The sequence below is a fragment of the Diadema antillarum genome, unplaced genomic scaffold (assembly GCF_040938485.1).
Source record: "Diadema antillarum isolate AM-2024a unplaced genomic scaffold, OU_Dant_1.0 scf00000048, whole genome shotgun sequence".
NCBI classification, from domain to species: Eukaryota; Metazoa; Echinodermata; class Echinoidea; order Diadematoida; family Diadematidae; genus Diadema; species Diadema antillarum.
In genome coordinates, this window is record NW_027270937.1 from 1,451,875 (window position 1) to 1,523,963 (window position 72,089).

General features: G+C 38.0%; 3 protein-coding genes and 1 long non-coding RNA gene across 4 annotated transcripts; all 4 read left to right on the top strand.

Moving 5' to 3' along the window:
- The first annotated feature begins 440 nt into the window (after positions 1–440).
- LOC139715413 (melatonin receptor type 1C-like) lies at positions 441–1,541 on the top strand. The gene has a single exon (XM_071626985.1). It carries the CDS (start codon positions 441–443, stop codon positions 1,539–1,541), a length of 1,101 nt encoding a protein of 366 aa, XP_071483086.1.
- A 24,710-nt stretch (positions 1,542–26,251) lies between these two features.
- LOC139715414 (melatonin-related receptor-like) lies at positions 26,252–27,427 on the top strand. Its single transcript, XM_071626987.1, has one exon. It carries the CDS (start codon positions 26,252–26,254, stop codon positions 27,425–27,427), a length of 1,176 nt encoding a protein of 391 aa, XP_071483088.1.
- A 15,764-nt stretch (positions 27,428–43,191) lies between these two features.
- On the top strand, positions 43,192–45,627 carry LOC139715425 (uncharacterized). The gene is made up of 3 exons (XR_011709822.1): positions 43,192–43,379; positions 44,566–44,713; positions 45,507–45,627. It is a non-coding gene; the product is annotated as an uncharacterized lncRNA (long non-coding RNA).
- A 4,688-nt stretch (positions 45,628–50,315) lies between these two features.
- On the top strand, positions 50,316–51,371 carry LOC139715415 (melatonin receptor type 1B-B-like). Its single transcript, XM_071626988.1, has one exon. The coding sequence runs from the start codon at positions 50,316–50,318 to the stop codon at positions 51,369–51,371; it is 1,056 nt and encodes a 351-aa protein (XP_071483089.1).
- The last annotated feature ends 20,718 nt before the right edge of the window (positions 51,372–72,089 follow it).

Sequence of the window (72,089 nt, forward strand, 5' to 3'; positions counted from 1 at the left end):
ATTTTATTAGACCCTCTTTGTTTTTAGATAACTCAGCCATTCTAAAACAATTTATCATCAAATAAACTTTAAATTCCTCTTAGAGTATATTTTATATGCTCTTTCGTATTTCATAGCAGGTTTCTCATTATCTCACAAAAATATTGGCTACCTTAAGCCCCACCTCAACCAAAACCACATAATCCCTTTAATGTCAAGTAGGCCTACGTGCACAGAAAGAAGAAGAAGAAAGAAGAACAAAGAAAGCATTGTTAAAGCCTGCGCCAACAACTGCAGTGATCATCAATGAGAGCTAGAACAAAACCTTCAGCAACAAAGGGAATACTCGCAGAGGTCTGCACATTGCACTGCATATTTTGTCCATATGATGTTGAACATAGCGCATTGGAAATTGCTCCTGCGTGGTTGTCATTTTAGGGCTGTGCTTCCCGCGAGACAAGATGGCGGATGTAGATGGGTATCAGAACAGCAATCGGTCTTTGGTTAAACCCACTTCCAGTCTCACCCCTGAATACCTTTGTTTAGCTGGAGCATATGGCACTGTGTTCATTGTTGGGGTGACAGGGAATGTCGTGCTGTTGCTCGCGAGTGCCCTGTCGAGGAAACTCCAAACGAGAACCTCCTACCTCGTCGTCAGTCTGAGCGTCAGTGATCTATTGGTTTGCGTAGTTCAGCCGCTTCAGGTCGTCTCGATGTTGGTCAGGAACAACACAGCACTACCCAAGGTGCTCTGTCAACTGACAGCTGCCCTTGATATCATATCTATTGGGAGTAGCGTCATTACCATGATGTTGATTGCTGTAAATCGCTGTGTGCTCATCATCAAACCTAGGCACACATACAACCGCATCTTCTCGTCGAGAAAACTGGTCGTCATGGTGACAATATCTTGGTTGTATCCCGCTGCAGTTTTAGTCCTTCCTCAGCTTATTGGTCATGGTCGCCTCGGTTACAACGCCCTCACACGAGTCTGCATCTGTGATTTCACTCACAAGAATTCGAATACTTTCGTCTACCTCGTGATTTGCTCGTCGTCAATTGCCTTTGGTGTGACGTTCTTCAGCTACTGGCTAATATTCAGACGCGTGAAAAGGCGCGCTCTCAAGTCCAAGTCACGCTCAATGCCTACCGAGAAAAGCTGTCGTAGGCATACCGAGTTGGCAATCACCAAGAATCTCCTGTGCGTGGTATGCTGCTTCGTCCTGTGCGTATCTCCCTTCATGGGTGTATTTCTGGCTATCCCATTCCTGAAAGGACCCGCTCTGCACCGCGTTCTCAGAGTGATGCCTCACGTGTCTCTCCCACTCGTTCTCGACAGTTGCCTTAATCCGTTCATCTACGGCTGGAAGCATCCTCACTTCAGGGTTGTCATGGCCTGTGTGCTGCGACGGCGCTGGCGTGATATCCCGAGGCCCTCCCGACTGCTGGCACGCATTCTCGACTACAACACTGGTGACAGGCAGACGCCGCAAGGTATCAGTGTTACAAAGAGCTACGAGGCACAGAGCGAAAAGCTGACCACTGACATCAACGATATGTGAATTGTGTCAGTTACATCCTGTCATTATTTTGTCCCGTTGTACCATACCAAGCTTACGAACTAATTATATCACCTGACAAAATACTGGGCCGTTAATATTAACCATTGTTCTGACAGAAATTAAGATCAAAATAAACTTAAAGAACTGTTTGATGTAAATATTTTAGAGTATAATGAATCGGAAAGCTCTTTGTTTGATTATAACAAAGAGTTATATTTTTGTTGCGCTAATGAGATTTAATGTTGCCCGGGTTCATGGTTATTGAATGTTCTTACAGAGTGTCAATTATTACAGTAATTAAGTTTTGTCTCTGCGAGGTTAGTATTTGACGTCATTTTTCATGAAAATAAAGTGTTGAAGAATTGTAACTACAGTAAATTGCAATGTACCATTACTGTCAAACTTAGCAATTTGTAATGTTTATGTGTCAAAGCAAAGATATCTTTAGCTGTCAATAATACCGTCAAATGGAATTTATATCCAACGCCTTTTCCAAACTTAGTGTAACAGCATGAACAAAATTCTCTTCACTTTTTTAACCCGATTTACAATCACAGCTAGTTCATCATAGATTGCCCAGGGCATAAACCATACTGATGTCGACTAAGTATGTCATATGACCGATAATTACACGCTAGTCTTGATCAAAAACAATTTTCTCTGACGCTTTGGACAATACTAACTCGTAATGTTGTTATACAGTAGATCTATGGTTTGATGGGTTGAAGTTATCACTCCCTTTGTGTATATAATGGACGTTACATATGCCCTATTCAATGTGTTAAAATTTTACCAGTGTTCAGTGAAAGGTCAAAGGTTCAATATAGGTCGACGGTTCAACTGTGAAATCAATGGTATCTTAAACGCTACCATCCGGTATTTCATCTGGACCAGTAGCTTTATTCCTCGAAATAACCTTAACAACATTTATTACGTCATCAGTAGGCCTAGATGTTTGTTCAAAAGTGAACTTACATTTAATGATAGTAACGAATTATTTTTCATTTTCACTAAATTCTCCTGTTCATTTTCTTCTAACAGCCAAACTTAAAAAAAAATATCATTTAGCATGCTCAGTCTTTGACTTCATATCCGTCTGTGATTAACTTTTTATATGAAGTTCTGCTCATTTCATAGGCATTTTGCGCCTTATTCAAATCCATGTTGCGTTTCTATTACCACTATAACTTACCATACTTTCAGCCCCGTAAACACGTTTAGATTTCCTTATCATATCAGTTACAAAATTTCTTAATTTCTTGTATGATTCCCAATCCTCACTGGTTTTAGAGCCATGAGCTTGCTGTTTAACATCAGCTCTCTCACGGATCTTACAAAGTTGTAGTATCCATTCATGGTGCCTCTCAATACCGTTTTCTTTCTAAGAGGGACATAGATGTAATACAGTCTACAGGTACGAACTTACGAGAACGTTTTTCATATGCACTGTTGCGATCTGATTCATCTAGTACATCATCCCAAATTGTCTTTTCTAAAGCACCTATAGACCCTTCTAGATTAAGCATTTTCATATTTCGGCAATAGGCCTATGAGAAAATCGAACTTTTCGAAGACTTAGCTTCAGCTTAGAGAGCATAATAATCCCTGACAAACTGGGGCATAACATCACGGAAACTTCGATTATTGTGACATCATGTAATCTGATATATCGATAGCCTCGAATATCGATTTCAATATAAGAGACGGTGTGGTTCAATTTGGTTTCTCTTAGAGAAAAAGGAGTCATCCCACGAGACTGATACCCACGAGTCATACAGCCCACGAGTTCGACACTATAGGTAAAAGCAGCCCACGAGTTCGACAAATACAAAACGGGGCTTAATATATCGGTCTTATGGGTCTTGTTTGCTTCGTATCGAACTCATGGGCGGTATTACTCGTAGGTTGTACACCTCGTGGACTGTATGACTCCTACATGGGCTGTATGATTCGTGATTGTCGGTCTCGCGACGTGCACCCTAGAAATAACGTGGATTTTTCTCGTTGCCAACGATGTGACGAATCTCGTCAACATTCTTCGTTAGTGAGCAAATATTATGATGAGCAATGTTTGGTCACCGCAATGAGGGAATTTACTTGTATGATATATGTTATTTACTATGTAATGACTTGTGCTGTGTGGTTTAGTTTCAACCTGTGATAATGGTGAATTCTATAGTGTAGTTCGTGAAATTAGATATACTACCCACAAATCCAATTGTCTCTCGTGAATGTGTCTTGAGGTTGCTGCGACCACATTCAAGCTGAAAATGAACGCACAAATAAACATTGAATTAATGTTCATACGGTTTATTGGTAATACTATTTTTTTTTGTACAAGAGCAATAATCATTATCAGTACAACTACGTAATAGAATCACGTGCATGTGCCGTCCCTTACTAAAGTTCAATGAGGTTTTTCTTTTTTTTACGACCACTGACTCCCAACAATCCTCAGTGAGAGCTCGCTCGTGGCGGTGGGAAACCAGTGACAGTTAGAATGCTAAAGGGATAGTAGGTCATATAGTTTTGGCTGAGATGGGGAGGGGAGTCAGATTCTAACTTTTTGCGAGGTGATTAGAAGCCACTTATGACATATTAATGAGTATACAATTCTAGAAGATAATCAAAGTTTATTTGATTTGATGAACAGCTGATGAAAATAGATTTTAAAACGGCTGAAATGTTCCAAAAAAAAAGAAAAAAAAAGAGTGGTCCTAATAAAAGGTGAGTCCCACCTTTAATTAAGACCTCTTTGTTTATAGATATCACAGGCACTTCAAACCCAATTGTCGTGAAATAAAATTTTAATTCCTCTTAGAATTGTATGCATTTTAATATTTTATAAGAGGTTTCTCATCATCTCACAAAAAGTTTGTGGGACTGATATAATTCTCTCATTACTCAGTAATGAAAAATGAGAAAAAATTTTGCCTACACTCTGCCATTTCGGGTTATGGCAAGGTCAGCATACTCATATGTAACCAAAATCCAACATTTTTACAATACAATTTTATTCACTTATAAAACATTCAGATACAAATAAATGTCACATATGCATAAAAACAAATAATATAAAAATTTACAGGCAGCTAAAAACAATCCCAATAGCATGAATACGATTCCACTTAAAGGGATAGTATAGCATTGGTGGTGATGAGGATTTGGCTTTTAACTCTTTGCTACATACCCAAAAACAACACTTTATGAAATAATACACAGCATACCATTCTAAGATGAATTCAAAGTTTATTAGATAAAAATCGGTTTCGGAATGGCTGAGACATCCAAAACAAAGTTAAACAAAGCAATTCTAATAAATGATGGGTCCCACTTTTTATTAGGATTGCTCTGTTTTGGATATCTCAGCCATTATAAAACCAATTTCCATCAATTAAACGTTTAACCCCTTTTGGAATTGCAAGCTCTTTTATATTTTATAAAAGGTTTATCATTATATCAATAAAAATGTTAGAAGCCGGAAGTAAGGTCTCAAGCAGAACTATACGATCCCTTTAATATTGGATACAAAACCTTTGGGTTTTTTTTTCAGACATATTATAGTCATCTTCTTTCTTGTCTTGCTTTAAAAACTATCAAAATTGGCAAAATCTAATGATTTCAGTATAAATGTACTTGTAATTTGAATTTGATTCTGTAACATAAATTCTAGTTTTTTGAAAAATAAATCTATGTGTAATATTGCATTCCCAAAACAAAATAAATGTGTAATTGTTTCTGTGGAGCCTGAACAAAACGTACAGAGGTCTGTGCTAGAGAGTCCCATTGCAAAAAAATTAACACCAATTTTTCTGTGCAGAATTTTATATTGAAAATAACGAAGTCTTTGATTCATAGTAGATATACTTAGTAATGAATAAGGAACATTGTATATATTGATCCGGTCTAAATTTTGTTTAAATATTTTTCCCCATTTCCTTTCCAGTTTTGGTGGGTGAAATATTTTGTTGCATAATTTTCGGTGTATATATCGACATATTTTGGGGTTGTTGTTGGTTTTTGTTTTTGTTTTTGTTTTGTTTTGTTTTGTTTTATTTTGTTTTTGTTTTTTTTGGGGACAAATTAGATATTGTATCTTCTTGTTGCATCTTTATTTCGTTATCATTCACTGATTTCTTTTCGATGTGTTTTTCTACTCTAAGGGGATTGCGTGAATGATCAAAAAGTACCCTAAAATTACAAGAAACACCATATTTAGCCAGAAACTGTTCAAAACTTAAAAAGATGGCCTATCATCACTCAGTACTTGGATTAACTTTGATATACCCCTTTGAACATGTGTTGAAACTTTGCACTCTTAAAAAAATCTCATTTTTCACACAGATTAATGAATTAAACCAAATTACCTGATTTTTCTCTCATTCTACGGATAAATAAATTGGAGGGGGGGGGGGGAGTATATGTACAAAAAGCCTTACGGATTTCACGAATAAAACCTCATTAAAGTTGTGTGATGTGATTAGTGTTGAATGTCTGCATTTGTCAATATCAAGAATAATCTTATAACGCACTGTAATAGTGCTTTCTGAACAATGCATGTTTCGTTATTGCAAAGACAATGATCACGTGATTCTTCGCTACGCGTCCTGTTTGTGTGTAGCTGTCAAGTCGAGGGTTTCGAGTGTGTAGTCTAGTTGCGATTATGTTCCAGAACTGAAAGCATCGCTTTCTATTCTTAGTTCAGTAGTGCCATGGCTGAAGAGAGAGAGAGAGAGAGAGAGAGAGAGAGAGAGAGAGAGAAAGAGAAAGAGAAAGAGCAGTCGCTCATATCGGACGTAATGCAAGTATAACAAACAATGTCTTTCGTTATGTACAACGATGTAAGTGTAGATAGTGAATTTTCCATTTATCCAAGTTACCTACGATTCAAGGTGATAAATCATAATACAAATTCTACATAATGCATAATTATTTCGATTACACATAAATAAGTCAAGGGCCGGACACTCACTTTGTTCTTTATCTGGTGGCCCGTTTAGGGCCTCAAATCTTAGAATTTGAGATTTCTGTGGCCCTAAAAAGAAAAGTGGGTACTGGCCCGAAGTTAAAGTAAATGCAACGTATAACCACTTATTTTCCCGATCGGGCCACCAAAAGAAAGCCTTTTGGATATTTTGTGGCCCGACATGAATTTTTAATTGGCCATCGGGCCCCGCTAATGTCGAGCCCTGGTGTATCCATGCAGATATCGTTCTGAACCTGAGGAAAAATAACAGTGCTATGTAAAGCACAACCGATACCTGGCTTTTCCCACAGACGTTGATTGGTTGGGATGGCATTTCTAGGTAACCGTTTCCCTCTACTGGTATGAATGGAAATGAATACCACTTAGACTTATATATGCACAGTCATAACATCCAGGGGTCCGATTCATAAAAGTTTTATGAGAGACTTCATGAAATGGAGTTTACTTCTCTACATAGCTACATATTAGCGACTTTAGCCATTCTGAATATGAAGACATTTATGTGATGACTTCATGAAACAGACCAAGGCCCTGCTGGTCGCTTTATGTTAGGAAGCACGCGACACCAATATAGGCCCTACTTCGCTCGTGCGGTGCCCCCGCGGAGGGTAGGGTCGCTCTCAGACAAATTAATTGCTACATGCCCGGGGCCAAACACCTTAGAAAGACCCTAAATAACGTGTTTCGATACATCAAATTTACCCCTCTAAAATGGTGTCACACAATATGTAAAACATACCCTAATTGGCGTCACGAGGGGCTTCCGAAAACCCAAATGGCGTAAGAGTATTTCCTTGTGGTACCAAGTATGATGCCCTGAATGGCTTTAATTACCCTGGTAGACTAGCAACAAACTTTCATAAAACATGCCCGCAATGAAGAATAAGAGTGAAAAAAAGAATGTCAGATCTAATTTAAGGCCTATTCGATCAACAAATCGAATACGTAGTGGTAAATGTCGAAATCCTATTTTGCGAAATGAGACGACTGAATGGTGAAAGAAAAAAAAAGACAAACCCTCTTTCAGGACACTCGTCGACCACTCCACGTGTCTTAAAACAGACCCTTTTCAAGGCCTTTTTGATTTCTTCTTTTTATTCGGATGCGTAGCAAGTCATATCCAGTCTCTCTTCAAAATGTTTTGTTGGCATTTGTTCTGCTTCGTATTTCTCTGTTGTTGTTTGTCCTTTGTTACTCATGTATCTGTACACAAAGGGCTAAGATCTCGGGAGTATTGATCGCCAGACACGCTTGCAATCCTTGAAAAAAAAAAAGAGAGAGAGAGAAATATTTTCATACAACAAACAAAGTTTATATCGTTTGGAAAGATCATATCTAAAACAAAACAAAAAAGGCGAATTTCATATTTGAACAAAGACAATGTGAATACCAGGAACTCGGCGCTATATCCTCGATGGAAACATTGACCTCCCTCATATTTCCGCAACGCAAACCCACGGGAGCCTATTGTGAGAACGCGGCCTTCGGTCCACTTTCTTTTTCCTTGTCAGAGTTCTCCCTGCCTGGACGTTGTTGGCGCTTTTTTACGTTGCCCTAGTCACATTCGGGAGTCACTGGCTAGCGGTCTTGGCAATTTTCATTACGACCTACGGGGGGAAAATGAGGATGTGGATCATTGCAGCTCATGTCTTGATATACGACGGGCCTCATTAGAGCTTTCTTGACTTTCTGCAGACATCTCAAAAGAGATTTACCATATACATGAAAAAGAATGGAAGAGACGTGACATTCAATTACGATGCCATAATTCATCCTCCATTTTTTTTTTCTCCTGATCAATTATTCGTTTGCATATTTTGTATTATGACTTGTAATTCTTTCAAACGTTGTTCAACAATATGAATCAAAATGTCAACAAACTGATCATACTTAGTATCAAATTCATGTATTACCTTTTTGCTAGATGGAAATAATTGAATAGAACTGAATCGGTTTCAATTGAATTGAATTGAATTGAATTAAATTAAATTGAATCATCATTATGTGGCGATTTTCAAGAAAAGTGGTGAAATCTTTCGCAATCTGAAATTACATCTCATCCAGACCTCTCCGGATGACATCCATTTTTTAAAGATGAATGAGAAATAATGGAGAGGGAGACATTTTGAAAGTGCGGACGGACGGCATGCAGTTGCCATCGATGACATACGCCCACGAGGTTTCCGGCCGGATAAGACGAAAGTGAAACTTCAGAGTTGTATATTTCTACAGCTCCGTCAGCACCACCCATGAATTATAACACAGCTCTGTTATATACATAGAAAAAAAACCTTGAATCTTTCATGTTCATAAAAGTGGACTTGCTTTAGTATGTGAAATCCGCGGTACTGGAATTGGGTTTCGTATATTCCGGTAAAAACTTTGCATAAACTTTCGATGGGAAGTAAACGATTATCATGTCTCCACAAAATAGTGAAATCGAGATGAATAATATGGAAGATTAGACAAAGATTCTATAGTTCGCCCATTAGCGCAAACAATCGAGCGAAACCAAGAAATGCTCGAGATGAAGTATTGTGGAATTATATGACAAGCGATGCAATGCATGTTATGCATGCGCCTCATTATTTCCTTGAACCCCATTAGTTAGAGCGGATGTCATAGTGTGTTTTTGTTTCGTGGTTAACGGCAGACACTATCGATAGAGATCTGGTAGTAAGTATAGCATAAATGTTTATTCTATTTTTTGCTAAGTATATGCCACAACCAGGACTGTTTTTCAGTCTTCTCCTGGTGCTCATACTTGGAGAAATAACAGTCTCCTGTTGCATCGAATTCACTCACGCTTTGTGAGCATTAAGGTAAGGCTAAAAGAACATCTCGTACTATTGATGCTGCTGCTTAACGTTGTAATCCTACGAATCGTTATTTCGTTCGCATTTTGATGAACTATAGTATTCGTGCCTTTTCGAATTCACTCTCGTCAGTAAACGTGAATGGTCAAATCATTTTGGTGGAAGCCAGTCTAGGTTCACTTTGATACGCTCGGCTTATATCAATTTTATTTCATGTAACTAACTCACTTCAATTTATTCGCAAAGGAAACTCCTCTAGAGATAAGTATGTGGTTTCTGATGCAACGAAATACCTAGCTTCACGAGAAATTCCGCGGTAGTCGAAACCTGTTTATTAGTACTTATTTTGTTTCGTATATCTGTTAGTGTAGGAGGTGAAATATGACAGCAAGCCCGTGCACGAAAGGTCGATTGCTCCTAAAAGTGGGCTTCCATTTATCTTGACCATTACCACGGCGGATGTGGGCACGAATGATTCTGACCTTTCAGCGAAATGCCCATCGGAGGCGGGCAGTTAGTGCTCTTTCCTACACACAAAAAGGAGGACATTATCTTTTGCATGTCTTCGCCCACTTTCCACCCGAATGTATGCGTGGTATAGTATACGTAATATATCAATGTATATACAAATTATCACTTATCATTTATCATTTATTTGCATGTTTGTTTCAACAAGGAGGTCAAACTAAAAAAAAAATCGGAGGAAATGTGTCAATGGTCAAAAGGTGAAAGATAAAACTTTAGAGAGAAAAAAAAGTTAATGTAAAATTCGCCGTCAGCATATTAAAAAGTCATACTTAAACTACCACCTGATGTTTAGCATAATAGGAATTGATTTTTTTTTTTTACCCATGAGGTAAGAGCTACTAAAATTTACATATTTTCTTTGGATAGTTTTGATGAGGTGCATACACTGCATCCGACTAGAAACGCGTCCATATCGAATATACCCACCTGAACCGTATAAGTAAGGAAAGAAAAAATGTGGAAGTTTATGGATTTCGTGACTGTATCTTCATGAACATATTTGATATAATATATGTAAAGACATTACTAGACAGAAAAATTCTTCTTTTTCCTCTTAATATGCTATACATTTTTTGTCACATCTACATGTTCACGAATTCGGTAGTTCATGAAATACGCAGCGCAACGTGCCGTATAAACCAAATATGCGCATTATACCTCCATATTTGGGTCGATTGTCCACACTTTGCCGAGTTAGTGTAGTCACGAGTATTGCCGAGCTTGTTACGAGTGTCACCGCTTGAGTAACTTTTGAAAACTTGGGAATTTTACTTGTGACAGCATATTTCGTTGAGAACAGAGAGTATACAAGTGTGACTATAGTCGGCTCAAGCCTCGCGTGCTCGTCGGTTTTTCTCCGGTTACACCAGACCAAAATCGCCTCCAGTCTAGGAGTAGATTGTACAAATAAATATTTCATGCACGCTATAATGTGTTCTTCGTCGACGTTTTATTGGTTTAAAGGCCACCGCACACTGTACGACTTTCGCTCGCACGACTGACCCACTTGTGCTCTGAAATAAATGAGTGTTTATTTTTAGGCTATTCTGATATATTTCGGATCCAAAATCGGTCAGTCGTGCGACCAAAAGTCGTATAGTGTGCGGTGGCCGTAAAATACTTGTACATGAAAAGAGGAAACCAAAATCTATACGACAAAATGTCGACGTAATCACCAAAGTTGGTATATCTAACGACCATTTAATTCGGTAGTACAGCTAGGTGACTCTTGAGGGTCATGAGGGGTGCACTAAGAGAGTGACTACTTACAGGCAGAGATGTTTAACGTAGCCCCCCCCCCCCCACAATGTGTGTGTGCGTGTGTGTGTGTGTGTGTGTGTGTGTGTGTGTGTAACGTCTTGCACTTACAGCTTTAACAATTTTGCCTTGTGGTTTTCTAAATCCTGGTACTTTTCTCTCTCTTTTTTTTTTTTTGGGGGGGGGGGGGGGGTATACAATCATGGTAAGACAGCGTATTGCGGTCAGCTAGTTGAGCAAGTAACCCTTTCATATCTGCCACTCAAACACGCCACTATCGACAAACACGCGCATAATACACACACTTTTTTATGATATTTTTTATTTGAGTTCCATTCAATATCAACTTCATATTAACAATGAAATCAATATTACCAACAACAAAAACTTATGCTGCTGAATCATTTTTCAAGCAAACGGTACATTATATTTGTTTTTTTTCCAAATCATACCATGTTTTTATAAGAAAAATGACATGAAATTCTGCATAACTCAGAAAAAGCTATTTTGATCAGCCTAATCAAGCCTTTCCAAATGTGCCTTATTACACACATACACAAAAATAAATTGTGCTACTAAAACACACACACACACGCACACAAACATACACACACAGCACACGCAATGTCTCTTTGTGAACACATCATACGCAATACGATACGACCCAGAGCTGCCTGCGTAATGAATATTCGTGAGGTAATCTCTCTCTTATTAACGGAAAAAAGAGGCGCGTCCCGGAATGTCTAGTAGCAGTCTTTTGCTTCTCGAATGGCACGCTGTGCATGGTTGATATCGTTTGCTGACTATTGCTAGTCACCTGGGCCGAACCACGAGGGGTCGGCATCATGCTCCCGTTTTTCTTGTGTGTTGGTAGGTATACGAGGTGGACCACTTCACTGGGTATAGCACCCTGCTCTTTGCGATGAATTAATGAAGTGGGTTCTTTTTCATATGTGAGTTGTGAATAACCCAAATACGGAACCTCCATTTCATGTCCTATCCCAGGGACAGAGCATTTTGCCTCTTACTAGAAGGCGACGTGGTATAATCACTCACAACATTGCTCAGTTCGACTCGGGGAATCGAACCACGGTCCTTTCTGGAGGCAGACGCGCTAGCGACTGAGCCAAATCATCGTAGTAATGCGAGACACTGACGCTATGCTAAGTTTTCATATTGACACCTGGAGCCTGTGCTTGAACCTTTTCTCTTTTTTTTTTTTGTAATTCCCGCGCTGCTACTACATGTATGATTCCCTGTGGTTTTGGAAATCTTGAGCAAGAAAGTGAGTGCATAGGCTCCCGCGAAGGACGCGCACAAGGCGCAGCTCAGTGATGACGTCACACTAACTTCACTGAGCCGGAACTATTCCATCCCCCCCCCCTTTCGTACCGTCAATAAAGGGAGGGGGACGGCGGTAAAAAAAAAAAAAAAATCTAGCCACTTCCGGGTTTAATCAGCACAAGCAAAACCAAACCAAACAAAACAAAACAAAGCAAAACCTTGTGTCACTACAACTGAAAATTAAAGGGCATGGGGCCCCCTTATTTTTTTCCATTTTACATAAGTATGTATTTCTTTTGTTTTTGAAAAAAAAATCAAGGGGCACACGCGCCCGGTGCGCCCCTCCCCCCCCCCCCCCCCGATCCGTCATTTATTAATTTCTTTGAGAGAAGAAATTATTCATTTTTCGGTGATTTATCATGTGATGCAAGTGAACTGGTGGTTATGAGTGCGTATGTGCGTGGTCTAGGTACTAGCAGTCACAAGTTAGATTCTATTGGTCTCTACAGTATCTAAATATAAATTCTTTTCCGAATAATGTGTACACTGTTCTTACAAGCTGTAATTTCAACCCGCGGAAATGAAATGATTTGATTGCGTGTAATATTTCAAGGTGTTTCATTACAGCGCACCGTGGTAATTACTAGAGAAGAATCAAGTTACGTGCTTAACGACAATCAGGAAGTCCGCCATAGGTTTCTTATTATTCTATTTTGTTTTCCTACTACAGTACAGAAACATGTAAAGCCCGCCGCACACTATACGATCCGACCGGTCGTACGACCTTAAGAAGTGTGACGTCACAGCCAGTTTCCAGTTGTACGACTTAAGCCCGCCGCACACTACACGATTTTGCCCCGATTCACCGGTCTTAAGACCTTAAGACTGGAAGTGTGACGTCACAGTCTTGCCAGTTTCCAGTCGTACGACTGGGTCTTAGCGCCAGTCGTAGAGATTTGACATGTTGACATTCACAATGCATTAAAATGCAAGTGCACGCTTTACAGTCGTAAGCCTACTCGTAAGGTTCGGTCGTATAGTGTGCGGTGTCCGGTCGTACGACTGGTCTTTAAAAGACCCAGCTTGGCTTAATAATATGACTTTAAGTCCAGTCTGTTCGTGTAGTGTGCGGTGGCCTTTAGCGCCAGTCGCAGAGATTTGACATGTTGAATCTCTACGACCGGTCGTGGGCTTTCAGCCGATCAAGATACAGTAAAATGCAAGCGCTCACAGTGCGCACTGCGTGCGCTTTAATACTCATTAGTACTGAAGACAGAACAGTCGTACTAGTCGTAAGACTACTCGTAAGGTCTGATAGTGTAGTGTGCGTTGGCAGGTCGTACGACTGGGTCTTATGGTCCTTGGTCGTATAGTCGCGAGTCGTGTAGTGTGCGGCGGGCTTTAGAAACGGTTTGCGGAAGTGATTAATTTCTGAGAAAAAACAAATAAACAATACAAACGTAGACTTTTGATATCTTCCACAGTATCACCTTATTATACCTTGCTAATATTTTGGACTTCATGATGTATTAAATGAGATTACTGGTCACATACACAATACGGGAGTAGAAAGAAAAGAAAGAAAAGAAAAGTGTGTGGTTAATGTCAATTGGCATGTTAACTTTAGTTCAGTTCAGTTCAAATTTATTTTCATATTTCCACTTTCTCAATAAAATTTCAAAATAATTGACAGTAAAACAACAAGTAAGTATACAGAATATTTACAATCATGTATTTTGATTGAAGTTTAAAAAAATACTAAACACAAATGTATATGGTCACATCATGATATGAAGGTGCCACAAGGAAATATCAGAAATATGATGGGGCCTACATAAAAGCTATAACGCTTGTAAAAATGTAGGTTCCCGAATTCATATTATAGGCGTGGAATTATACGGAGAACGGATATATTTATCTTGACCATCTAAAGTTATACCAGTACCAAAATCAATATAAAGAATGAACTAATAGAATATATGTTGATAAGAAGGAGAAGAATAGGTAGCCAAGATGAGACTCCTCGGAAAACTAAAAGCAAGATGATACAAATTGGTAAGACACAGGATATGAGGCAGAGAGAGGGAGGAAACGGGTTGAAATTTAAACGGCAGTAAGCATTCAAACTTCCGTGTTTTCTAAGCAAACCTAAAGTGGCTGAGAGACTCGTATCAAATGCACAATACTTAGTTTCATTCACTCGAACCACTTTTACAATTTGAATGAACGTCGGGGAAAAAAAGAAGTCCAGATGTCGAGTATACTTGAGACAGGAGGGCAAGATTACTGGAAATAACTCGGTTAAATGGTTAATTAATTTTCTAGTGAATAGACCAGTGTAGGAAAGATGTAATCATACGATGTGTACTAGTCTCCAGCTGCTTGCCCTTCTGTACATCCGGGGATTCGAGATCACATGATACTAATCACGTGACATAAACATACGATGCAGAAAGACCTTGCACTTCGACTTGTATCGGGAATTCCCGCGATAGTCCCTGACACAGTTTCCGCACAATGATGTGCGGAACAAATACATTTCGTTATTCAGGAGGGCGTATAAAATCCCATTGAAAGCGAAACTTTGTTCTGCACTCAGAGACTTAAAGGAATGGCATAGTATTGGTGGAGATGAGGATAGGGCTTTTAACTTTTTTCGAGATACCAAGAAACAACTAATGAAATAGTACAGAGCATACCATTTGAAGAGAAATTCACAGTTGATGAAAATCGGTTTTGGAATGGCTGAGACATACAATAAAAAAGTAAAACAAAGCGCACGGGTCCCACATTTTATTAGGTTCGCTCTGTGTTTTTTTTTTTAATATCTCAGCCATTTCAAAACCAGTTTTCCTCAAATAGATGATGAATTCCTCTTGAAATAACATGCTCTTTCATATCATAAAAGGTTTCTCATTATCTTACCAAAAATGTTAGAAACCTGAAGTTAGGTATCAACCAAAACTACACGATCCCTTTAAGGCAACAAAATTACAAATCAAGTCGAACACACAGAACAGTGAGATTTCTCTGAAATTGAACAAAAGTGGTTTGCACTTTTTTCCCCTAGTTTCACCTCTTTTTAACCCGCGAGTTAGAGTATATGATCCCGACAGCATCGGTGACAATGACATATAATAGGCAAACGTACAACATACAACGTACAACACTTCAACGATGCTGCGCAGAATGACTATTTTACTTCATCCACTAGCCTAATAGGTTTCTCTTGTTTAGCAGACGAACAGAGACTAACAAAGTTTTGTTGTTCTAAAAACTTTTTCTGTTTGCCTTTCACATTGGAAAATATATTTTGCTTTTATTTCGTTAGATCGTGATCTGCGGGAGTCCTTCAAATGGCTACTATTATCAGATCTACCGAAAACCAATCCCATGCTATCTTCCACTGATAACGCACAAAATTAGATCTTCACATCACAAATTCAAAAGTTGTGATAGTATCAAGGCAATAACGTCCCGAGAGGAATTACCCTCGGCTAATACTGGTTAGTGATAAGGTAAGAGTAACGATTAGGGTAAGGGTTAGGACTAGGTTCTGGATTATGATTAGGGTTAGGATCAGGGGAAGGATCGGGGGTAATTTCTCAGGGTATAATTGCCCTAGACCGGCTGTGATATCAAAGTATCTACCATAGATTTTATCTTTATCACATTCTCTCTCTCTCTCTCTCTCTCTCTCTCTCTCTCTCATTTTAATTCAAAGTTTTTTTATTTGTTTGTTTGTTTGTTTGTTTGACAGTTAACTTAATAATCCAAATGGTATACATTCATTTAATTCATTCTTTTTATGTTTTAGTATGCAACTAAAAATGCCGCTGCTTTTTAGAGTTGCACCAGCTCACAACAGCAAGACAGGCGTTACCTGATACTGTTCCTCACGTTTCAACCGCATACGTACACTGTAAGGGCAGGGGCGGATCCAGGAATTCTGTAAATGGGGGGGGGGGGGGGGGGCAAAAAAAATCTAGTGCCACTTCCGAGTTTAATCAGTTGGCCAGCAAAAAAGAAAAGAAAAGGCTCCCGTCCAATTGTTTTTTGTTCAATTTTCTAGTTCCAGTACAATTGAAAATTAAAGGGGCGCACGCCATTTTTTCGTTTTATTTCTTTTATTTTCCGAAAAATTAAAGGGAGGCGGGCTTGGTGCACCCCTCCCCCCGATCCACCACTTAAGGGGTCAGATCCCATAGGTAAAAATGCAAGAGGTAACGTTTAAGACGCATGAAGAATAATGTAAGAGGAGAAGAAATAGAAGCCATTTCAGTGGTAAAAAGTCAGAAAAATAAAAACGAAAATGTCTGAGGTAAGAATGTAACAGGTGGAAGTGAGGAGACCAAAACGGCCACTATCATGTGTACCATTTACTTCTCGATATACCTTTTGCATTTCTACCTTCCGATTAAACTGAACTGACATTTTAACCGCTCAAGATTTCAAAAATTTAGGTGGCTATTTGGGGTCATCCCACAAGACCGACACCCACGAGTCAGACAGCCCACGAGTTCGACATTGAAAACAGGTCCATGAGTCATACAGCTTACGAATCATACAGCCCATGAGTTCGACACTAGGCTATTGGCCCGAATTCACGAAGGTGGTACGATGAAACCATGGTTTAAAACATGGACAAAAAACATGGAGCGCCAAGTGTTGCATGGAATATTCCGTTACGAAATCAGTCATTTCGTCGATGAAATGATTATTTTGTAACGAAATGACAACATTTTGTAACTAAATGAACATTTCGTCCATGAAATGATAATTTCGTTAACGAAACTGTCATTTTGTCGACGAAATGACCAATTTCGTAACGAAATATTCCGTGCGACACTTGGCGCTCCATGGTATTTGTCCATGGTTTAAACAATGGTTTCATTTGTACCACCTTCGTGAATTCGGGCCAGAGTGTCGGTCTCGTGGGCCTTGTTAGCTTAGTGTCGAACGCATTGACTATATGGCTCGCGTGAGTTGTATAATTCATGGGCTGTATGACTCGTGAGCTGTATGACTCGTGGGCTGTATGACTCGTGGGTGTCGGTCTCGTGATGTGCACCCAGTCATTTGGGTGGCCATCTTGATCATCTCAAAATGATCAAGGATGCAAGGATTGCATCAACCAGATTCGGATTGAGCATCCTCGAAATGGGGTAAAACCATCAAATTGTTTTCAATCTATTTATCATTTTTTTTCAAGGATATACCAACATCCTTTTTTTTTGGGGGGGGGGTGGTCATCTGGCATATCTCAAATACCTCATTCAGATTCAGATTCAGATTCAGAACCCTAGAAATAGATGAAAACCATCAAATTTGTTCAATTTGTTATTTATCATTCATTTATTCATTATTCATATACTAGGAAATTATAAGAAACTTCATATCTAACCCTTAAGTATCCCTATTATGTTAATGATTATGTTATATGGGGAGGGCTGTGGGTGGGGGAGGGTTTATTGGCGATCGGGATGGGAGGGGGTTACATTTTTCACAAGTTTTTTGTAATGTTGTTTTAGTTGATTTACTGATGTATCAATACTTTGTTGTATGATATGATTATGTGATAGGTAAGTGTGTGTATAAGTAGTTTCACTGTATACGGAGCTTTAATTAATGTGATTATTCATGTGAAGTTGGACCCCTCGGAAGACCAGCACGACCATGAAGGCAGAGCTGAGAAGGGCAATCCATCTGTTTATCTTCAGTTACATATTCCAGTCTTATTGTATTATTGTTACTTTGTGATTTTTTTTTTGAATAAATAAACAAACAAACAAACAAGACTTCAATAAAGTATATCATTCAGATTCGGACTGTGCACCCTCAAAACAGGGAAAACCATCAAGAACAAAACAAAACTGGACCGTCTGTAAAAGGTAAAGTCTCTGGTACACAAACTAAAACGGTTTGAAATCTTCCTGCTTGCACTCTAAAGTACAATACAACAGGCTTAACATCATTGCACAGAGAGTAAGAAAAGTAAGAAAAAGTGTCGGCTACATGCATGCACCTTCCCCCTTAAAACACTGCAAAAAGTCCGGTGTTAAATATGAAACACCGAGCTGGTGTTAAATTTCCTGTGCTCATTTATGGTGTTAGATTTAAACCTCTGGGTGTCATTTCAAATTTTTTTTTTTTGAAGAGTTTCTTAGTTACTACCCTTCTTGTTGATTTTGAACTTCAACAAGACGATCAAGAATTTCCCGATAAAGTACTTGATTTTTGAAAAAAAAAATGTGTAAACACATTTACACCACAGTAACACCAGTTGGTGTGATCTCCTATTGAAGCTGGACGGGTGTTATACCATTGACATTAACACCAGCAATATCAAATCAACACCATGCGGTGTCATTATTGAATCAACACCAGTGCAGTGTCTAAAATATCACCAGCTACAGTGTCAAATTAACACCATGAAGTGCCAGGTGAACATTTTTCAACACCACCACAACATGCTTTCTACATCTGTGGGTGTGGTCCTCTATTGACACTTGATCGGTGTCAGATTTAACACCCGTGGTGTTAAATCTAACACCGATGTTTTTGCAGTGAATGGATACCTTAAAATGGTTGGCGCACTATAAATCAAAACCTGTTATTTCTAGAGAGATCTGCAAGCATGATGTAAATGATGATGTGTGATGCATCGGAACAATCGATTGATGAATTCTTCCTTACAGCTTTATAAGTAGTGCTGACAAGTTTTAAACTACAATCCGTCTTCTTGCATATCATTTTCTTGAGCTTTCTGTTCTCAAACCGGTCATGCCGGCGACGGAACCTGAGGGCTTAGGTCAGTAAAATGCCGTTTCTGCAATTTATTACAGTTCATGGATATTTCTTTTCTTGCAGCCTAGAAACGAAGCATTTCATTCACCTGCTCCCTCCAGGAACTTCACTTAGTTGTTGCCAAACAGGGCAAGCCTCCGGCAAGCTTTGTGGTAGTAAGGGGCAACTTTTTTTTTCTTTTTGAGCGAAGCATGTAGATAATCTGAATACATTACTGAACCGGTCTACTAGGGGGATACGGCTAACGGGATTTGGCCAACACGAAAAGGTTAACAATTTTGTTTGTTTGTTTGTTTTTTTTTTTGTTCGAGCCCACCGGAGGTGAGGGGAGACTAAGGGACCTTCTGCGGCGTCTGTCCGTCCGTCGTCCGTCTTCCGTCCGTAACGCTACAAAACTTGAATAACTCTCTACTGAGGACCTTTATTTCAATCAAATTTGGAAGGAAGAGCGGTTATGCAAAGTCACTCATTTTACACATTTTGGCACTTGCCTTATTTTTAGTAAAAATACATCTCAGAAAAGAACACAATCCTGTAATTGTATCGCTCTTTTTAGGAAAGGCGGCTTTATCGGAACGGCGAAACTTCTACAGCTATTTCGACTTCAACTTAATCGCGTGATGCTATCATGTATTGTGACAACAATATGTGATGAAGAATGACCTTGTACTCCCCTATACACAAACAATTTATGAGATAGCCATTAACTCATCAATAACTGGGATGGTTCGAAACAACATTCGGGTTGTTTGAGTGTGTTTTGAGAGTAATCGAAATCAACTTAAAGGGAAACCTTACTCCCTGCTCAAGTGACTGAAATAACAGAAATGAAGTAAAGTTAATCATATAGAATAGTCCAGGTTTCACTTATTAAAACTAAAACGTGCCTATACTCTTTCTTTGTAGCGTCCACTTACTTTTCCTAAACAATATCAGTTATAATGACACTTGCGAATTTGACTGTGATTCGCATACTTCTCTACTCTATAAAAAGGTAAAAATATCTGATATTTTCTTTAAAAGATTTAATACTAATTCTTATTATCCTTCAATACAACATAAGCCGCAAATGTTAGGAATCATCATCGTTCGTGATATTCACATTAAAAAAACTGTTTAAATATTCTACGAAGCACGTCTTAAACCACCAAGTCTAGATATAAATGACCACATTAATCATTCGTGTCATCGTAAGGATGGATGTTTCGAAACATAGAGTACATTATAGTTATTTCCCGTTATTCACAAAACGGTGTTTCTCGAGTGTACATCGTACCGTCCAGTACCACGTACAACACTGAACTTGGATATTAGAAGCCGTGCACACACACAATTCCAACGGGGCTGTGTTAATAAAGGATTTTCTTCCTCCGCAAAAGCACCTGTTTCTCAACTCGAGAGAAAAGTTGAAACTCTTTACTTGTCGTAGACAGAAAAGGTAATTTTTGACGTTTCGTTCTAAGCTTTGGTGTGACAGATTCTTTGATAGCTGAATCGATGTTGACTTCTGCTGATTTTAATCAGACCTTCACCTCGCAAATCCATGTATTTAGAATCATTTTTATAATAGTATATTCACCATAGATTGGAAGTAATTTTCTGTTTCATGTAATTGCACTTCATCGTCAGAAAAACAAGATTCACCCCTCACACTAACAAGACGTTTATGATTATGATGATGATGATGATGATGATGATGATGATGATTATTATTAAGCGTCATTCCACGTACATCACGTTTACTGGCCGTAAACTCATTCCTGGAACATTTCAATGTTATCTATATTCGCCATTTGTTTGATATACCCTGAGGTGTGTTTTTGTCCTGTTGAATTCATAGTGAGGTGTTAAGAGGCATTTCGTCTGTTGGTTGATTTCTCATAGCCTTATGAAATGGCTCTAATGGCGGCGGTACCATAGCCAGCGGTAAAGAGCTTTGCTGACTGCCGACGGTTCCTACGATCAGGATGGTGCTTCGTGTCGAATTCTTTCTACCTTAATCCGCATTTACTTTACTTGCAGACAGTACATACGAAACGGGGCAAAAGCGAAATGTATTTCCAATATGATACAATACGAGTAAGATATAATGTGACAATGCATCTTATATCATCGATGTTTCTTGGCTGTTGTCCGTTTATTGTTTGAAGGCGTTTGTATTTGTACATGTATTTGCATGTGTATTTGTATTTGTATTTGTATTTGTATTTGTATTCGTATTTACTAAAATTCTGTGCAAATGATAAAATCTTCACATGTTTGTTTTTCCGCTAGTCAAAATGTAATATCCTTTGGCTGTATGGCATAGTCAGAAATTAAACTTTACTCATTTGACTACAGGGAAATTAAAATTGATTACGATGTTGTTAGGATTACTACTAGTCCAGTCAAAATATGAAATGACCCACAACTAATTGCAACAGAAACGATTCCACTTGCATTTGACCCGGAAGAGCTATCAAAATAACATATTAAAAGTTCCCTAAAATTCGAGTGGTGGATCAGTGTCTAATTTGCATAAATTCAAAATGGCCGCCATACAACCTATTTATGCCTATATCTGGGGATATATAACCCACAGAAAGTAAATTCCGGTGTCTAATCCTATGTTTTTTAGGTCAAGGAATACAATTATGTTATGTATAGCAACTTTCAAACATCCTTTTATATAGTTTTTGCATATATTTGCATATAATTACATGCAAAATGGCCGCCATATCGCCTGTGCAAGCCCGTATCTTCGTATATCATTAATGTAGTACACTCATCAGGAATAAGTCGCTATATATCTGGACATAAAACCCGCAGAAAATAGATTCTGGTGTCTAAACCTATAGATGTTTTTAGGTCAGGGAATACAATTATGATATAAGCAGTAACTTTCAAACTTCCCTTTATACAGTTTTTGCATATATTTGCATTCAATTAAATGCAAAATGACCGCCGTAGTGCCACTACAGGCTTATATTTCTATCTGTAAAAGGTACCTAGTGATGGTGTCTGTGGTCTTAATTTTACTGCTGAGAATCACTGATGTAGAATACGTTCCACTCAGGAATAGTTACCTATATTTCACTAAAAATTTGCATATATTTATACATAAATCTATTCAAATTACTACCGTGAATATGATTTCAGATATACGAATACAAGCTGCAGAACGTTATTTGTACTGTAATGTCTCATCCAAGATATCAAGGGAAATTTGTTATAATACCATTTAAAACCTTGATGATTATCCTACTCCTAGTGTGTATATTCTTGCATTTATCAAAAGTATTTTATTACATTGTACTCACATTTTCTTGAGATACAGCCTCAAAACAGAAAACAACTGTAAGTAGCATCGAATAGAACATACCTTTATTTAACTGTAAATTTAACTTATCTTCCAAAGTGTGCTCAATAGGTACACAAATATTAAATTCTGAAATTATGTAGTAGGAATCGTTAAAATATTTCATGATTGCATGATATTTAATGTATTATGTTTTGTAATTTGCCCTCATGTTTACTGCTTATTACTTGTGTCTATGTTGCAATTCTTTATTTCTTCTCTCTTTTTTTTTTTTTGCCAAAGGGGGGAGGGGGGCATATCATCAAGTTCATGATTATCCATAAGCTACTCTACAAAAGTTTCATGAGTTTGGACATATCTCATATAGCTTTCAAAGTGTGCTTACGGTACACAAAAATTGGTCTTAAATCATTCAGCAGGGTTTTTTTTTTCAAACATCTTTTTTCTTACCTGCGATGATTTACATCCATGTTTAGTTGATACTTGTGTCCTTTGTTGCAAAACTTTTGGTAAAGGCATGTTTATCAATGAGCAACATATGACCGTGATAATTTGTATGGAAGTGGATTTTGTCATATTTTTGCACGGTTTCACCCAGTGACTCACTGAAAATGTAAAACGTTGTGATTTACAGCCAGATACAAAGAAAAAGAAAAAAAAAGGAAATGCCTTAACATTTCTATTACTAGTACTCTGGATTCATCAGTCGATCAATACAAACAGCATCCTTCTCATTGGCTTCAAGCTCATACAACACATATAAATTCTTATAAGTCTTACTTTTACAATTTTTCGTGTTGTATCTGCAGCTTTATTAAAAGAAATGTTTCCTATTGCATCGAGGCTTCGCACTAATAACATTTTCACCAACACACAGTTGTTGTTTTTTAGAAATGCGAGCAGCATGAAGGCTGAATTCAATTTTGCTGGCGAAAAAGCAGTCTTAAGTCAGATAAAAAAGAAAATACATAACATCATTTTCTGTTCCTAACCCTTCCAAAAGGTCCCTTCCCTCCACCTCGGTAGCAGCTTTTCTTCAAGTTAAACAGTGGAAGGGAAATGACATACAATCATTGGAATTGGGACGATTTGAGGAAGATGTTTTAATCAAAAAATCAAATATGTTCTGATCACTACAGACAAAGCTGCAGCTATTAAGGAACTCCTGAAGAAAGTCTGATGCAACTGCAAGACAGGATGTTAGCAACTGGCAATGTATAGTTGCAGGGCAAGCAGATTTGACTGCACACAACCCATACCAGTGTCAGATGCGGGCCATTATATATCAGACACTTGCAATGTTGTATTTCTAAAATATGTGAGGAGTGAGATTATGCTGTTCTAATTGGTGACTAGGAATAAGAAACGTGAGACTTACCACGCTTCAGTATGAAATGGAGCCGAGATCCTGTTTGCTTTAAATTAATCAACTGCAATTTCACACCATCCTAGTCCAGAATTTGTGGTAAACACATAAAACACTGTGAGTGTAAGCTATAGTTTTGTATACTCGTTTTTCACTTTTATCATTGATCTCTATTTTGAGAGATCACATTACATACCTTAGTATCTGTATTATCACAAGCTAGAAAATGAAAATAATGTACAGGAAACGAAAGAAAGTTTTCTTGAAATCAAGTGACTTTGATCCATTAGATTTTAAACTCATCTTAGCCAAAGGTTCAAGACAGCAAAAAAGGTTCAAGCTAATATTGCAAATAGCCCTCATTTATATTCTACTGTCCGGTCGTCGGTCATGCATACATTTTCAAAAACCATTTCCAGGTTCTCTTTAAAAAACCCATGTAATGACAGATTTTCAACAAACTAGGCAAGTAGCATCCCAAGGATGATAGACTTTCAAGGTGCTCAAATAGACACCATGTCCAAAAGGTCCCAGAACCCCGAAATTAAGGAATCTATTACAAAAAAACTCCCCTCACACACACACACACCCTCACACACACACACGCACACACACACACAAAAGTAGAACCAAGTGTAACAGAGCTAGGTATAATGTACAAAGTTGAATATCTTGGAGATTGCATATAGATTTAAGTTTACTTTCGCAGTTTAACTTGTTTTCGAAATATTACACATTGTACATATATATATATATATATATATATATATATATATATATGATACTTGTAATCCATGTGTTGGCACCAGTACAGAAAAGATGACGAATTAGGGTGGTAATGCATTTCAGTCCAACAGTGCTATTTAGTCAGACCAAATTTTCGACGGAAACATTCGTCTTTCTTCACGATTGTCATTGTCGATCCTGAGGAAGACGAATGTATCCGTCGAAAATTTGGTCTGAATAAATAGCACTGTTGAACTGAAATGCATTACCACCATACTTCGTCATCTATTATATATATATATATATATACCCCAACCCTCCACCCCAGGCCACAGGATGCCCAAAGGCACCTTAAATATTACCTATAGGTGCGGACGCCTTGGGGCTGGGACCAAATTATTGGGGGCCACTTTTGATTTTTGATCCTCTTTTTGAAAACATATGGTCAAATTTTCAACAAACTTAGTACTGTAGGTGCATTTATTGCTAGTGTCATGAATATATGAACATCATGCCTCCCTGGACCATGGAGGTCCCTAAAGGCTTGTAGATATGGCCCTAGAGGTTCCCAAAGTCTTCCAATTTCCTCTCTCCCAAGTAATAGTCTGTAAGAACGGATGGAAGGTGAACTTGAGATACTCAGTGAGGGCTGGACCCCTGGGTCTTTTATTCAGAAAGTGAGTGAGTGACATGGTACCCTGATATGACAAGAACATTCTCTAAACAAATGTCCAAACTCATGAAACTTTTGTAGAGTAGCTTATGGATATAAGCTACTCTTAATTTGAATAGATTTATTTATAGATATATGCAAATTTTTAGTGAAATATAGGTGATTATTCCTGATTGGAACGTTTTCTACAACAGTGACTTTCAGCAGTAAAATTAAGACCATAGACACCACCACTGGGTACCTTTTACAGATAGAGATATAAGCCTGTAGAGGAATTATGGCGGCAATTTTGCATCTATTAAATGCAAATATATGCAAAAAATGTATAAAGGGAAGCTTGAAAGTTACTGCTAATATCATAATTGTATTCCCTGACCTAAAAAAAACATAGGTTTAGACACCAGAATATATTTTTTTGTGGGTTTTATGTCCAGATATATAGCGACTTATTCCTGAGTGTACTTCATTAATGGTATACGAAGATACGGGCTTGCACAGGCAATATGGCGGCCATTTTGCATATAATTATATGCAAATATATGCAAAAACTATATAAAGGGATGCTTGAAAGTTGCTACAGATAACATAATTGTATTCCTTGACCTAAAAAACATAGGTTTAGAAACCGGAATTTACTTTCTATTGGTTACGTATCCCGAGATATAGGCATAAACAGGTTGTATGGCGGCCATTTTGAATTTATGCAAATTAGACACTGATCCACTACTCGAATTTTAGGGAACTTTTAATACGTTATTTTAATAGCTCTTCCGGGTCAAATGCAAGTGGAATCGTTTCTGTTGCAATTAGTTGTGGGTTAACCCACTTTTTGTCGTATTTTGACTGGACTATACTTGTCAGGTTAACAATGGACGGATAACAGGGCAGACATTGATTCTGTATTTTATGGATATTTTCGTAAATGAGAATTAACCACTTTACTTTGTCTTCTTTAGGGATCACGAACAATGGGCGGAGGTGAACTGACAACCCTGAATTTCGTGCTACCAAGCGACGAAAATACGATGCTCACCTTGTCAGCAGAAAGCATGGCTAATGAAACTCATAGCTACCATTCGGCTGTGGACATTGCCATGGCTAGCGCCCTCTGTGTGATGGCCCTTATAGGCGTGACTGGTAATGTCTTCATACTGCTCGCAATCGCTCTCTCCAGGAAACTGCAGACCAAGGACAACATCTTCATCGTGAGCCTGAGTATCAGCGATATGCTGGTGTGCCTGGTGCAGCCGCCACAAATCCCGGGGATGATCGGCAAGAACGAGTGGCCGCTTCCCATGTGGTTTTGCGACATGATAGCCGCCCTCAACATCGTGTCAGTTTCCACCAGCGTCATCACCATCATGGCGATCGGCCTCAATCGCTGCGTCCTCATCACGAGATCGAGGGAGACTTATAACCGACTCTTTTCTACGAAGATTATGATCGGTACTGCTATCTTATCCTGGGTAATGCCACCCATCGCGTTGGCAGCTTTGGAAGCAACGGGAAATGGCTGCATAGGATACGACACCGTCAGTCGATTCTGCATCTGCGAATTCCAAAAGCCGAGCGCAAAACCTCTCATTTATGTCATTGCAGTGTCGGTTTTTGTCATCTTTGTTATAAACATGGTTAGCTATTGGCTGATTTTAAGGCGTGTAAGGAAGAGTGTCTTTTCAGCTGCAAAGAGACGAGCATCGGAGAATTCTTTAAATACTAAACGGGACATGTCAAGGGTGGATCGCCAGTCACTTATTGAGTTCAAAATTACGATGAATATGCTGTGCGTGATCAGCTGCTTCACCCTGTCCATCTGTCCGTATGCATGTGTGCTGTTGGCCATCACCTTCCTACAGGGACATCGGCTCCACGTGGCGTTACGGTCCCTGTCTTTCGTGGGCCCGCTATTGGTTGTGGACAGCTGCCTCAATCCGGTGATCTACGGATCGAAGCACCCTAAGATCAGGGTCGTCATCGGCCACATGCTCCGGGGACGTTGGGGAAAGATCCCGCAACCGTCCCGCCTGCTGCAACGGTTCAACGTCCGTCGGAGCAGCGACCGTGATTCCTCGGCGAGTTCGCGATCTTTCACGAAACCTCTGCGGCGTGAAAGTCAGAGCGCCCTCAGTGAGGCCAGACTGTGACGCAATGCTGGCGTCAATTTAGCAGTGCTCCCTCTTCAAGTACGGTGTATGTCGTGATAGTGAAATTAACGCACGTGAAGGCCCGGTCACACTGCCCAAAAGTCGCGTAAACGCATGAATCACGCAAGAAATTTTGTTGTGCGTGCTTGTCCGTCGAGAATTTTTGCTGATTTACGCGATGGAAATCATCGATGAATTGCGCGAGAACTACGAAAAGATCACCCCAAAATCACTAACAAACCACGCACTTACAGCGCATAGGCACGCAAAGGCCCCCAAAAGGGCGAATTCCTGGTTGTGCGCGACGAAAAACCACGCATAATCTGCGCATTATCCCTTATGAACTGCGTGTGAATCGCGCATGATTCGCGCATGAACGCGATGGCTGCGACATTTTCGCGAACGATCACTGATATTCCACGCATATTTCGCTCATTTCCCGCGCAGGAACAAGGCAAACTACGCAAAAATCACTCTAAACAGCGCAATACTGCGTAAAGTCTTACGCGAAGCCGAGTTTTGAGCTGCTCCAAACCTGGAATCGGGTAAAGCGCCGATCTGGCGCACATCGATGGATAACTACGAAGGTTCCACGTCAGACAAACTCATGAAATGCGCATATCGCGCCTGTATCGCGTAAGGATCGAATTTCTTGGGTGATTCATGAGTTTACGCTACTTTTAGGCGGTGTTGTATGAGCAGAAGATCGGTGGATAGTGCTGTGGACCGATTCGTTGATTTTCGATAATCTCTTTAATAAAAAGAGGACGCAGCAAATACCATCGGGTACGCTATGAAACTGTATGGTACTTCCAGCGAACATTTTTGGCTAATATTTTACATTTTCGTCATTATCTAACTGAAATCGTGTTTTCTATGATATAATCGTGTTTTTAATTTTTCTTTTATGTATATCATGTTGTTCAAAATCAACAGTTCTGCAGGCATGTTTTCATTTTTATAGGGAGTAGTCAGGAAGCTAATGTTGCATGTATCTGTATATATATTTCATATTTGCAGCTGCATAGTTCTGTAACGAGATATTCGTGATCCGTGATATAACTTTGGAAATCGACAGGAGGCGCAACGGAGAGCGAAATGGATATTGTAAAATAATAATGATAATAATAATGATTATAATAATTTGTGTATTTTGTAGCTGCATAATATCAAGACAGAAGTAGGCGTTTTATTTTGTTTGGTGTCTGATGAAAGAGCACAACACGAATTGCAAGATATCTGAATGCGAGTATGATTTTTTGTGGGTGTTTTTTTAACCCCTGCCAAAGGAAATTTGAAAGGGCTTAGGGGGAATCAGAGTGTGTTCGGACTGTTGCGCGGTCGATTTGTTGCAAATGATGCGCATTGAACTACTTCTCCAGTTTTCAAGTGATTCAAACTAATGTGTGGCACACATGTTAAAGGGACATTCCGGACGATTTTCATAATTTCACATAATGTAGTACATAAATCAACAGCTCCATGTATAGATTCGTGGAATTTGTTGTGGTCCTTGAGCAGAGAAACCAATAAATTGAAAATCTTAAACAAATTACACTGAACAGTGTTGATGACATCAGAGCCTCATATATTTCAGAAATGTAGCAGTGCAATTCCATTACAATACCACTTGCTCAACAAGTTCACCTGTGAAGAATCTATGCATGCCTTCTTCTTTTGTCCTGCTTCCGTGAGCCCCAACTCATGCATTCTTATGGTGAGGCTGCCATGTCATCATCCTTGCTTATTGCAATTTGTTATAAATTTTGAAAACATTCTCATTCCTCATCCCAATCACTATAAATTCTGAAACTCTGTACTCAGTTCAGCTGATTTATAGTTGTTCAAATTTAAAAGTCTGAAAATCATCCGGAGGTCCCCTTTTTAATCAACGTAAAGTAAAATTTATTGTGCAAGACACAGTTTCAACAGTAGCGGCAAAGTTACAGCAATGGTAACAGCACATTACAGCCCCCAATCATGTAAAAGGTATGCAGACCGAACACACTCAGCACACATGAAAAGACACAGGTAAACCCGTACAAGCACACATTTTTTGAAGAGAAATCTGCTGGAAATTGTCTTGCCATGTTACTGGTCCCTAAATCAGTACAGTGTGCCCCCCCCCCCCAAAAAAAAAAAGATCTTCACATTAATAACTTCCAATATGATCAAACTGTCTAGAAGTTTCTTCATGATCTAATATAACATCTTAGCTATATTTTGCAGAAAACTCCATTCATTTAGATTTGATGGTCACAGAGAAATGTGGATCTTTGTAAAATATGTCATGGTAGCACTTACGCTCTTGGAACTGCGTATTAATTAATTTACATAACTTGGAGAAGGGATTCCTGACATGCTCTATAAAACTCGTCATTTCTCTTTGACCAAGGAAGTAAATTGGATGGGATTTTCTGTAAGATGTGGGTAACAAATCATTGCTTCATACGACGCAGTCTGAAGAAGAGACCAGTAGGAAGCGAAATCACTCACTAAGGTACGAAATAATTTTACGTAATAGTGAAAGAAAACATATTTCTATGAAATCATCAATCAAATGAACCTCATTCAAAGTTTCATACCCTGAAATTGTATTTGGATTGATACACTGTTTTTAAATTTATCGTTGCGGCGGGTCCCGTTGCACTTTTAAAAATCTATTTATTGATTGATTGATTGGCTTGTTTATTTATTTATTTATTTATTTATTTATTTATTTATTTATTTATTTATTTATCTATCTATTTATTTGGGGGTATACGGCACAGGAGCTGCAGTTTGAATTCTTCTCCAGTTCTTTATGCGATTATGAAGAAAGTTGGTACACATGGTGATTGTGACATAAAATAGGCTGTCGTGTGGGACAATACTTAAGAGTAGCTGAAGTGCGTTGTCATGGTAACATGGCAACATGGCTCCCAAAATCTGGAAAAAAAAGTCTTGCCGATGGAACTAGTCTTCTTCAGTTTCTCAGCGATTCCAACCAACTTTGGTACTCTTGTTGAACTTAGGAAAGATAAATCTGTAAGAGTAGGGGAAATTGCATTGTCGTGGAATATTAAGAGTGCAATATGCCCCCAAATCAAGAAAAAACAAAACCAAAACCAAAAACTTCTTTATATTAGGAATTTCTCCAATCTGTGAGGAAGTCGGAAGAAATTTGCCACCTCAGGCGATTTTAATGTAACTTCGTGCAAGACATCTTTCCGGAGTGAGTAGAGAAAAGTAAGTTGTCGTGGTAACAGCATATTTGTTACTGTTTATTATTCGCGGCAGTGTATCACCAGTCACCACAGAAATAATATGCTGGGGTATTCATCACCATCGGTGATGTTTCTAGTTTTGTGTTTTAAGGGTCTCCTCTATCATTGCCATGTATGTTAGATGTGCTAACCTTTTTAAGCACTTTTTACACTTAATAGTTGGTGGCAGAAAATAACTAATTGAGACTCATTTGAATGATGAAGATTCGCGTGATATTTCATTGTATATTGTTACTTAGCCCAAACTTCAAGTTCATCATCCACGTGATCAGAACACATTGTATTTACATTTGCATGTTGCATGTACTTCTTGACCTTTGTGGCTGATTGGCTGTAATGAATTTCAATGAAATTTGAACTGAGTTGAATGACGTTTTAAACACTGAGTTTCAAAGAAAAATAGAACTTGGACGCTTTGGTCAAGTAAGGCAAGGAATTAAACGTAGACTTTGTGTTCACGAAGTCCAAAGTGGGTGGATGTTTATAACAAATTTTGTATTCGAACATGATATGTTGAGATAATGATGGTTGACTTAATCTCCACAAAACAAGTAGTACGTGAAATAAAGTATGAATGCTAACTTATAACACACCAATACTAGTAACTTATCACACCACAGAAGATCCAGTAAGTGATCAAAATGATATTTCTGCAAGGCACTGAATAAATCAAATTTCACCGAATCTCTTGAATTGATTGGCTTTGCGTCCTTCTGTTTTTATGGCAAGAGAGCATGCGGAAATTTCAACGCTTCAACACTTCAACCTACTCACTACCAAACTGAAATTGGTTCTGTGCCTGAAGATAGCCAGTGGGTTAAGGATTCTTACTGTAGTGTCCTAATATCCGGGGGTCTATAAAAAAACAAACAAACACTCCATGCCATAACTGGCAATACATGTACATCCCGGAGCTTAATGCACGCAGTGTCTGTCTCGCGGGCCCTTTTATTGTGGGCGTATAATCCAAGTACATAATAATCTGAAGAAAAACGCTAGGAAAAAAAAAATCACTTTTACATTATATATATATATATATAAAATATATATTTGTATCTATATACATGTATATATATATAATATATATCTATATCTATATACATGTATAAATATATATATATATATATATATATATATTTATATATATTGATGTAAAAGCCTCAAAGAAAATCACAATATACAAACAACCTTAAAGGGATGGTATAGTACACTGTATTGGTTGAGGTTAGAATTTAGGCTTTAACGTTTTGCAAGATATTTAGAAACCACTTTTATATATGAAATATTATGAAGCCTACAATTCCGAGTGGAATTCAAAGTATATTTGATAAAAATCCATTTTGAATGGGCTGAAATATCCAAAAACGAAGCAAAACAAAGCAATCCGAACAAAAGGACACGTAGTTACCATATTTTATTACGATTGCTTTGTTTTTTATATCTCTGCCATTTCAAAACCAATTTTCATCAAATAAACATTGAATTCCTCTTGGAATTATATGTCCTTCCATATTTCATAAGAGGTTTCTCGTTGTCCATAAAAAAAAATCATCATCAAAAACGTTGGAAGCCTCAATATACCATCCCTTTAAAATGTAAATACATTTTGATATGAAACATACATATATCACAATAGATGCACCACAACAATATATTCCAAAAATAGACGTAACTGAGTTTCGAAGAGTACTGAAATATTCGTCACATTATTTTGACAAAGAAATTATTTGTTTGCACGTCTTTGTGAACGGACTGAATGGAGAATTATGATAATATGACAATATCCCTTCATGATATTTACTTTACAGATGTAATGTCCGATTAGTGAAAATACACGTTTTGATAATGATTGACAGAATACGTTGCAATGCACGTTTCCCTGAACTGAGCATGACTTGAATTTTTACATGGTACTAATGTGATTAACAAAAGACGTTGCAGTGAAACATGAAAGTTATGGTCGATCTATACGGGGAAGGGAAATGGTAATGACTTTTTTAAAAGCATTATATTAGTATTTCAACAGTGGTCGACATCTGATGTCACTGACAAAATTTTAATTCGGAAGGTATTTTCTTTTGTGGGCGTATAATCCAACTAATCTGAAGAGAAACATTTTAAAAATATCATAGAATATATGGCACATATTTAGATATCTTTTGGCCACGTATACGTGATATTCAATGTATCATGAATCACTACAAGTCAATATGCATTTTGTTGCGTAGCCCCTTCAATGGAGGGCGTGGTCTCGTCGACGATAGGGAGTTTTCGCTACACGACCGGAAAACCGAGAGTACCCGGAACCAAATTAGCTGTGACAGTCCCCGTACTCGGACTCCCGTCCCCATATCTGAGCAGTTTTGCTTTCCTGTTAGGACGGAGGCGTGGGGACAAGATCGCTGATTGGCTGGCTGGCTCAATCCTGCCCAGCATCAGGACTGAATGATAAATTATTTTGGCCGAGTACCGGTCTCGTTTTTCCCAGGACGAGACGTTCCCGGATTTGATCATGCGCAGAAGCAAATTTTGCACACGGTACGCTCAACTACCGGCCGCGTCGTGCTTGCGAATCAAAGCTCGCTGATTTCTGGAACCTCACATTAGATAGAGCATTGGCGGTCAAGACAATAGCGTCATTCAATCGCATATAAAAATCAGGTTCTTTTTAATGTGAGTTGAGGACACGACACGATTTTACATTGTTTACTATATGTTACTTCGTTTGACGGATATCTGTTTTAGAACAAATGTCATGATCTTCTAACCAAGATATTAACATTATTTTAATTCTGCAATTCCAAGCTACTGTGGACTTGCCTTGTAAAACTAGAAAGAACAGAATGGTAGAGGTGTTAGCAAAATCAGGCCAAAAGCAAGAAGGTTGTAAAATCTTAAATTTTTACCTTTTGCTTTGATGTTAGGAAGAATCACACACGCGACGGAATGACGCAACGTTGACATCATCTCACAAATTTAACATGAAACTTCCATAAATTCATTTTTGAGACATAAAATCAATAGAAATAAGTTGCAGGCATCACATCAAGTTATAGCAGGCTTGGAATCACTTTTAGCACTCTTAGGGGGGAAAGGAGTAACTGTTTTAGTTGGCAAATTCAATAGCAAAAGCACGATTTTGCCGATGATATAATTTATATTTGGTTACAAGCTGCCCGTTGCAGGAAGAAGAGGGCACTTTATTGTCTTCGAAGAAATTAATTGTCGTGCACCTCATCCACTCATTGATTATATATATATATATATACATATAGTTTGTACTTTATATAGTTTTGAATAAAAGGTGCCTAACTCTGGGATGTGTCTGTCGCTGACCTGTTACCAGTTGTCTCCAAAATACAGGGAAAAGTATAGCAAGTTATCGATTGCCCGATTCTTCTAAACACCATACCCTTAACACTAAAACAGCTGCTTGTGACAGGGTGTAGGCAGTGTAGTCTGTGTTGGTATCGATGTTTGTGTTCAAGATAGAGGAGTTGAGGGGAATAAAAGAGAAAGACGGAGAAAGACAAGGCGAAAAGAAACTTAGTATTCATTTTCAGCAACTTGTCAATGAGAAGGAGTTTATTATTGGCACTTTAAAGGTCTTACTATTACATTTGTATTAACGATAAAACTTGGAATATTTGAAAATTTCCACAGTTATATATGGTTATTCATAAAGTACAATTTTGTTATTCAAATTTATGAAATTCTTTCGTCGAGATGTTTTTTCATTGCAACTGATTAACAAATTGCCCTACATCAACGTGAATATGCACTGAATTGATCAGTGTTTTTAGTAGTAGCCATGACCAAAAAAAAAAAAAAAATCATGTCTGGGCGTACATACTCGAGTAGGATTCGAACCTACTATCGATCGAGTATGTACGCTCATGATTTTTTTTTTTACCATGGCTACTACTAAAACACTGTACAATTTTGTTCATAAACAAAACAAAAAACTGAAATGTCAAAACACTGGCATTTATCCACCAGAATTCAGTCATAGAATGGGTGCAACTTTTCCCCTATTGCATTATGTAAAATATGTCACATCGGTGTTGGAAATGAGGCATGGTTAATGAATTGCCAGAAGCATGTTATTCATGTTCAGTGGCTCAGAGTTGCTTTGATAGACAGCTTCGGTTTGAATCAGATGAATGCGAAAGCGCGTGAAGTAGCGAGACTTCAGCGTACTCAAAACCGAGCAGATCGTATTGAGCTATGGGCTAATGAGCAAAAAGCCTATAGAGAGTGCATCGCTACTATTTAGTCAGAGTTACACTTTTGCCTGTCACCAGCCTGTATACATTTATTATGATGTTTTCCGTGTCAGAAAGGCGCTAATGAGACGTACATGTGTGCGTGCGTTCAAAACTATCCACATTACTTGTGGTTCATAATATCGGCGTGATATTGGAGCGTGGTATTAAACACCTCTCCAGTCCATTATCCATAAACAAGCGCTCAAGCAACGGAAGAACAGACATTCTTCAACGGATGTGAACTTTGAATACGAAATAAGGTAAGATGCTTTTGGTACGCACAACACTATAAACTCTATTGTTTCAATGATTTTGTTTTTTTCCTGTGCATGCCTGATAAATCAAACATGACTCATTAAATCATTGTCATTTTCATGTAAGATCTTGACTCTATGAATCATTCAATCCCCTAAAAATGGGCGGACCGAATAATCACCCCTATCCCTAGGAATGCCAACACCCCCCTCCCAAAAAAGAATAATCATCATTCGGCGTGTATTTGTCATTTTCCATTTCGAAATGTAAGTAACTATTTAGCTTGTTGTAGCTTGCTGCTATGATTAGGTGTTGTCCACCTCAAAGTGTGGTATCAACGTACTGTGAACTTTTATGCTCAGTACGTGAAATTACGGCAATGGTTGATCTGTAGGACCTGCTATGCTGCAAACGAAGAAAATTTGATATGACATTTTGGCACGGTTGTGAATCTTGATTATGTCGTGACACCTAATAATGCATCACACTGTGATACCCTCAGGTTTCCTCGAGTCAGTGAGGATGTATGAAAACTCACTCAGAGAATGTCACAAGCTTTAGCTTCGTCTACAGATCCGCAGTCATTCTAAGTACGTTTACACCCACTACGGCGGTAGTCGGAATCGTCGAGAACCTGGTGATCTTTCTCGCGTTCGCGATGTCGAGGAAGCTTCAGACGGCGACGAACATCTTCCTCATCAACCTCGGAATCTCCCAAACAGTAATCTGTTTCCTCTGGATATTCTGGGCTGCTATGTATTTGAAGGACAAGAAGTGGTTACGTTCCGATGCAACTTGCCAGGTGCTGTACACACTTTCTCCCATTGCGACGTCCTGCATGTCGCTTACCATAATGGTGGTTGCTCTCAACCGCTACGTGCTTATCACCAAGACGAAAGAGACGCAGTCTCGCGTCTTTTCGAGGAGGAATGTCGGATGTATCTTTGTCTTCTGCTGGTTTTTCCCCCACTGTTACCTTGGTTATTCCTCAAGCATCTGATCACGTCGTTGTATACGACATGTCCACACAATCCTGCAATTCCGATCATCTCACGAACAAAGCGCTGGGACTGTTTCGGGCAATCTTTGTGACAATTACCTTTCTTGTGACCCTATGCAGCTACTGCAAGATCTTCAGACATGTTAGACAGAACACCCGCTCACTTGAAAACTCCTCTAGTACCAGCCAGGCGCGTCGACAGAGAAACATAGAGCTAAAAAATCACCAAACCATGCTCTGTTTGATATGCTTTTACTCCGTCTTGTGTATCGGTCCAGCCATGGCAGTGAGTCTGGCTATCGTCGTCTACCGTGGGAATGAAAAAGAGCCTGGATACGCCCGGGCAATGCTGATCGTCTTGGATATTTGCGGAGAACTTTTCGTGCTCAATACCTGTGTCAACCCTATGATCTACGGTTGGAAACATCCACATTTTATGATCGTCCTCGGTTCCATCCTGCGCGGACGGCTGCGTGAAATCCCCCATCCTTCTGGCTGGTTGTCACCATTACTCCGCCGCGACCACGGAGCCACACAAGTGACCTGCAGTTTGGATGCAGTAGATCGCAGATGAATTGCGCCAGCTGTACAGAAACTTCCCGAAAACTCCTATTAATGGTACCATGATAAAGGACAAAATAACTTCGTGCAACGTACAACACAAAATACTATAATAACACCTACTAGAAAAAGAAAAAAACAGGTGTTTGCGAAACTGTAAGCATGATTATGCTAGTTAATTCATTCAAATAATCTATGAACCAGTATTATTATTGTTAGGATCGTCCTCGGTTGCCCATGTTTTAGCCGATCTTAAGCTTACACTTCCAAATTGTAGCATGTCACATTGTCCTCGCAGGGGTTCCAAAGGAGGGGAAATTTGTGTCATCCACCGTTCTTCTGCTTGCATCTCTTTGAATGATGCAAAGACCTTCTCATCGTTTGAGCTCATGGACTTTAACATCCGATCCTCACCCGCATCCGTTCTGAGAGTTTATGCCATCTACAGGCTACCACTTTCTTCTCAAAATAAACTGATCTATATCATGTTTGCTTCTGAATTCTTCACTCTTCTGGAGTCAGCGGCCATTGCTGAAACCTGCCCAGTCATAATCGGTGACATCAATATCCATGTTGACAATAGCTGTGACAGTCATGAAAATCTTTCTTAAACTCGTTGGAATTGCTCGGGTTTCAACAACATGTGAAGGAAGCTACTTATCGAGCGGGTCACACCTTGGATTTGATAATTTCTAGGAAAGTTGATGATACAGTTTCCTGTCTCAACCTTATATCTGGTTTACCATCTGATCATTCTCTGATCATCACAACCATTTACACTACGGGATCAAAAAATCCTAGGAAGCGCATCGCCTTTAGGAAGCTGCGGAGCATTGACATCATTTCTTCAATAGGGTTTTCACTTTCATCTCACCTTTCCACGGCTGTCGACATGTATAATGAGACCTTGATTCAACTACTTGACAAGCATGCTCCCGCTGTAAGCAAGGTCATTACCATTAAGCCGCATGCACCATGGTATAATGAAGAGGTTAGGGAGGCTAATACCCCTTTCCCGCTGAAGAAAATCTTCCCCGGGGGCACCTGGGGGCACCCGGGGAACCCCGCAGTGTGAAAGGTCTCTCGGTTGAAACCTAGGTGAAGCCTAGGTGAAACACCGATGAAATTTTGGGCAATTTTTACCCGAGAAGCGTCCTGGGTAAACACCGATAGTTCAACGGGAAATCACCCGGTGGTTCACCGAGAGCGCCTAGCGTGAAAGGTTGTCTCGGTGAAACACCGGGGAAAATATGCAGATTAATGTCAAAGGTCATGTTTTGTTTCTGGTCATGCACACGTTTTCAGCTAGCTAGCGCGCACTCGACCTCCCAAATCCACACGTACAGGGTACCATTGGTACTAATAATTCGTGTTTGTAAACATACACACGACACGACACACGTTCACAGTGCGACGGCATTGTTTTGCATCGTGCTGTGCATTGTATTGTTTAATTAGCACGCCGTGTATACAAAGCTGATATAGGTTTACAGTGTACTTGATCGATTTGATGCTTCCTCCTTCTTCGTCATCCTCTAGTGTCTAGCTCTTAACTCTTCCAGTAAAGTCTGATACAGTCCGCCTCTTGCTTGATTTTTTCGAGGGAATTTTGCAAATGGCTGGAGTGTGGACCAAAGACGAAGAGAGACTGTTACTTCAATTACATAGCGAGGCAGCAGTGAACGAAGAACTGAGCGGGACGTCGGCTGACGCTGCCGCGTACGATTCCCTCCTCCGAAAACTTGCTGAACATGGGATCGGAAAAACCAAATCGCAGATGCACAACAAACTCAAGTAGGCCTACATAAGATCACCCACGCTGCGAGCAGAAAACCCGTCTAGGGGAAAGTTTCACCGAGAGCAGTGTGAAACGACGGCACTGAAACTTTCACCGAGAGGTTCCCCGGTGAATTCACCGGGGAACCTCTCGGTGGTTCACCGAGACGGGCAGCGGGAAAGGGGTATAAGAGGTGCAGGCGGCGGGCAGAGCGTCGAATGGTAAAATCTGGACTTTGCATCCATAGACAATTGTACAAGAAGGAATGTGAAGCTTACTACAATATACTGTTCGAAGCCAAATCAAAGAACCTCAAGTGCGAGATCAAGGAATCAAATACCAAGCAGTTGTTTGAGGTAGTGAAAAGGTTGTCGACCCCTAATCACTCCGCAGCACTTCCTGATCACTCTTCTGATGAAGACCTAGCCAATAACTTTGGGGAGTTCTTTGAGAACAAGATCAACTCAATTGTTTCTTGTTTTGATGATTTTTCTCATGAGTTCTCCTGTTTGCAAGCACAACCTGGGATTTCACCTGACTGCAGTCTGTCAGAGTTTGATCCTGTTCCTGAAAGCCGAGTGAAATCCCTCATCAAGTCACTATCCTCAAAGTCTTCCAGCTTGGATCCCATCCCCACATGGCTGGTAAAGGCATGCCTCGACGAACTTCTGCCTCTTATGACACAAATCATCAGCCTCTCTCTTTCCTCAGGAGTGGTCCCTGAGCAGTTCAAGACAGCGCATGTGGTACCTTTACTAAAGAAACCTGGTCTTGAACGGAATGATTAAAAAACTACAGGCCTATCGCTAACTTACCATTTCTTAGCAAGGTCCTTGAGAAACTTGTTGCAGCTCATATCAGGACTTATCTGGAAGAAAACGGCTTGTTTCCACCTCATTAATCGGCTTATCGTCATTTTCTTTCTACTGAAACCGCTCTGGTATAGAGTCCTTAATGATCTCTTGCTTGCTCTGGACAAAGGTCAAAAAGCTGTCCTCGTTATTTTAGACTACTCCGCTGCGTTTGATACGCTAGTTCACAGTCTCCTTCATCGTCTTGAGTCTGATTATGGTATCAAAGGAACTGTTCTCCATTGGATAGAATCTTATCTGGAGGGACGCAATCAGGAGATTCTTGTTAATGGCACTCACTCCAGACCCTTTTCCCTTCCTTGTACGGGGTCCCTCAAGGATCAGTTGTCGGACCCCTGATGTATATCCTGTACACCGGTCCTTTGGGAAGACTTATCAACTCTCATCATGGAATGCAACATGCAACCTACGCAGATGACACTCAAATATACCTCATCATGAGCTCATCAGATCATGAGGGGGCGATGCTCAGACTCTCCGCCCGCATCAATTATGTCAAGAGATGGTCATTTGTGCATAAACTGAAGCTTAATGAGCTCAAAACTGAAATGTTTCATCTGTCATCCAAGTTTCGTAATACAGACCGCCTGCCATCTCTCAACTTTGAATCTGGAAGCATTTCTTCGTCAGAGAGAATTCGAGACCTCGGGGTCATTCTTGACAAGAACCTGACTTTCAATTATCAAATTAAAAGTATCCGTCGATCTGCCTTATGGAGTGTCTGCAAAATCGGAAAGAAAAGGCGATATCTCGATAAGTCATCCACGGAACGATTAGTCCATGCATTCATCTCATCACATTTGGATTACTGAAATGGTCTCCTTGCTGGTCTCCCGTACTCCCACATTGCACCCCTTCGACGAATATAAAACACTGCAGCAAGATTGTCACTCGACCTAAAAAGTCAGATCATATCAACTCAATCTTACAGTCCCTTCACTGGCTACAGATCCAAGACAGAATCATCTTCAAAATCAACCACAACCTTGCACCACCCTACCTTCAGGATCCTGTTTCTCTCCGCTCTGCATCCACATCCTCCACAACCAGACGTCTTCGTTCTGCCACCACTGCCAATCTTCAGTTATCCTCCAGACCTCGTACCAACACACGTTATGGTGATCGTGCCTTTTCCTCTCTTGCCCCTAAACTGTGGAACAATCTTCCCATCAGCATCCGACAAGCCAATACACTAGATTCATTTAAGTCAAACCTCAAAACATATTTCTTTAGGCAGTGTTATCTGTGTCAGTAGTAGTAGTATTTGTAATTGTTGTTGTATATATGATTGTTTACTGTACTTAAATGTGGATTTCCTTATTGTTTTCTTCTTCACTCCTTCTCTATCTTTGTTTTTCCCCAGCGCTTAGAAATATGATATTAAGCGCTTTATAAATGCTATGTATTATTATTATTATCATCATCATCACTATAAATATTATCATCTTCATCATCATTGTTATTGTTATTATCATTATCATTAGTAGTAGTAATAGTAGTAGTATAAAAATACTATAACAAATTATACAAAAAGAAAAACAGGTGCTTGCGAAACTGTAAACATGATTATGCTAGTTAATTCATTCGAATAATGTATGAAAAAGTATTATTATTGTTATTTTCATTATCATATCATCATCATTATAAATATTGTTATCATCATCATCATTGTTATTGTTATTATCATTATTATTATTACTAGTACTAGTATTTAGTATTTAGGCTGAGAAAGGCCATGAAGATATTTGAATAACCTGCTTGTTGCTGTGATGACTGTACTAGACATTTGAATAGGCAACTCCTATTCATGTAAGAAACTCGATTGACAGAAGTTGATAGAAGTTTTGTGAACAGTGCAAATAGAGTAGAATGCAGACAAAATGCACAGAAGGAAATACATCTCAGGAGAAGGAAGCGCAATAAATGCAATGGTGAATGACGAAGTACAGACACACACACAAAGATTGACATTATTTTCTGAGCAGTTGTTAGCAAGCCTACGATACGCAGCAAACATGTATTAGCAGCACTAAATTTCATTATCACGTGAAGGGAAATCAAAGTGACTGATCGTATTTAAGAAACCGGAAGTAGAATCTGAAAGAAAACACGAAGAAACACATTTCAAACCTTGCTCACTTAAGTTCAAATTGTTTTTATATTTCCGTATTTATCAAAGGAATTACAAATTATTTGACATTAATGCAACAAATAAAAATACAAAATGTATGCAATCCAATCTTTGAATTTCCCTTAAAAAAACAACAACAACTGAACAAAAAAAGTGTCAATGGTCATGTTATGGTGTCTCAAAGAAGTTACAGAAATATAATGGGGCCTAAAAATAGATATAGCTTTTAAAACTGCAGGACCGAAAGTCATGGATGTGAAAATTATGGATAAAGGATATGAATGTGTTGACCAAGTAAACTCATTCAAATAATATTATTGAAATCAATATTAACTACGGACTAATCATATAGACCATATAACGCTTCGACCTATCTATTGAAAAACTATATTATGCATTCATCTCATGATAATTATACTACCATATGATGATAATAATGATAAGAATGTTGCACTGTAAGATAATAATTAAAGTCCTATATTCAGTGGCGTTTGTCCGGGATCTTTTATCAGTAATTGTGAGTTCATGTATCATGCAATCATTTTTTTTTTTTGTAGTTTATAGTGTATATAGATTTGAATAAAGTCTGCCTAACTCTGAGATGTGTTTGTCGCTGACCAGGGGTCCGCTTCATGAACGTTTTAAGAGAGAATTTCTCTCTCCTAAGACACAATTATGGGAGAGACTTCGTGAAATGGTTTTTACTTCTCTGTGAAAGTCTCTCCCAGCTATGAGCGACTTTAGACATTCTAAGATTTATGTGATACCTTTTATGTGATAGCTTCATGAAACGGACCCATGTTGTCTCCAAAACAAAGACGAAAGTATACCATATTTTCGCCTGCTCGATTCTTTCTTTGCCATGGCTTAAATATCCTGTGTGCCACATTATTCTGAGACAGCGACGTAATCATGCTTTGGGGAAATATTCTGTTTCTTTTTTCAAATTTGTGTAATTTTTCTAGATTTTTGTTACCCTGGACATGTAATGAGTAAAGTTGTAGACAAACGCCATGCTTTCTAAATTGTATGGCAAATTCATGATCGTTTAATTTCAAATAACCAGTAGCTACATTGTTGTAAAGGTATGACCTTTGCACACAAAACAATGACAGAAACTTTGAATTTACTCGTAAATCCAGTGGGGAACACCGCTTGATAGTCAATCACTGTGTTCTCAACACCTTAGCTTGTGAATAATAACAATAGTAGTAGCAGTAGTAGTAGTAGTAATAATAATGATAATGATAATAATAATAATAATACTTATAATAATGATAACAATAATGATAATGATAATAATAATGATAATAAAGAACCACAATAAATTCCACAAATATATAGTTGTTGAGTTATGTACCACGTGATGTGAAATTATGAAAATCGTCTGGAATGCCCCTTTAAAACATTTTGTCCAGAAAAAAGTCTGAAGAATTACTGAATAACATGTAATGAGTTTTTTTCTTTTTGTATGTATATATATATATATATCGTCGGTGTTTTCACGAAGTGGCACGACCGGCCAAAATCGAGTAAATTTTCGATTTTAAGATTTTTGCATATTATGATAGTAAATACCGAGATCTACAACCTGACAAATTTTTGAACCTCAATCTCAAATAATTACGTAATAATAACGACCGTGTCACTTCGTGAAAACTTCGACTGGTCGGTCTACGATTTTCACGAAGTGGCACGATCGCGGGTTGACGGTGCGTATACGCCGGACGTCATCATAAATCATTCATCTGCCAAACGTCCTCGTACGCGCGCGTCTAAAATGGCTGCGCCCAGAGCAACGGAAGCTAGACAGATGAAATCGGTAAAGTTACATTTCGCTCTGTATTGACACTTTAATTGTTCAGTTTTCACATTCTTGAATGTAGATTTATGAATGAGGAATTAGAATATCAAATCAGCGTAAATATGTATTCTTGCAGATCACATTGACTTCGTTTGGCGCTGTCCTAGGTTCGTTATCTACGTGTGCAGTCCCACATCTATTATTCGGTGTAAGTGGAGAATAGGCAGGGAAAGTGATTCGAACTAAAGTCAAATGAACACGTCTCACATTTGCATCGAATCTTAAACGCACTAACTGGTGATATATTGTAAAGTTTTATTGTTTCCTGTATTACGAGCTCAAATACGTAATGCAACGACCTACTTCCCAGGTGGCAGGTAGACTGATTTAACTCTCTTATCTTACTTGATTATGTCTGAATCTTCCAGGAATTTAGATCCATTTAAGGGAGTCTATATCTAGGCCTACAACTTCAACATCTAATTAAGATAGTTAACAGTGTTACAATGTTAATAGTGTTCTTGACCTGTCCAGGTTACCTGTCTAGGTTACTCTAAAAGTGATGTTATTTCTCTGACTACCTTTGAATTCTCAATGAAAAAAAAAAATGATTTTAGAGTTACTTCTGCTAAAAGTCTAACGTTAAATCAGGGAGGTCCTCTTCCCACCTCCCTGTCTAAATTCAGGCGTTACCAACAACAATGGAGACTTTGATAATGTTGTCGAGAATACCGTAACAGCAAATTTGATTTGGATAGACAACAAGCAAAATGCAACGTTTATGCTCAGCACCTGAATTCATAAATTGTTCTATCATGCTATATTATGAGCCTAAAAGCCTCAATGTGGTCGTAATTGGCCTTTACGTGGCAAGTACTTTTGCCTTAGTTTGCAATTTTTCGTTTTGTTTGTTTTGATTTTCTACAATCTATGGTTCTTTGAAACACTAGGGTTTTTTCGGGGGGGGGGGGGTGGAGGCTGGGGATTCGGAGCTGGGCAAATTGTAAAATTAAACCAAAGAGATGTTCATTGTTCATAAACTTCAGATTCTGGTAAGCCGTAGAATATAGACCTGAAAGGGATGGGGGGGGGGGGGCAGTGTGATGTTTTGCAAATCTGTGCATCAATGTTATGATCTTACAGAACTGGTAGTGATGGAGTTTCATGTGACTGACATCTTTCATTCATCTTCCATTACAAACAGATATTGAGGCCTTTGTGTGGACAACCCAACAACTTGCAGACTGGAATGAAATGAGTGCTGTCCTTCGATGATGGGCTACTTTACAGTATTGTACTCCATACCGCATTCCTGCAGATTTCTCCTATCATCTCAAGCTTGAACAAGACCCGTAAGTTACATTGCTATCTGTCAAGGATTTAGAGTAAATTAGACAGACCAGTGTGTAATAGACAGTGCAGGCACACTACTGGTAATAATAATATTACTAATATGATTTGCCACATACTAAAATAATTGTTTTGATTACCTTTGAATTCTCCATGAAAAAAAAAGTGATTTTAGAGTTACTTCTGCTAAAAGTCTAACGTTAAATCAGGGAGGACCTCTTCCCACCTCCCTGTCTAATTGAGGCGTTACCAACAACAATGAAGAGTTTGATAATGTTGTCAAGAATACCATACCAGCAAATTTGATTTGGAATAATGGATAGACAACAAGAAAAAAAAAAAAAAAAAAACTCCTGTGCAACGTTTATGCTCGGCACATGAATTCATAAATTGTTCTATCATGCTATATTATGAGCCTAAAAGCCTCAATGTAGACGTAATTGGCCTATACGTGGCAAGTACTTTTGCCTTAGGTTGCGATTTTTCATTTTGTTTGTTTTGATTTTCTACAATCTATGGTTCTTTGAAACACAGAGGTTTTTTTTTTTTTTTGGGGGGGGGGGAATGGAGGCTAGGGATTCAGAGCTAGGCAAATTGTAAAATTAAACCAGAGAGACGTTCATAAACTTCAGATTCTGGTAAGCTGTAGAATATAGACCTGAAAGGGATGGGGGGGGGGGGGGGGGGCAGTGTGATGTTTTGCAAATCTGTGCATCAATGTTATGATCTTACAGAACTGGTAGTGATGAAGTTTCATGTGACTGACATCTTTTATTCATCTTCCATTACAAACAGATATTGAGGCATTTGTGTGGACAACCCAACAACTTGCAGACTGGAATGAAATGAGTGCTGTCCTTCGATGATGGGCTACTTTACAGTATTGTACTCCATACCACATTCCTGCAGATTTCTCGGACTTAGAGTAAATTAGACAGACCAGTGTGTAATAGACAGTGCAGGCACACTACTAGTAATAATAATATTCCTAATATGATTTGCCACATACTGAAATAATTGTTTTGTCTTACTCTTTCTTTAATTACAACTGTATTTGTAGTTTTATGAATGTGAAGCACTGACATAACATGGAATCCAACATTTTGACATCTAATTATCTGTAGTCATGTTGCATTTTGGTATAAAGGCAATGTTGTCCCTCAGTCTGATTTTGATGTGGTAGCAGTGTGCATTTCTTCAGTGTCATGTATCTTTCAGGACTGTTGTAACTGTAGTTTTTTATTGTTAGTTTGATTATTGTTGTGTTTTTATTTTTTTATTGGGGGGGGGGGGGGGCAAGGGAGATGAGGAAGAACAGTTACACACTCTGTACTGATATGAGATACCATCAACTTTGCAAAAGTCAATGGCACATACTGTATGACAAATTCTTGGCAGAGAAGATGAAAATGAACTGTCTCAATATACATTTATAGTTTTACTCATGTCAATGTGTTTTTTTCTTTGTTCACTCAGAAGTCAAATGTCTGAGACATTACTTACATGGAATTGACTGTGTCACTGATTTTCACTTGTGATGCCCTGCTTTCTTTATTCTTTACTTTAGTTCTGCTCCTGATTCTAGTCAACAATATGTTCATTCACCATTTCGTCTGGCGTAGCATCCTCTTCTTACTGCACTCAAAGGTTACATTGTGCACCATGCTAAAGGTGAGCAAGATCAATAAACAGCATAACACCTTTTCATGTAGTATTTGGTTTTATTTTGTCATAGACAATTACTAAGAAAATCCAGTGCAATGGACAATTAGGTGTAATCCTACTACAGTCTTGTTATGCACATTATCACATTGATTTAAACTTTATGATAAAAAAAAAAGATGTATTAGCACTTTTGAGTAAAACATTACCAAAGTGTTGATATGAAAGGAACATTATCATACAATTATTTTCTTAGGGAAATCGGTGTAGTTTTAGAAATGTGTGAAATTAATTAAGAAGTATATTATGACTGTTGTATCAAATGTCATCATTCTCCTCTGCAATGGAGAAGTAACATTGTCTGTGAAAAACAATTGTTCCTCTTTGCATAGGGAGAGAAGCAGATAACAACTGTCTACTGGAGAAAGCCAAGAGAAACCCGAAACAGCTACAAATGACTAGGGTGGCTGAGCTGAACATCTGCACTAAAATCCAAGCCATGGGATCATTGTGGAAGGAGATCATAGCAATATTTCACCACAATCACAGAGTTGCTCCACACAGCAGCATCAAACTTTTCACAAGAGTGTGTGCTCTATGAATGGACAGGCAGGTTCTAGCAGAACATTATTTCGATGTTCTTTTTGATTTTCTATTTAATGACTTTGGGTTTGTATGTGTGCAGAAATGGGGGGGGGGGGGGTAGTGGTGTCATAAAGTAGGACATCATTTTTAATAATGATAATAATAATAATGATAATAATAATAATAATAATAATAATAATGATAATCATCATCATAATCATAATCATAACAATAAAAATAGTAATAATTATAATAATCAACAGTGCTTTAATATATAGCATATGGAAACATTCTGTATTATGCCATTTGTGCTCAAGGATAGAAATGATTGAACAAAAACATACAATTGCAATTACAATGATACCTTTTTTCACGTTTAGACTGTAATGGTAGAGACATTACAAGCAAATGTATGCCATTGTTTTTTTATTCAGGATAACAAATAAGTCACTACCTTTTGAACGAAGGTTTCTCTCTGGTGTATTTCCTATTTAAAGTAGTTCTTTCAAATAGTGTGGATTCAAAAGTTAATATCAACATTTTGATCTGTGTATGAATTTTGACTGGAAGCTAGTGCAAGCTTCTTAGCACTGGTGAAATTTTTGTTCATTTTTTTTTAATTTGGACACTACTCTTGCAGCAGAGTTTGGAATAGCTTGTAATCTCTGTATCTGTTTGACTGACAATCCACAAAGTAATTAATGACAAGATCAACATGTCACATTAAGAAACCATGAAGTACTGTTGTGCGTTTATCAGTAAAGTCTCAAATTTTCAAAATATTGTACGTGAAAGAATCAAGGAGATATTAAGGGACGTTAATCCTACATACTGTATCTCTCACTGTCACCTTATTCACTGACATTACTCTTGATAACCATCAATCCACGGGTCTCTCTATACTGCTTTGTCACAATGATGCCATCCTCAATTTCCACTGTATTATGCTTCCCCTCTCTGACTTTAAACAGTGCTTTTCACAACAAAACCATAGCAATGTCAAATACCATATTGATGTCTCTTCTTTTACTTTGTTTATGAACCAGCTCTCCCATCACACTATTCATTTTGTCTCCCTTAGCCCAGCCACCATTAGGCCAAACCCATAAACAATTTTCAGTATTTTTGAATTATGCCTACCCCAGCACCTGTGACACCCACAGCAGACATAAACTAAAGTCAGGACCAAGTCAAGTCAAGTTGTGCAAGTTAGAAAGGTATTAGTAGACTGCAAGAGGGATATAAAAAATCGGATGCTTACATTTCCTCTGCTTGCTCTCTCTCTGCAACTAAAAAATGCCTAATAAACTTTGACAGAAAATGTTTTCTTGGATGATAGATGTACTGCAATACATAGCCATATTATTGCAGTCTGTGTCCACATCAGAAATTATGGCCTAGACATCATTATCTATGTCTTCTTATATTGTATATTTTTGTGGGTTTTACTTTTGAAACAATAATGAGTAAATGCAGATCTGATAGCCACTTCTTACTGTGCTTAGATAAGGAACTTTGTATATGGTATCCTCTAGCAGTGAGAGAAAAGAAAGGGAAACATGAGGATTTTTATATCTTGCAAAATAACATGGTATGGTAATGAATAAAATTTCAGGCACATACTGTGCATAATATGAGTGCTTACAAACTTTTACAAAATGAGGGAAGATCAAGACTGTTTGCAGAAGATTTATAATACACTTTGTGAACTGTCACAGCAATTTAAACATCAATTAGATCAGTCACTGTCTACGAGATTGTATTGCCTTTAATATGAAGAAGGTTATCCATACCAAATCAGCTAGTGTCTTTGTAATTATGTACTTGTATTCATATCATCAAATTCTAGTTTGATTACAAAGTCAATGTTTGGTAAACAGCATTTGACCAGGTTGAAGTTAGGTGATGGGATATGGAAGGAGGTGGAACATTTTGGTCATTATTTTGTAAGATTTTGGGGCTTTAAAGGCAAGAGTCAGTCTAGTCTCATACGTCTGAATAACATTTTTGAATCTACAAAAAAAAAAATAAATAAATAAAATATTGTAGTACCCCGAATGCCATGAAATATAGATATCATCAAGGTGGATGATACATACAGAGCTTGGTATAAATGTTAGAACATAACAGAAACCTTCGTTACATCTGAAAAATAAATGAAAGGTAATGTACTGTACCTAACTTCAATCAAGTTGGAATCTGCATTATATGAGTAGTATGATCCACGTATAGTTTATTGAAAAGCCATATTTAAAACTCGTGTACACACGTGGTAATAAATCTATGAATGAGAAAAGATACCCAAGTAAAGCTCATTTAGTTTTTATGTAATTTAAAAAGTTTTGTAAGGTGTCACGTGTAGGAAATAAATAGAGAGAGGGATTGTGTGTTTGTTTGTGTGTATGTGTGTGTTTGCGTGTGTGTGAGGGAGAGAGAGAAAGAAAGCGAAAGAAAGGGTGGAAAAGAGAGTGAAAGAGAGTATTACTTACCAGCACAGAATTATTTTCTTTACAAGAATGACACATTCACAAAGCAATAGAGCAAACTGATTACATTTTATATTCGAAAACAACATAGCACGAGATACAGTAATGCTCCGAGGAAGAGAGTGAATCTTGAAAATTATGATTCGAAATAATGTGCAGAAAGACCGATGCAATGAGATGAGAGCAATGATCAATGTGTAATATAATGAAGAACAACTCAATAATAATGCCTTTCTGCGAATGGATGAGAGATTTAGAAGGGGGAAAGAAAAAAAAAGTATCAAACAAAATCTTGATACCCAATTCATATCACTAGTATACAAAGGAGCATCGCTAATGCGCGCGCTCGATTATGTGCGCGCGCGGCTATGAGAAATGATGAAGATAACCTAACGCGCAGCGCGTACGCGCCGATGGTGTCACTTCGTGAAAAATGAAATCCGCACCATGCGCGAAGAATCGAAGCGGCACGGCCGACGGTGCCGGTTAGTGAAAATATTGGAAGCGTTGTTTACGTGTTTTTGTGTTTTCACGAACCGGCACGACGGACTTTGCCCGATATTTCAACGAAACTTTTGTTTTTCACGATGAACCAAGAACATGAAACACACGAACAACTCCTAATCTGTCGTGCAGTGTGATATTTAGGTAACTGGACGTGAAATATAGGCGCAATCATGGATTTTGCAAAGGCAAAAACTTCAAACGCGATTATCTCGAAACTTACTTTCGCGGCTCCGGGGCCGGCTGTGCCGGTTCGTGAAAACACCAGCGATATATATATATATATTATACATATTTATTTACATATCTTGATTATGTCTGTGTGCATCACACTGTGATACCCTCAGGTTTCCTCTAGTCACTGAGGATGGATGAAAGCTCACTCAGCGGAGAGAATGTCACAAGCGTTAGCTTCGTCTACAGATCCGCAGTCATTCTAAGTACGTTTACACTCACTACGGCGGTAGTCGGAATCGTCGAGAACCTGGTGATCTTTCTCGCGTTCGCAATGTCGAGGAAGCTTCAGACGGCGACGAACATCTTCCTCATCAACCTCGGCATCTCCCAAACAGTAATCTGTTTCCTCTGGATATTCTGGGCTGCCATGTATTTGAAAGACAAGAAGTGGTTACGTTCCGATGCAACTTGCCAGGTGCTGTACGCACTCTCTCCCATTGCGACGTCCTGCATGTCGCTTACCATTATGGTGGTTGCTCTCAACCGATACGTACTCATCACCAAGACGAAAGAGACGTACTCCCGCGTCTTTTCGAGGAGGAATGTCGGATGTATCCTTGTCTTCTGCTGGTTTCTCCCCACTGTCACCATGGTTATTCCTCAAGTGTCTGACCATATCGTCGAATACGACACGTCCATACAATCCTGCAATTTCGATTATCCCAAGAAAAAAGCGCTGGGACTGTATAGGGTAATCTTTGTGACAATTGCCTTTCTTGTAACCCTATGCAGCTACTGCAAGATCTTCAGATATGTTAGACAGAGCACCCGCTCACTTGAAAGCTTCTCTAGTGACAGTCAGGCGCGTCCACAGAGAAACATAGAGGTAAAAATCACCCAAACCATGCTCTCTTTGATAAGCTTCTATTACATCTTGTGTGTCGGTCCACGAATGGCGCTGGGTCTGACTTTCGCCGTCCTTTATAAGAATGATGAGAAATCTATAGACATCCGGGCATTGCTCATCGTCAGCTTTGTCTGCGCAGAACTTTTCGTGCTCAATAGCTGTGTCAACCCTGTCATCTACGGCTGGAAACATCCACATTTTAGGATCGTCCTCGGTTGCATCCTCCGCGGACGGCTGCGTGAAATCCCCCTTCCTTCCGGCTGGTTGTCGCGATTACTCCGCCGCGACCACGGAGCCACACAAGTGACGTACAGCCTGGACGCAGTAAATAGCAGATGAATTTCGCCAGTTTTACAAAATCTCCTAAAACTTATTCTAACGTTACCCTGATAGAGGAATTTCTGCATGCAAGGTACAGCACAAATGCAGAAAGAAAAAGTCGTGGTCGCGAAACTGTACATAATAAATGATACTAGCATTCCGAAGGGTAGAATGATCAGATAACTCACTTGACCAATGTATAGACCAATATATACAGACGTACTTTGCTTTTAGTATTAATTATTTCGTTTGCGAAAAAGGTGAGCAAGATATTTGTATAGCCCACGTTTTGCTATTATGAAATGTGCAACTTGTCGGCTTAGTTTGTTATGATTTTAATACTGCACGAGTTATTTAGCCAATAGCCTACGTATGCATATAGGAAGCTGGAGGGAGTTAATGGAAGTTTCGTGCACAATGCAAAGACTGTAGAATGCAAATAAAATGTGCAGTGAGGAAATACATCACATGAGTGCCGAAGCACACACACACACACACACACACACACACACATACACACACAAATAATGACGTCATTATCTGAACAGGCAGCCGACATGTATTTAGCAGTACTATTATATCGCGTGAAGGGAAGTCAACGTGAATGACTGTACTTTTAGCAAACCCGGTCTTGACTGAAAATAATGAAGGCATGATGAATCATACATATCAATTTTTCAATTTCAATTTCGATTTCAATTCAATTATGTATTTATTTCCATGTAGAAAATACTGAATGATATAAAATAGTACGTGTGTCTAGTCGACTTTCACCCAGTTGGGAAGGACAGATCATTGAATACAATACAAAATGCATGTATATGCATGAATGGTATTACAGGGAAAAAAGGAACACTGATTATGCATACTTTGCCATTGTGAAAAAAAAAAACAGGGTAGGGATCTTATCAGCCCCTTTTAGTTCAGTTCAGTTCAATTTATTAAATTCATTAAATTATTAAATTATCCGTGAGGGTTAACAACATGTGCAGACCTTGCTTCCAAAAGGCGCTAAATCCATTGGAAAAAAATGTTTGATTTAGCGCCTTTTGGAAGCAAGCTCTTCGTGTGATAAAAAGAAAACCTGATAGTCAATTTTCTTTTTTTCTTCTTAATTTTCAAAAGGAGCAATGTAAACTTGTCTTTTAAGTGGGCAGTTTTCTTTATATATAACTCTTTGTTTCGGTCTGGAGAAGGCTTTCTCAGACATGTCAGACTTGCGGTTGGCAGTTCTACAATAACCCTTCAAACATTTTTCACTTTCAACTCTAATAACTTTTATAATGATGTGCTATGGGTAAGTTAGTAAGCTCATGAATAGAATGCACTGAACCATGTGCAAACCTTCAGTTTAGTTTGATAATAATCACTTCACAATGGTTTCAATGGAGTTTTATATCCTGTTCTTTGTTCCATTCATTGCAGAAGGCACTGCTGTGTGAAAGTACGCACTTGACCCAACCCTAAACTTCAAAATCTTTTTTTTTCTCAGTAGGCCTATACCTACGCGCACTTTTTTTTCAGACTGTGTACTTTTCTCCATTATTTAGACAAGTTTGGAAAGTCCATATGTATTGAATTATATGCCATTTTAAAGCTAAGGGTCTGGGTTTTTTTTTAAAGAGAATTTGATTTTACTAAAAATCTATGCCTGGCGACGTTTTAGTGGTTTTGTGATTCAGCGTCACATTTATTTTCATACTTCCATATTTCTCGGGTAAATAACAAATTATATGACATTGATACAGCAAATAAGAATGCAAAATGCATACAACCAATATCCTTTGAATGCACATCACAAATTAAGGATCTGTTGAACACAAAATGTTACTGGTTATGTTATGGTATAAAGGTATTTCAAAGAAGTATAAAAGAATACGATGGGGCCTACAGTCACAAGATACCTTGTAATATAAACTAAAGATCACAAAATATTAACGAGTGTGAATACGTCGGAGAACTGATGTAAATGTTTGATTTTCTTTTCATCAATGATATATGTAACGTAAATATTCATCTCATTTTTAAAATTTCTCTTTATACTGATAATACAGTCATTTCTAATTACGGTATAATAATTTATGGAAGTACAGAATACCTACAAGATGATTTTTTTAAAAACAATATGCAAATGGTAATACCTGAAGGATGTGCATTCATTACATTCATAAAAGATGAAATTCATGGCTTGGTCATAGGAAAAAACTAGGGAATTAGGTCTTGTAACTTAAATTCAGAAACTTATCTTCAGAAAATGTAAAGAGGATCAAGTATTTATGTGCCGTGCTCGACTCCGATAAAATGATGAAGAGTTTGTATTTTACTGTGATTCTACGTTATCTTGACTAATGTATTAATCTTGTGGATCAGTGCTAAAATCTACAGTGATAAGATATAAAAGCTTCGAACTGAAATATAGTATGCTAGAATGGTTTTAGATAAAGATTATCATACATCTCAAAGTTTGTTACTCACGCTGAAGTGACAATCAGTTGAGAAACGTATGAAATATCGACATTGTGTTCTTGTTTTTAGAATACAAAATAATCTAATATTGACTATCTGAAATCATTGATATGATTGTTAAAGAACTGGAAATTCTAGGAAACGTTATTCTTTGAATTGTCCCCCCCCCCCCCCAAAAAAAAAAGAGTAAAATGATTTCTTTAGATATCACTACAAACATAATTATAGAGGTTAAAGGAACATCTACACAATATATTTAAGAAGTTTGGTTTAAACACGATTATTCATTGTTGAAGTATTAGGATATTAAACCTATTTCATGACCTTAATGACCCCTATGACATTTGTATTCTGACATCATGACCCTAAATTAGTTTGTGCCTTTCTAAATTCATTATCTGAGTCATGAACATGTATATCCGGTAAACAAGTCATTATTCAACTTGTGTTTGTTCACCTCTGATTATGGATGAGTTCCTGGACTGAATTCCCCCTTAAATTCTTATGACAGAAAAGAAGGTGAAGATTCCGATTCTGTTACTTCTTTAAACACAGAAACCCAAGATCTGAAGCTTGATTTTGACGTTAATGATGCGTCTGCTCGAAATGAAGGCCAACTGTCTCACTACCCCTTGGAAAAAGAAAAAAAACATTTTTTCATTCACACTCTAATGAACTTTTTGTTTCACATTTCAACATTAGAAGCCGTGATAGAAATTTTGATCAATTACTCTTATTCCTCAACGAATAACGATTTAAACACAGCATTACCTGTCTCAGTGAAACTTGGCTCAAGCAAACGTCACCTTCTTCTGTATTTACCACTGACGGTTTTAAATCAGTTACCAACAGGGTATCAAAAGAGGTGGTGGTATTGGTTTCTACGTCACGCAAAATTTAAACCACAAACTATTAAATGAATAATTATTGTATTATGTCTGAATGCCTTGAGAGTATTTCTATTGAGGTCATGACCCCTAACAAGGGGAATATCATCTTTAGGAAATTTATAGATCTCCACATTCCAACCGTACTGAATTCATTGAGCTGTTTTTCAATCTTCTCTCTGATGATTACTTTGATAAGAAGACATGCTACATTATGAGTGATTTCGATATAAATCTTTTAAATTGTAATGACACTTCAATTTGGCAAAATTTTCTTAATCTTATGTTGTCAAAATCCTTCATTCCTCTTATCAGGAAACCTACTCGGATATGTGCTGCTACTTCTACTCTCATTGATAATATATTCGTAATAATCTATTTACTGATGTTATACTTCTGGTGTTGTAGTTTCTGACATCACCGATCATTTCCCGATATATGCGCTTGTACCACAGTTTTCTACTAGGAAAATGCAAACCCTTAATTCAGGTTTTCGTGACATGTCCGAATGTAATATTGATATACGTAGGGAGGGATTGGGGTCAGTTGATTGGTCCTGTTTATAATCAAAGAAATGTAAGTTCGTCCTTTGATGTTTTTATGATATCCTTGTAAGTACTTGTAAGGATGTTTTTATGAACATGCTTATAAGTACTTGCATAATGTTTACATCTTTATCAAGACGATCCAGATCGAATTATAAAGAAGTACGAAAACAACCGTGGATCTCAAAGTCCCTACTTAGGTCTATCAATGGGAAGAATAAACTGTTTTGCAAATTAGTCCAAGAGCATTAGGTAAAAAATGGCTTAAACCTGGACATTTTTGGTAACAAGCTGATTTTTTCAGGATATAGGTCCAGAAAAATGTCTAGAATAACATACTAAAAGTCCTCAAAAATCCTCTTTGAGCGTTTTCCGCAATCCAAGATGGCGTCCAATATGGCCGCCATTTCCAAAAAATTCTCATAACTTTTCAACCAGGGAACCAAAGTACAAAATTTAAATGTCTAAATATAGGTTTTGAAGCATGAAGAACTCAATAAAACACATATCAAAAGATGTTGATGCCCGCAAGTACCGTAATCCAAGATGGCATCCAAAATGGCCGCCATTTCCTGAAATATTTATAACTTTTCAACTAGGCAACCCAATACAAAATTGAAGTGTCTATGTTCCGAAACATAAAGAACTCAATGAAATGCATATTAAGAGGTGTTGACGCACGCATGTCCCGATTAAACCGCTCGAGCTCTTCCTAATATGCAAAATGGCTTGCAAAATGGCCGGCAGTCACAATTTTGTCTCACAATTATGTAAATAAATGTCAGTAAACTTTATAAGAAACTTTTTATTTAAAAAATAGTTCTCATGAGCAAAGTATACAAATGAAACATTTTAATGTTAAACTCAAGGAGTGTGGCCTTGTTACGAGAGAAACATTTCACTATCAGATTTGTTGCTAAACAGAGAGCCTACTAGATTTTTTTACCACATGGTCTATTTTCGTCGCCTCGAGCACATGAAATGAAAATTTAGTGCTAGCCGTTGTTTATTACCAACGCATTTGGTGTCTACCATGAGGTGAGTTCCATTTGAAACTGTCAGTTATCACTCAAGAAGTATAAAAAATTCTTTCTGATGTCTGTGCTTCATAAAATGTTGAAAATTAATGTCTCCATGTGCGACAAAATAATGTGTAATTCATTACATGACAGTGAATTTCTTTCCTGCAGTATATTGCTCCACCTTAAAACAAAGTGTCCAAATTTTCTTATTCATTTCGTGTAGATTAGGTAAAATTATATTATAGATAGAAATCAGAGAATGTGGCACTCATACTACATGGAGGAGGAATACTCCTCTCCCACACGAGGGATTTTTTTTTTTTACTCGAAAGTGAAACATATAGTGCAAACGTTTGGTAAGATATTGAACTGTTTCCATCAAAGAGTGGGAAATATATAAAGTAGTATTCAGGGAAATGGGCAATACACTGTATATGGGAGGGTGTGGAAGGGGGATCCCCTCCCCCTTCCCCCAACGTGAGGGAGATTTTGCATTTTCAGACTTGATATTCAGACATCTGATGCACCCTATTGGTGAAATGTTAAATTTTTGTTTCCATAAAAAGGAACAAAAAGTTATGTAATCATGGAAGTGCGCGGTCATAGGGTTGCCTGATGCCACACGAGGGCAAAATTTCGTATTTTCAGACTTGAAATTTACAGATCTGTTGCACCTATTTGGTGAAATATCCGATATTTGTTTTCTGTTTAACGCTGGAAGAAATATATAATCAGGAAGTGTCGGGGAGGGGGAAGTGTGTGGGAAGAATATTCCTTCCCATACAATGGAGATTTTGGCATTTTCCAATTTGAAATTCAGAGATTCAGCGCACTCTTTTGGTGAAATATCTGAGATTTGTTTTTGTCCTGAAAGTAAGAAAATATATATTAATGGAAATATGCAGGGGAGGTGTATGGGGTGATGCAACCTCCCACAAAATGGAGGTTTTTTTCAGGTTACGGGTTTTATGGTGCACAATGTTGATGACATAATAGATTTTTGTTTCTATTAAAATGTGTAAGTAGAATAAAGAATAAAGACTAGTATATCCAAGGCAATGAGCTAGTAGAGGATGTATGGGGGGGGGGGGGGACCCCTTTCGACTGGATGGAGTTTTGCATTTCTATGATCATTAACCGGCGTATAGTGCACCTTTGATGTTATATTGATTGTCCATCCTCAAAGAGTAGATAATCATAGTCTCAGTATCCCCATCCCCTCCAACTCCAGGGAGCTTTTACACTTGAATTGAAATGAAAATAATTATATCATTTTCACACATTTGATGGAATATTTGGGAATTGTTAATCAAAGGGGCATTTAATTTATATTGGGGAAGTAAGCGGCGGAAGGGTTTTGTAGGAAGGGCAAATTACCCTTACTTTCGCATTTTGTAAGTGAAAGATCTAGTGCACACTTTTTGATGACACATTCGGAAATTTGTTAATCTCAAAAATGAACAAAGTCTATGGAAAGGGGCCGAGCGGGGGACGTTTTGCATTTTTATGATTGCAATTCACTGACAAAGTGCATATACTTCAGGATGAATATTTGGAAAATAATGATTGTACAGGCCACCCTTTCCCCAAGGGGATGGGGGGGGGGGGGTGGATGCATCCAAGCGAACCTATAGGTTACCCGTGTTGTGCACATTTAAGGGAAAGATTCCACTGGACCTTCTGAGTTGTTGAATCTCGAACATTATATTGAATATCTTTGTCTCTTGATAAACAAACGGTGACCATTTTGGGCAACATTTGGTTTTCGCGAAGAACTCGCGTGGTTTTATTTGTACTTACGTGCTTCATGATCACTGAATAAGTATTATGTTGGGTTCCTTATGTCTCAAAATATATATTTATACATTCAAGTGCTCATCGCGGATACCTAGTTGCAGGATTATTAGAAAGACAGGAAATGGCAGCCATTTTTGGACACCATTTTGGATTTCTGAAAGTGCTTAAGTGCTTTATTTGTATTTCATTATCTCCGAATAAGTATTATATTTGGTTTCCTGTGACTCAAAACGTATACTTCGACATTCCATGTGTGTACAGTTGAAATCTACTTGCAAAATTATGAGAATAAAAAAAATCAGGAAATGGCGGCCATTTTGGAGGCCATCTTCATGGATTACGGTACTTGCGTGCTTCAACAACTCTTAATATGTATTTTACTGAGTTCTTCATCCTTCAAAACATATATTTAGACATTTAAATTTTGTATTTGGGTTACCTGACTTAAAGTTATAAGAATTTTAGAAAATGGCGGCCATTTTGGACGCCATCTTGGATTACGGTACTTGCGTGCATCAACATCTCTTAATATGTGTTTTATTGAGTTCTTCATGCTTAAAAACATATATTTAGACATTTAAATGTTGTATTTGGGTTCTCTAGTTGAAAAGTTATAAGAATTTCTGGATATGGCGGCCATTTTGGACACCATCTTGGACTGCGGAAAACACTCAAAGAGGATTTAAGTGGACTTTTAGTATGTTATTATAGACATTTTTCTGGACCTATCCTGAAAAAATCAGCTTGTTACCAAAAATGTCCAGGTTAAACCTAATGCTCTTGGACTAAATACCGAAGATGTCCAAATGATGTCACTAAATCCCGTAATATTCGTTACCGTAATATACTTACTTCCTCGTTGCATTTAGCCAAGCAATTGTATCTTACTAATCAGTTTGAAAAATGCAAGTTCGATATAAAGAGTACTTGGAGGGTGATAAACACAGCTTTGAAATCCAGCACTGTTACAACTTCCCCCTTTATACTTATACTAATGTTTGAATGACGGTCATCAAGTTGATGATCGACAGGAAATAGCGGACGTATTTAATGATTACTTTCTTAACTTAGGACCAGATCTTGCCAGCAAAATACCAAATAGACAGGAATGCACAAACCATGTTTTTCATTCTTAATGTTGAAGAAGAAATCAAAGAAATTGTTGATAACCTAAATATTAAGAAAAGTATAGGTAATAATGGTATTTCAGTTTTTCTTTTGAAGAACATAATAAATGAAATATTTCTCCACTTACTTACATTTTCGATCAAGCTTTATCTAGTGGCAAAGTCCCAGATAAAATAAAAATAGCTCGAGTTGTTCCCATACAAAAAGGTCCAAAAGAATTTGTGAATAATTACCGCCCGATATCTCTCTTAATCTCAGTCTCGAAAATTGCTTGTTTCCAAACGAACTCTTAGATTTCTTGTTAACTGCAATATTCTTTCCAATTTCAAATTTGGATTCAGAAAACAGCATAGCACAACTCACGCTTTATTAGCTTTCATTGATCATTGATAAAGTAGCTCATGCTTTAGATAATGCTTCCCACACCATCGGTATTTTTCTCGATTTTTCGAAGGTTTTTGATACCATTGACCATCATATTTTGTTTTATAAGTTAAGCCATTACCGTATCCGTGGGAGGGCTTTAGAGTGGTTTAAAGACTACTTCACAAACAGAAAACAATTTGTTTACATAAATGGTTGTGAGTAAAGTATGACGTCAACTGCTTGAGGTGTCCCCCAGGGTTCTCTTCTTTGCCCACTTTAATTCATCCTGTACATCAACGATCTCCAAAATTCGTCACAGATTCTTTCTTTTATTTGTTTCGCTGATCATTGCTGATGATAGAAATCTATTTCTGTCTCACCCCAATCCCAATACGCTTGTAAGTATGATGAATAATAAATTGAAATCTGTTCAGTCCTGGATTTACGCCAACAATGTTGATAAAACACATTGTAGGTTATTTAGCAATTCCCTGCAAGTTATTCCAGATGAAGTTAAGATTGATGATATAGACTTAACCCGAGTAGATAGTACTATATAAGTTTATAGGTGTTTACATCGATAGCGACCTCTCCTGGAAAATTCACTTTGATTTTTTATGCAAAATGTTGTCACGAAACACATGAATCCTAAACAAACTGATTTTTTTTTTTGCCCAACCATATTTTGCAGATTGTATATTCAACCATGATTTCCCCATATCTCAACTAGTGAGTTAATTGCGTGGGGTAACGCATCCAAATATTTCCTGGATTCGCTTTTTCTTCTTCAAAAGCGAGCGATCAGAATTATTATGAGCAATTTTTTGAAGGTACATGAAGTTTTTACGAACTCTCAGTTTGGTTTTCGTGAGAAACATAGTACTTCGCATGCTCTTTTATATTTCGTTGATAGAGTAGTTCATGCCATTGATAATCATTCTCATTTAGTTAGTATTTTCTTGGAATTCTCCAAGGCCTTCGACACCATCAATCATGACATTTTACTTTATAAATTATAGCATTATGGAGTACGTGGGAAGGCGTTGGAGTGGTTCAAGAATTATTTGAAAACAATTTGTTACAATTAAAAACAATGATTCAGTTATCAGAGAAGTTAAATGTGGCGTCCCACTGGGAAGTCTTTTAGGACCGTTATTGTTCATTATTTATATCAACGATTTTTGTCGTGTATCTGATGATCTCTCTTATATTCATTTTGCAGATGATACAAACGTATTTTTTGCCCATAATGATATTGATTTACTTGTTCACAAAATTAACGTTGAATTGAATAAAGTGATATTTGGGTCAGAGCTAATAAGTTATCATTTAATGCTCAAAAAACGAAATATATGTTTTTCAGCAATACTGTTGATATTTTAAACACAAATACAGATTTAGATGATTCTCATCTACAAAGAGTATCAAATATTAAATTATTGGGGGTCATTGTAGATGATAAACTTTCCTGGAAATCACATGTTGATAATACTTGTAATATAATATCGCGTAAAACAGGTGATATTAATAGATTGAAATTCATATTCCACAAAAAACATTACTTATGTTATATTCGTCGTTAATATTGCCTCATTTGAATTATGGAGTTTTAGTCTGGGGTAACACGCATCAGAATTTACTTGAAAGAGTGTCCCTCTTGCAAAAGAAAGCCCTCCGCATTATCTGCCATTCCCCTGTACGTTCTCATACAAACACGTTGTTTGCCTCTAATAAACTCTTAAAAATTAAAGATTTACTTTTGTATGATTTAGGCCAATTTATGTATAAGTATTGTAACAATTTGCTTCCATCTATTTTTGATTCCATGTTCCTAAAAACCAATCATTTCATGAATATCCCACTAGGCGTTCCAATGAATTTCATTTACCCCTCTTACGCACGATCCTTGCTAAAAATACATTTATCTATATCGGCCCAAATTATTGGAATTCTCTGAATCATGATATAAAAAACGCCCCATCCATACATTCTTTCATGATGAGACTGAAGTCCTTTCTATTGCAATCGTATGACTATGCAGGACACAACTAGCCATTTGGCCTTCTTTCTCACAAACAGACTTACTCACTTCTTCCTCTTTGAAGAATAAATTGTAATTTTTTTTGGATGTCTGCTGCCATCTACGCTTTCGCCAAAAGAGTCATAGACATGAATGTCTGTCTATGATAGTAAGTGTATTTATCTGTGAATCTAATTCTCAGTGGGCTTCCAGACTTCTTCCTCTTTTTTTTTCTCACCTTTTGTAGTTATGATGCTTCAATTAATCTTGCCATTGATGTTATTATTCCAGAGGGGCCCACATTCTACAAGCTCTGTCTTTTTAGTGGGTCTCTCCATTTTTCGCACTTTAAGCAAAGTTATACATGTACTTTATTTCGATCACTTGTTTTTTTTTTACTATAATGTATAATTACTATAAGGTCCTCCTCAATTGTTTTACATTCTTTTCGATACATAAGGTTCTGTTTACCTTATTCTCTGTTGTCAAAAAGAAGTGTAACTTATATGTTTTGTCGAAAAATGAAATAAACTTTGAATTTAATTGAATTGAATTAACCATGCAGGGTATTTATCTTACACAAACGCCTTATTTCAAAAATACAATTTTGAAACTGATAGATTTTTTTTTAAATTAAAATTTAGGTAGTTTTACGTATAAAATTTCCTCAAAAGACTTTCCTGATGCTTTTTTTTAACAGATGTTCATAAGAAACAATATTCTGTCCACCACTATCCAACTCGTCAGAGTGAAACCTATCACCTTCCACGCACTCGAACAATTTTCGCTGAAAACACAATTATGTATACAGGTCCAAAATATTGGAATGATCTCCCAACAGAAGTTACAAGCTGTTTGTCATTATCATCCTTTAAGCGCAAACTCAGACAGCATGCATTGAATAGCTACCAACACACAAGTGCACTAACATTCCTTTTTGTTCTGCTCATGAATGTTCTGCAATACTGCTCATTTGTTGTTGCCTTGTGAAGAGACATGTGTATATCATGTAGTTGCATACTCTCTCAAATTCCTGCCAATCGGTGTTTGTCCTTCCACTTCTAGTAAGATCTTCGGTCGCGTCGCATGGCGTTATAGTTTCCCCTTATTTATTTCCCTTTTCATGCCGCATTGCAGCTGGCTGGTATATCACATGATATAGGAATTGTTGATGCATGTCTTCCATATTTCCGATTCTTTCCCAGTTTCAATGGAAGCCGGAATGTTTAAACCCTAAAATTATGTCGCATTCACATTATCACTCCCATGTCAAAATTGCTATTAGAGCACCTGCTAGTGTGCAGCATGTCGTTACTTGTTCTCATTTTGTGTGTAGCATGTCGTTACTTGTTCTCATTTTATCATACACATAAAATTATGTGAGAAGAATCTTCTGTACCCCGAGTTTTAATGTTCATTCTGTTTTGTTTATCCTTTAGTTTGGTCTTTAGATGTACCCGTGCTCTTCATCCTGTTCTCCACATTAGGTTTTTGTTGGGATCTTCACTCAACAAGCTTTGCTTTTTAGTAGGTTCCATCGTATTTCTCTTTGCATTCTTTCTCTGATTGAAAATGATACATCGACCGCTATGTACTATGTTTGTATTTTTATTTCTTTTTGCATATATCCAAGCTGGACATTCTGTATTATTATATTTTGTTATGCTTTATGTATTTCCCATCAAAAAACACGAAAATAGAATTGAAATTGAAATTGAAATTGAAATTGAAATTATGAACACACCCTTCAAGTTCGGTAAAAATCCAATTATCCGTTCCTGAGTTATTTGGAAGTTAAGCTGACTAAAGTTCAAAGGTCATAGGCGTCATAAAGGACATACAATAAGCTTAATCTCCCAATGATTCAAGAGCTGATGACCAGATTTTCACCAAACTTGCATGGTATGCTCATGATGAATTAAGAAAGAAACAATTCAGATTGGGCTCATTATAAAGGTCAAAGGTCACAGGTCATTAGTGTCATGAAGGACATAACATGAGCTTAATCTCCCAATAACTCAACAGTGGATGATCAGATTTTCACCAAACATATTGTGTACATGTCCCTATACCTCTATGGTTGTGTAGAAGATACTACTTTTTTGTTTGTTTGTTTGTTTTTTGAAGTAGGCCGTATAAAGCAATGGGAGAGTTGTGTGCCAATTACCTAATTCACGATTGGAAACAAGTAACAATATAAAGAATTCATAAAAGGACGGAATTTTATTGTTTTATAAAAAGGAATTGTCATTCTCTTCCTCCCTAATCATTGAGGCCAAGCTGAAATGTCGCCTTTGAAGAGCGTGAAAGCGAGATTTCGGCGTGCTGCTTAGTGAGCAAAACAGTCAAGAGATTGGATTCATAATTACGTTGCTTGCATACAGAAGAACAATATGAAATAAAGTGACCTTTGCTATCTGGAGACTTATGTGACTCTAAATCATTGTGTATGTTACACTCTACCGGCCTTTATTATACAAATAGTGAATGGTCACGAGTGCAATGGTACGAGATTTCGCACGAGGTGAAAGATAGAGCCGAGTTGAATAATGCGCCTCATCTTTCACCGAGTGCGAAATCTCGTTCCATTGCACAAGTAAAGACCATACACTATTTTGATTTATACAACGTCCAAGTAGATCTTTTTGGTTGGAGGATTGTTGGGTAGGTCTAAGTAGGCCTAGAAGTCTATATATGTATGAAAAATATAGCCATACTTACATGTGGATCCACTGCGATTCTCTTTCTGGCTAGTGCAATAGTGTAGATAGGTCACAGCTATACTAGCGCTCATACACACGTACACGTACACTACGTAGCGTAGGCCTACGTACGCGCATGCATGTACCGCACACGTACACTGCGCTAGCTTCTTGCGATCCTCAATATGCAACACACAGTACATGCAGTACCGTACAATTTCTCGAACCGTGGAATAGAAAGAAAAAATCGAACCAAGTTGCACGCAAAAATAGAACCAAAATTGCACGGCGCGTTAAATGGAGTACTTATTGAATATCACGTCATCAACAATCCTCCAATCAAATTACAAGGATCTACTTGGACGTTGTACAATATACAAATAGTAAATGGTCACGAGTGCAATGGTACACAAAGACCATACACTATTTGATTTATACAACGTCCAAGTAGATCTTTTTGGTCTAAGTAGGCCTAGAAGTCTATATATGTATGAAAAATATAGCCATACTTACATGTGGATCCACTGCGATTCTCTTTCGGGCTTGTGCAATCAGTGTAGATACAGGTCACAGCTATACTAGCGCTCATACACACGTACACGTACACTAGCACTACGTAACGTAGGCCTACGTACGCGCATGCATGTACCGCACACGTACACTGCGTTAGCTGCATGCGATCCTCAATATGCAACACACAATACACGCAGTACCGCACACTTTCTCGAACCGTGGAATAGAACGAAAAAAATCGAACCAAGTTGCACGCAAAAATGGAACCAAAATTGCACGGTGCGTTGAATGGAGTACTTATTGAATATCACGTCACCAACAATCCTCCAATCAAATTACAAGGATCTACTTGGACGTTGTATAATATACAAATAGTGAATGGTCACGAGTGCAATGGTACGAGATTTCGCACTCGGTGAAAGATAGAGGCGCTCTATTCAACGAGGAGAAGCCGAGTTGAATAGTGCGCCTTATCTTTCACCGAGTGCGAAATCTCGTTCCATTGCACGAGTAAAGACCATACACTTTTTGATTTATACAACGTCCAAGTAGATCTTTTTGGTCTAAGTAGGCCTAGAAGTCTATATATGTATGAAAAATATAGCCATACTTACATGTGGATCCACTGCGATTCTCTTTCGGGCTTGTGCAATCAGTGTAGATACAGGTCACAGCTATACTAGCGCTCATACACACGTACACGTACACTAGCACTACATAACGTAGGCCTACGTACGCGCATGCATGTACCGCACACGTACACTGCGCTAGCTGCATGCGATCCTCAATATGCAACACACAATACACGCAGTACCGCACACTTTCTCGAACCGTGGAATAGAACGAAAAAATCGAACCAAGTTGCACGCAAAAATAGAACCAAAATTGCACGGTGCGTTGAATGGAGTACTTATTGAATATCACGTCACCAACAATCCTCATGATCTATCAAATTACAAGGATCTACTTGGACGTTGTACAATAAGTGTTATTAGCTCATGTACACATTGGTACGAATGAGCCTTCTTTTTTTTTCTCAGTTAGATACGTCTATGCTTCGTTGTTGGACCTGTTAGTAGGTCCTCAGAAAGTCCTTACTGCCACTATGGACCCTACACGTGGTAGGGTCCATGCTGCGATGGCGCTCTTGCTACCTGGACTTTGAACTTGTTAAAAGTCCACGTAGTGGGTAGTCTCCGGAGACCCTGCAGACTATCAGTACGTTGTAGTAGATCCCACTGCGTCATGGCCATTTTACGTGGACGCAGCGAGAACTACATGGACGTAGCGCCGCGGCGCGCCGGTGTAAGGGGTCTTGCAGAGCCCACAAATGTCAAAATTGTCCACTAATGTCAAAATTACCACAAATGTCATAACTCGTCATCCACAAATGCCATAGCACGCACGTCAACCACAAATGTCGTAACACGTCAACCACATTATGTCAAAGTTACCAGAAATGTCATTAGGCCCTAACACGTCAACCAATTATTTCAAAATCTGATTAACCAGAAATGTCATAACACGTCGACCACATAATGTTATATGTTTAAAAAAAAAATCTACTTTTATTGCAAATGTCATAACGCGTCAACCAAAAAATGTCAAAACTCATTGCTTGCATTAAACTAATGAAAAATAGTGAATCATACTGAAATTTAATGTACGTTTGTCTGACCAGGGAGATAGGAAGAGTCTCTTCCCACCTCCCTGGTCTGTCTGTCCATCTGTCTGTTAAATGGGATGAAACTTGGTTGGAGGATAAAGGTTGATCACAGAATTACCTTTGTAACATATCGTCTTATGTTATTTACCTACTCAAGAATCGTTGCATATACATACTTTGGAATAGTACGGTATCCCGTGTTTCGACGAATTTGTATCTTGATGATTTTGTATATAACTTATTGTATTGTTAAGTGATATGTACTGTATTTCGCTGTTATTGATTAATGGAAGAAATAAGAATCAATTCAGTTCAATTCAGTTCAATTCAATTCAACTCAACTCAACTCAACTCAATTCACTTGAATAAAGGAATGATTTAAGTAGGCTATAGCCGCGACAGCGAGAGAATTATACAAGCAACTTGCACATTGTTCCTGGAAAAGAGCTACTCACAATTCCAATTTTCTCCTCGAAGTGAGTTTTCAATAGAAGTATATAATATAGCAAGTAGCCAAAAGTATCGTCATGGTTCAAAATAAACGAAGAGAAAATCAAAATAAAACACTTATAAACTTGGGATACCGTTACAGTTGTTTTGATATGCGGGCGCCGACTGTACGTGCGCAAGCGCGTTTTGGAGGTGGGCGTGCAGGAGTCTACATTAATAGTGTTTCATGGAGAAATGAACTTTCAACATAGAATCGGATCCAGTGTTGGCTATTAAACTATACATGATCATTACCACTGAGGAACTACAAGGCGCTCACTCATTCCTCTTGATCTCACAAAATTGCGATCAAATGACAGGATAAAGAAAGAAAATCAGCTCTCTGCGTCGACGTATCTTTCAAATTTGACGAATGCGACGAAACCACTGGCTGAGACCAAGTGAGGGACTTCCCTCGGATTCTCAAAAGGATGGACAGGTTATGTGCTAGAGAGGCACTCGGACCATACAGATGTACATGCGTGGGTGAATGAGTAACAGTTTATAATCCGATAATGGGGACAATATAATTGAAACTATCCACTTTACTCTGTGATTCATGATATCAGCATGACACCATCTCCAAAGTCCATCATACACTAGTTTACATCACCACTCGAGTAAAGACCAGACGCTCTTCAACAGATTTCAACTTTGAATACTTGATACGGTACCATCTTTTCGGTAAGCTCAGCATTGAAACCTGTATCTTTTTGACTCTTCGTAATCAAAAATTTGAGTCATCAAAATCAATCAAATACTCTCCTAAAAATAGACAAAACGACTACGTTTCTCCCTAAAAAATAAGATTACAATAACAACAACAACAAAAACAACTTAAAGTTGTTTCTTCTTATATGATATGTCAGTTGCCATTTGAAATTGTAAGTGTCCAATTTTCGTAGTCTTATGGTCTGATAATGAATGGTTCTTATCAAGTTTTGGTACCGATACTGTGAACTTTTATGCTTGGCAACCTTAGTAAAGAAATAGTAGTATTCAGGGTACGAAAATGACTCTTTGGCAGAACCTTCTATTCTACAAAGGAATACAGTTTAATGTGTCATTTTGGCACGGTTGTGAATCATGATTATGTAGTGACACCTAATAGTGCATCACAATGTGACACCCTCAGGTTTCCTCGAGTCGGTATAGGCCATAAAGATGGATGAAGTCTCACTCAGCAGAGAGAATGTCACAAGCTTTAGCTTCGTCCACAGGGCCACAGTCATTTTCAGTAGCTTCGCAATCACTACGGCGGTAGTCGGTATCGTCGAGAACCTGGTGATCTTTCTCGCGTTCGCAATGTCGAGGAAGCTTCAGACGGCGACGAACATCTTCCTCATCAACCTCGGCATCTCCCAAACAGTAATCTGTCTTGACTTATTATTCGTGTCTTCCGTGTATTTGAACAAGATGACATGGCTACGCTCCGATGTAACTTGCCGGGTGGCGTACACACTTTATTACAGCTTGACTTTCTGCATATCGCTCAACATTGTGGTGGTTGCTCTCAACCGCTACGTGCTCATCACCAAGGCGAAAGAGACGTACTCCCGCGTCTTTTCGAGGAGGAATATCGGATGTATCCTTGTCTTCTGCTGGTTTTTCCCCACTATCACCATGGTTATTCCTTAAGTGTCTGACCACATCGTCGAATACAACCTGTCCAAAAAATCCTGCAATTTCGATCATCCCACGAAGAAAGCGCAGGGACTCTTTAGGGCAATCGTTGTGATAATTACCTTTCTTGTAACCCTACATGTAGCTACAGACATGTTAGACAAAGCACTCTCGCACTTGAAAGCTCCTCTAGTACCAACCAGGCGCGTCGACAGAGAAACATAGAGGTAAAAATCACCAAAACCATGCTCATTTTGATAAGCTTCTACTACATTTTGTGTGTCGGTCCACGAATGGCACTGGGTCTGACTGTCGCCGTCCGCCAAAAGAATAATAAGAACAATGAAGACATCCATCGTAATCTTTGTCTGCTCAGAACTTTTCGTGCTTAATAGCTGTATCAACCCTGTGATCTACGCCTGGAAACATCCACATTTTAGGGTCGTCCTCGGTTGCATCCTCCGCGGACTGCTGCGTGAAATTCCCCTTCCTTCCGGCTGGTTTTCACGATTGCTCGGCCGCGACCACGGAGCCACATAAAATGAGATACAGCTGAAAAATGATACAAGAAGAAAAAGGAGTGGTTGCGAAATTGTACACATCATGGTACTGTCACAATGTGAGCGGTTAGCCCCCCTTCTTTTTCCTTTCATTAGCATTTCATTCTTTCATGAGGATTATGCTCACATCTAAGTTTTATTCTGAATCTACCAGGTTGGGACCATTATAAGAAACCATAGTAGATTTTCTCTTTACATTACGGCCATCATATCACTACGGAAACTTTAAATTCTTCATAAACATGTGAGATAATTGTATTTTTAATTTCAAAGGATTACAACTCTTCTCGCTTTCTAAAAGGGGTACTTTTACTCAAATAATGCAGCAATTATGATTTACCTCCACACTGACATTGAATATAAAAAAGCTACATAACAAAGTACAAATAACATGACAGCTTACAGTTCATGACCTTAATTACCCCATGGCATTTGAATTCTGACCTCATAACCGTAAATTAAATTGTGTCTTTTGTACTTAATTATGAGTGTTGAATATTAAAGGACAAGTTCACCTTTATATACATGTGGATTGAGTGAGGGCAACAATATTAGTAGAGCACATCAGTGAAAGTTTGGGGGAAATCCGACAATCCGTTCAAAAGTTATTAATCTTTAAAGTATCTGTGCAATCCCTGCTGGAGGAGAAGACTACTACAGTGCATGATGTCACATGCATACAACAATACAAGGAAAATAAAAAGAGAATTTTAAAAAAGAAAAGACTTTTTAAATAAAGTGCACATTTCTTCGACATGTTACTGATTTATGTTAGGGGTAATATTATTTCCCCTGACTTCTGAAAGAGAGAAGTCGAGTGTTCTTTTATTATGTGAGAAAAGTGAATATATCTTGAATTTTCTTTATACTTTCTTTATATGGAATTTCTAATTATCTTCTGAAATATGTTGTACATGAGATTGTTGTACCTCTCGCCCATATATCTAATTTGTCATTACTGAACGGTGTAGTGCCTACTAGGATGAAAATCACTAAAGTTATCCCGATATATAAAAAGGGCCGAGAGGACGAACTGGGAAATTATCGATCAATATCGTTATTAACTTCTTTTTCTTAATTACTTGAAAAGATTGTGTACACACGTGTATTCCGATTCTTAAATGACTGTAATGTAATAGATGATAATCAATTTGGATTTCGTAAAAAGCATTCCACAATTCATGCTATTTTACTAATGATACAGAAAATTATCAAAGCGATCGATGCCAAGTGTCACACAGTAGGTATCTTTCTTGACTACTCCAAGGCCTTAGACACAATCAACCATGAAATATCATTTTACAAATTACAACACTATAGGATTCGTGGAAGGGCCTTGAAGTGGTTTAGAATTTACCTTACTGGAAGAACTCAATTTGTTAGTTTGAATGGCTATGTGTCCAGCTCACAGCCTATAACTTGTGGGTACCGCAAGGATCCCTTTTAGGTCCCTTTTTGTTTATTCTTTATATGAATGACTTTCGCAGTTCGTCCTCTCTGCTCTATTTTCTACTTTTTACCGATGACACCAGCATTTTTTATTCAAATCGAAACCGTCATGTTTTACTGAATACCATTAATACTGAATTAAAATCAGTATCTAAGTGGATTCAGGCTAATAAACTATCACTGAATTTGACCAAGACAAAATTAATGGTTTTTAGCAATATAATCAATATTTTACCGGGTAAGTTGGTTGTAAACGACGTAGAATTGAACCAGGGGGGCATTTCATGAAGCATTTTGGTCGGATATTTTTCTGACAAACTGTTACAAGCTATTGAAATCCTTGCATCTGATTGGCTGAGAGCCCAATTTGTCCGACAACATGTCGGACAAAATGTTTCATGAAATGCCCCCCAGGTGGAATATATAAAATTCCTTGGTCTTTATATTGATTGTAAGTTGACATGGAAAGTTCATGTTGATTATCTGCGTAAATTACTATCAAAAAATGTTGGTGTTATGTATAAGTTAAAACAGTATTTTCCTAAACATGTTCTGCATTCATTATATTCTACTCTATTTTTGCCTCATATAGGTTATGGAATCCTGGCATGGGGAAACTGCTGTACAACTAGACTTAATTCTTTATTACTGATACAGAAAAGAGCTATACGGGTTATCAACTTCGCCACATTTTTGGAACACACTAATTTCTTATTCTTTTCCAGTAGAACACTTAAGATCCAGGATTTATATCATTTTAATATCGGGTCATTTATGTATCAATTAAACTCAGGTGGTCTCCCTGATGTGTTTTCTTCGATGTTTGTCAAAAATACTGAAGTTCATTCTTACCCTACTAGACAAAAAGATTCTTTTCATCTTTCTCCTGTACGAACCGTATCTGCTTTAAAAACAATAACCACTACAGGACCTAAATTTTGGAATGAGTTGGATAGAGAAATAATCAAATCTCAGTCTCATTATTCATTTCAGCATAAACTTAAACTAGTTTTTCTGAATTCATATCTATAGCTATTCTTCAATCCTCCTCGACATTCTCTGTTCACACTTCACATTACTGACATTATCGATTAAATAACATGTGCCTCGCTCGTGATTTCTGTATTATCTCCTGAACTTCTTTTGTACACATTTGGTATCTCTGCTATTGTACACTGCATCTGACTTAGGCAGTACCTCGCTTTGGTGATCACGCAACTCTCAAGAAGTCTGTGCCGCGGACATTGTTTTCTTTGTTTTTTTTCTTTTTCTTTTTACTTTTTGGCATTTATATTTCTCCAATTCACAAATTGTCATTCCTTTAATTACATAACCAAGTAAGAAATAATCTCACATCCGCATCTGGGAATCTACACCCTACAAGCAATGCTTCTCTGTAGATTCCTCATATTTCACATGTTTTATTGTCTTATAAGCTGTACTTGACAATTCATCCAGGCTTTTGTATTGTGATGTTTATGTTTTATGTATTTGTTGAAATGT

Bases quoted from the DNA above. Each gene is read 5' to 3' on its own strand.
- LOC139715415 (XM_071626988.1), top strand. From the start codon at position 50,316: ATGGATGAAAGCTCACTCAGCGGAGAGAATGTCACAAGCGTTAGCTTC.
- LOC139715413 (XM_071626985.1), top strand. From the start codon at position 441: ATGGCGGATGTAGATGGGTATCAGAACAGCAATCGGTCTTTGGTTAAA.
- LOC139715414 (XM_071626987.1), top strand. From the start codon at position 26,252: ATGGGCGGAGGTGAACTGACAACCCTGAATTTCGTGCTACCAAGCGAC.